At 36.2% G+C, this 72,089-nt stretch overlaps 1 pseudogene; it reads right to left on the reverse strand.

Moving 5' to 3' along the window:
- Positions 1-7,495: 7,495 nt before the first annotated feature.
- On the reverse strand, positions 7,496-60,447 carry LOC100612073 (SERPINE1 mRNA-binding protein 1-like; annotated as a pseudogene).
- Positions 60,448-72,089: the final 11,642 nt, after the last annotated feature.

Genomic DNA, 72,089 nt, shown 5'->3' on the forward strand with positions numbered 1-72,089 from the left:
TCTGCTTTAAAACAGTTTAATTATCTTACAAAGAAATATTCCTATGAAGAAATGGACTGCCTTAACAAAAATATTGTGATGACTGGAATGATTTAATTTTTGCTACTCTAAGTAATTCATACATGGAAAAAATAACAATTGCTTGTAACTATTAATTACTTTATTGTCACAGTGTTCATCAAGCTTACAAAATCGTTTTACTATTCCCGGAATACTGCTCAATCATTTCTCCAGAATTGGTGATTAAAGCATTAGGCCAGAATTGTGGAAATGAAACCTACAGTGGAAAAACAGTAGTTTACATTTTTTTGTTTTCATCTTCAGGGTATATTACTGCACTTCAGACAGAAAAAAATAGCTGTGGCCCATAACCAATAAATAAAGAGAAACCATTGTAGAGTTAAGGGAAATCTATCAGTTGTCCTAGAAGAAACTACCCAACAACTCCACACTTTTCTTGTTTGACATAGCTAACAAGGTAAGTATCTAGGAGAAAAACAGTTTTTTAGTGACCACTAAATGTTTACAGTTTCTTAGCATAGTTAGGAACAAACAGGGAAAGGACGTGGCGGTGCTATATGCATCAGAAGGGCCAATGAACAAAGTAAATTAACGGTGAACCTATACTTCAAGTTTCTGTTCTGACATGAAATGACCTTGTAAGCCATCACTCCTTATATCAAGAAAATGCTGGACAAACAGAAAATTAACAACCTTTTAAATAATATGTAATTATTATAATATAATTTTAATATTAAATATTAATAATATTTTAAAACTTTTCCAACAACAGGAAGCGAATTTCTCCTCACTATACCAGTATAAACTTCCCAAACCGAGATGCAAAGAGAAAAAAAAGAATAAAAAAAACAGAACAGAACTTCTAAAAACTGTGGGACAGTATCCAAAGGGTTTAGTAATATATACCAGTAGAAAAAAGAAAGGAAGAACTGGGTAAAAAAAAAAAAAAAATTTGAAGTCAAAGATCTAACCACCTTTGCAAAATCCTAGCCATTTCATTGATGGATTCATTTATTTCTTTATCAATTCATTTTTTTAAAAAAAAGATCTGTGTGGTACTACTGTATAGACACTAATGGTACAAGACATTGCTTTGAAGAACAATGTTAAAACAAAACAATACAAGAAGTGAATAAAGTAACTGCAGAGTATAAATTATGTGCCGTGAAGGAAATAAGCAGGACACTAAAATACAGTAGTCCTATCTTTTCTGCAATTTTGTTTTCTGAGGTTTCAGTGGTGCAAAAATAGCCAATGGAAAATTGCAGAAATAAACGGTTCCTAAGTTTTAAAATGCACACCGTTCTGAACAGCATGATGAAATCTTGCACCCTCCTGGGTCAGTACTGCCCAGGATGTGAATCTTCCCATTGTCTAGTGTATACATGTTGTAGACCCTGCGGCCCATTAGTCACTTAGTAGCCATTTCAGGTATCAGATAGAAAAATTATAGTGTTATAAGGTTCTGTACTATGTGCAGTTGCAGGCATCTGCTGGGAATCTTGAAGATTATCCATTTTGGATAAATGGGGACTACTGTAGAGGGCAAAGTTTTGGGTAAATATTTCATTTGGGGTGATTAGGAAAGGTCACTCTAAAGATATGACATTCAAACTGACACTTAAAGATGAGACAGAGCTAGCTGAATGGAGCATGGAAGAATAGAATGCGATCATTCCACGGGTTCATTAGTCTCAGTTATGCAAGTTGTTTCTTCACAGAGTATGAGCCAAATTCCTATATTACAGTGGTTTCTATACTTTTGTGTCATTTGTCTTTTTGAGAAATGCCAACTCAGGTGTCAAATCTTCCCTGGATCTGCTCAGTCAGAATTCAGCTAACCCTTTGTTACGTTTCCAAAACATTTTGCCTGTGTTTCTGTGGTACTACCTACATTAGCCTTCAATTGATAGTCATTTGAGTCTCCTTCACTAGACTTTCAACATCTTGTCATCTTCCTTTTTTTCAATCCCCCATGGAAACAATAGTGCATTGTAATGGAGTAAGTGTTTGCCAAATGAATGTTCGCATGTGCATGTGGACAAATGAAAAAATAAACTAGATATAAACTAATGAAAATAATAAATGCCTCTGTAAAAGCTTTGTTTCTCTATTTTTCGGTAATTCTTGTTGGAATTCCCTAAGTCTTTAGGTTATTATGTTTCTAGTCAATGAGATGCTTCTTTTAATTAATTAGTAACTCAAAAGTATCTTACTTTTTATGTCTTTGGTATAGGTAAATATTTTAACAAGTCTCTTTCATATTTTTATTTTGGAAAAAAAGTAGGGAGGGTTGATTATTTTCAGGATCATGTTTTAAAATAATTACTCTAGCCTTGCTCCTGCTTAAAGGCATTTCTTCTGAAAAAGATTTCAATCAATTGTCTATGTACACTATCTTGTCTATAAATACTATAAATGGAACTAAAGTGGTCTATTTAAACTAATTATAACCTGTAAAGCAAGAATGAAAGGTTATTACTTTAAGTTAATTCAGAGACTGAAAATTTCACAATTAACAATTGACATTTTCTAATTGATGAGTTTGATATGTGCGTTAAGTCACTATATTCCCTTTATAACAACCTTAATTCTATCTCAAGGAGACTATATGTAGAATGGGTTAAGTCTGTCTTATTTAGTCTGTTTTAACCTCCTACCTTGATCATCAGTCAGTCAAGGGGGGGAGGGGCTTTATCAGGTAATTATGTGATGTAAATAAGGTTTTATTGGCCATTAAAATGAGACCACCAACTCCTTTTACTTAGTCTCTGAATAACAAACAGCATGTAATAATTTGCTAGGGATATGACGCTGGGCATCATTGAACACAAATATACTCAACAGATGATGTGCCATATGGTTTTGCCTTCTTCTACAATGAATAATTTACACGACTCATCAAAAGTCATAGTAGAAGTTCATAATCACCCAATACTCACTAAGTAAGTAATATGCAACGTTATTAGGTTGCTTTTCAGCAGCCATCTTCAAAAACAATAGGAAGACACATGCTCATTATTTTTCATGTGTTATATTAGCTTATATCTGTTGAGGCCACATAACTGTGTTTTTTTTAAAGAATATGTCCACTTCTAATAAATTATGTGTAAATGTTGGTTGTTACAGTTTAATTAGGCAGAGCTCTATTACTGCTCTGCCTAATAAAGTCTTAAGTACCATTTACAAATATTCATTAAAAGTTGAAATAAAATCTCCTTTTGAATGAACGGCCATTGAAAGGGCTGGAGCAGTAATGGAAATAAAGCAAAAACACCACTTGGCATTCTGCATTAATTGAAAATCAAGTGATAAAAGCAAACATATATCTATTAGAGTGCACTTAAAAATTGTTTCAAAATGAAAGCATGAATGTGGTGGCATGGGCCTGTAGTCCCAGTTATGTTGGAGGCTGAGGCAAAGGGATTGCTTGAGCCCAGAAGTTCAAGGGTGCAGTGAGCTGTGATCGCACTACTGCACTCTAGCCTGGGTGACAGAGAGAGACCCTGTCTCCAAATATATATTATACACACATATAATTGACTTGATATAATTTATAAAACTCATGAGAAAAACAATAGCCCATTTATGTACACATATTTATAATCTTTCAGTTGTTCTTCTTCCTTCCTGATGCTCCAAGGTTATTTCTTTTATCTCTTTAATTGTTTGACAAACTTCTTTTAGCCTTTAAGAGTAGGTATGCTAGAGACAAATTCTTTCAGTTTCCTTTAATCTGATAAAGTTTCTAATTTCCCCTTCATTTCTGAAGAATAGTTTTGCTAGCTATAGAATCTGATGTTAACAATTTCTTTCTTTGATCACTTCCAAATTGTTGTGACACTATTTTTTCTCCTAGAAAATCTGTTTTATGCATCATTCTCTCCGTATATGTTTTAATAAGTGGTGATGCTCCCATTAACGGAATTCATTATTAATCTAATTTTCTAATGGAGGAAGAGGAAAAATAATTATTGCTTTCTGTGGAACAAATATTCCTCTATCAACTTATGACCAAATAATAGCAATATAAGAAATCCAGAAACAGTAAAGATTTGGGGTTTATATTTCATGGATGGTGATGCTGTTCCAACCTTGTAAAGTAAAACTGTCTGCTTTCCAAATTCCAAAAATTAAAATACTATCCTTCTCATCATACTAACCACTGTCTTTTGTTTTTTGTTTGTTAGAAAAAGGAATGATTAAAGAGTTATCAATTATGGATATACCATTTTGATTTTGGAGATTTTCACACACAGAAATTATATCAATTGGCCAGACACTTATTTTATAGAAGAGTTTAAATGCTACACATTAGCCAAATCAACTTATTCCACCCACCCTGTTGGAGTGGGTAAAACCCATACCCATAAAACAACTTCGCTTCACAGAATGTGTCTATCAACGATAAGTAGCTTAAATAGCTCTCACCAATAAAGTGTCTGGTTTGGCTTTTAAAATGGGAAAGTCATACATTTGAAAAGTAAGTACAGTTGAAATTGTAAATTAATTATAATTTGAACCTAATGAACCATGCAAGAAGCAAGAGCTATTAAACCAATATGCTTTGAATTGGTTCAAGTACTGATATTTCTGAGCATATTTAGTATATACACATGTATATATCTGGATATCATGACAAAAGAAAAAAATTTTTCCACAAAAAGAAAAATGTTAAACAAATCAAAGTTTAACATGTACCAGTTGACCATGTGTGAAAATGCAAAGCAGGTATTAAAACTGATATGTTCAATATTTAAAACCAGTTTGTAATTGAGAGAACATTTAAATCCTTGATTAAAAAACACAAATGATAAACATTAGTGGCATTTCTATAGGCCAACATTGAACAATCTGAAAAAGAAATAAAAAAGTAATCCCATTTACAAGTGCCATGAATACAAGTAAATACCTAGGAATTAACCAAAGAAGTAAAACCTCTCTACAATGAAAGCTATAAAACACTGATGAAAGAAATTGAAGAGGACACCAAAAGATGACAAGATATTTCATGTTCATGGATTGGAATAATCAATATTGTTAAAATGTCCATACTAACCAAACCAATCTACAGATTCAATGCAATCCCTATCAGAATACCAATGACATTCCTCAAAAAATAGAAAAAAAAAATCTAAAATTTATATGGCACCACAAAAGACTCAGAATAGCCAAAGCTTTCCTGAGCAAAAATAACAAAGCTTGAGGAATCACATCGCCACACTTCAAAGTATGCTACAGAGCTATGTTTACAAAAACAGCATGGCACTGGCATAAAAACAGACATGTAGACCAAGGGAACAGAATAGAGAACCTAGAGACAAATCCACATACTACAGTGAACTCATTTTTCACAAAGGTGCCAAGAACATACACCTAGGAAAAGACAGTCTCTTCAATAAATGGTGCTGGTAAAACTGGATATCTATATGCAGAAGAATGAAACTAGACCCTTATCTCTTGACAAACAGAAAAAACACAGAAAAATGAATGAAAGATAAATCTATGACCTCAATCTATGAAACCACTACAAGAAAATATTGGGGAAACTCTCCAGGACTTGATCTGGGCAAAGTTTCTTGAGTAATATCCCACAAACACAGGCAACCAAAGCACAAATGACAAATGGGATCACATCAAGTTAAAAAACTTCTACACAGAAACAAAAACGAAAACAACAACAAGAAAAAACCCACCAACAATGTGAAGAGACAACCCACAGAATGGGAGAAAATATTTGCAAACTACCCATCTAACAAGGGATTAATAACCAGAATATATAAGGGGCTTAAAAAACTCTATAGAAAAAGAGTCTAATAATTAAATTGAAAAATGGGCAAAAGATCTGAATAGAAATGTCTAAAAAGAAGACATACATATGGCAAAAGGTGCTCAACATCATTGATCTTCAGAGAAATGCAAATGAAAACTACAATGAGATATCACCTCACCCCAGTTAAAATGTCTTATATCCAAAAGACAGGCAATAAAAAATGCTGGTAGGATATGGAGAAAAGGAAACCCTTGTACACTCTTGCTGGAATGTGAATCAGTAAAACCACAATGGAGAACAGTTTGGAGGTTACTCAAAAAACTAAATGTGGAGCTATCATATGATCCAGCAATCCCACTGCTGGGTATATACCCAAAAGAAAGTAAATCAGTATATCAAAGATATCTGCACTCCTATATTTGCTGCAACACTGTTTACAATAGCTAAGATTTGGAAGCAACATATGTGTCCATCAATTGATGAATGGATAAAGTAATAGTGGTACATATACACAATGGAGTACCATTCAGCCATAACAAAGAATGAGATCTTGTCATTTGCAACAACATCTATGGAACTGGAGATCATTATGTTAAGTGAAATAAGCCAGGCACAGAAAGACAAACATCTCAAATTCTCATTTATTTGTGGGATATAAAAATCAAAACAATTGAAATCATGGAGACAGACAGTAAAAAGATGATTACCAGGGACTGGGAAGGGTAGTAGGGATTGGTGGTGGAGGGAAGTGGCGATGGTTAATGGGTACAAAAAATAGAAAGAATGAATAATGCCTAGTATTAGATAGAACAACAGAGTGTCCATAGTAAAAATAATCTAATTATACATTTTTAAAATAACTAAAAGAGCATAACTGGTTTGTTTGTAATACAAAGGATAAATGTTTGAGGTGACGGATATCCCATATACTTTGATGTGAATATTTCATGTTGCATGCCTGTATCAAAATATCTCATGTATCCCATAAATATGCACACCTACTATGTATCCACAAAAAATTTAAAATAAAAAAACATAAATGAAGTGAAAGCTTTAAACTAGTATACACATTTCCCACCTATATTTCAAGCTTGGAAATGCAAATTTGCAAGCAGCAATACAAAAGTATTCATGAAGAATGCATAATTCCTGATATTTATAAAAACATAGCTACCAATACATTTTTAAAGACAAAACTGACTACCATATTTGTTAATTTTATGTAGTGAGAGAAGTTCTTTTTTTTTTTTTTTTTTTGAAACGGAGTCTCGCTCTGTCGCCCAGGCTGGAGTGTAGTGGCGCTATCTCGGCTCACTGCAACAGCGGCCTTCCGAGTTCACGCCATTCTCCTGCCTCAGCCTGCCGAGTAGCTGGGACTACAGGCGCCCGCCACCACGCCCGGCTAATTTTTTGTATTTTTAGTACAGACGGGATTTCACCGTGTTAACCAAGATGGCCTCAATCTCCTGACCTCGTGATCCGCCCGCCTTGGTCTCCCAAAGTGCCGGGATCACAGGCATGAGCCACCGCGCCGCCGAGAAGTTCATTTTTAAAACAGATACAATTCAGTCTTTAAGTGTGAATTGTGTGAATGACAGCCTTTTTAAAACATGATTTCTTCATTGTTTCGAATCCTTAAGCATGCAAAGGCATTGAACAGGAAATTCCACAAAGGAACCATGGTTGTTTTATTGCATTCAGTTAAGCCAGAGCTGGAAATGCCTCTGGGTCATCCACATCAGGAACAGAAGCACCTGACTTGTCAGTTGTGCTGCTGAGGTTCTGAGGTCCACCACACATTCACCTTGTCTTCCCCTCCCACCAAGTCCTCGAGGGCCAAGGTCTCCAAAATTGATCTCCCGCTGAGACATTTTATCATTTGCTGGCTTTCAAAAACGATGGTCCTTAATGACAAGTTCAGCATGAATCTCTTTACTCTTTGATTTATGAAGCGCACGCACATCTCTTCTTCCAGTGCCCATCAATCAGTACCTTTGTTTTGTTTTTGGATATTAAATTCTACTTTTGGCCAGTCCTTATTTTGAATAGCATTCCACTTATCCAAAGTCATCTCTTTTGGACCCTCTTTTTTACCTCTTAAACTTCCTTCTCCTTATTTTCAGTGTCTGCCACTGGAAGTTCTTCACCTTCAGGTGTTTCCTAGGTCATATTTGATTAATCCAAGTCAGTTAACTTATCATTTACAGTTCCCCAGTTGTAAAATCCACTACCTCCATGTTTGTCCTTGTGCTTCAGGCTAGATCTATGCCTTCCAGCATGCCTACCAGCATGCCTATCAAATTCACATTTACCATAAAAATCAAATCCATACCCTTGGCCCATTTCACTTTGACAGCCCTCTCTACTTCTTCCAAGGCCACCACAGCCTCGAATGGGTTGGTCAATGATAGGTCTATCAGATAAAATTTTCCTCTTTCACCCTTTTCAAGTGGTTTTTCAAATCTTCCTTCATGAGGTGGTTGCCTTTCCCCGTCTTATCTCAATTATTTTCCCTTCACCTTGCAGTTGTTGATTGGGTCTTCTTCCAATTCACCTTATTCCTTCTTTCTTAACCTCCATGGGCACTATATGTCCTCTTGCCAACCATGCCAACTTTTGGGGCAAGTGGGTTCTTGCTGTCTTTCTGAGACTCTTTATACAACTGTTTGTCCGTGGCATTGGAGTTGGTCTGGGCCATGGCCTGAGATGAGCTTTTGGCCCCAGCACCCCCAGTGACACCCCCGTTGGCTTATTTTCTCTAGTTCTCAGCTGCCTTCAGCACCTTGAATGGGTCCAATTCGTCTTCAAAGAACTGGTTAAATGGGCTGATGACCATGCAGGTGAAGCATTCCTGTAAATGGCCAGGCACAATGGTGGCTCAGAGGCATGTTCCTCAATGGATTGCAGCTGGCTGTGCAGAAGCAAGATCACCTTCTTCAGTTCTTCCCACAAGATCTTATGACACTTTAGATTTTGGCTTCATAATTTATGGTGAGAAATCCACTATCATTAGGATATTGGTATTCTCCTAACAGCAATGCATCATTTTTCTCTAGCTGCTTTCCGTATTTAATATTGTCTTTAGTTTTCAGAAATTTAATTATGATATGTGAATTTGAGTTTATCTAATTAAAGTACATTCATATTATTGAATCTCCGAATTACTGTTTTGCACCAAGTTTGGGATGTTTTAAACTATTATTTCCCTATATAGTCTTTCAACCCTTCTCTCTTGTTGGGCTACAAAGATGCAAATCATTATATATTTTGGCTCTCTGAAAAAAAAAATCTGTTTCCTCTCTTGTTCAGAATGGGTGAATGCTGTTGATCTATCCTAAAGTTCAGTGACTTCTTTCTCTTACAGTTCATTCAAGCTTTTTTTTCTGTTAATGTATTTTTCTAAAATTTCCATTTTTTATAAGTTATTTCATTTCAAAATATTCTATTTTCCATTTGTTTCAGGAGACTTTGTAATGCACTGCTGAAATATTTTTATGATGTGTGCTTTGAAATCCTTGTTAGATAATTTGACGATTAACAACATCTGATTTGTCTCAATGTTGGCATCAGTTGATTGTTTCCTCTCATTTAAGTAGTGATTTTCTTTATTCTTAGTGTGACCAGTGATTTTCAACTGTATCCTGAATATTTCTTCTATTATGCCAGCAGACTCTGGGTCTATTTATATCTTTAATTTCATCAGATCTTCATTCTGTTTATAGTCAGCATGCAGATTCTGGTCTACTTTTCTGGACTGTGGTTTCTATGACAGTATATTTTCAGAGGCTTTGTTGTGTTATTTTGTTTTTTTCAGTTTATGTGATACTTATCTCCTACTTGTCCATGACAGCAATGGCTATAGTTGCAGAAGGGATTTTCCTTGGCCAGTGTCTTTCCATGGGAAAAGGGAGTCCCAGGTCCCCTGAGATGAAGAGGTTTCCTTAACAATATTACTGGTTCCTAAGAATTCCTACCAAGGCCTTCAAGTTGCCCCTGTGTCTCTGGGTGGAAGAGGGTATTTTCAGGCCCATTGAGAAAAAGAGACTTTCTGAGAATGACCGTCCACTGTGGCTGGGCTCTTCCTGCCCATCGTACCTGCCTGACACTTTGTATCCCAGCAGGGGAAGAGACTGTGAGGCCTGTGGGAGAGAGGAGGGTTCTCTGGCTTGGTATTTGTTTTGGCAGGATCTGCCTTACCTGAGGGGGATTGAGAGAGCTTGTTGGGCCAGGACCCTTGTTGAGGTGGGATCTCCTTACCTGGGTCTCACGATTTCCCTTGTATCTCTGAGAAGGGTATGGAACTCTCAGACCCTGAAAAGAGAGACTTTCTGGGCCACACCATTCATTTTTGCAAGATCCTTCTTGCCTCTGTCCCCTCAGTATCTCTCAGTGGGGGAAGGAAATTCTCAGTCCTGCAAGAAAGGAAAGCACTTTTTTTGGCTGCTTATTGTTCTTAGGGCTCCTAATCAATCCTCCTTGTTGATGACGTCAGACTTCCTTAGTGTGTTGTTAGATGAAAGAATGGGCCTATCTGGGCTGCCTTCTATGACTGGACTTGGCTTTTGAAAATGCTAGGTCTGAGTCACATTTTGTTCTGTGGGAGGAGGTGTGATGCTCTGCTGCTATGGTGTGTCACCAGTCCCAGGGTTTCAAACCAATACACCTACTTTATCACCTTTTCAGAGTTGTTTGATTGCTTCTTGTATCATGCCCAGGGTTTTTTATTGTACTTAGTGGAGAGAAGAAAGATAAAATATATCTGTTCCATCTTGTCCAGACTGGAAATTGATATGTATTTTGATTTGCATTTTCTTTATTACTGGTGAGATCCTACTTATATCCTTCTTTCTTTTCCTCATTTCTACCTCTTTCTTTGTGAGTTCTTTGCCCACTACATATTAGGTATTATGTCTGTGCACTTGTTTTTCTGTCATACACCTTTATCACATTTTGTAATTGATAGACTATTTCTTTGAATTTTCCATCGAGACTCTGGCTTGAAGAAATCACCTTTATTTTCCTTTTCAGGTTAATGCCAGCTCCTGGACTAGTAGTTGGCTATTTTATATACTCACTAAAAGAAGCAGGAGAGAGGTAGTCACTAAATATTTTGTCAATGAATAAAAGAAGGAATTGTAATTTAGGTAATTTTAAAAAACTGATACTTGCTCTTCCTTTAACAACTACAATGTGAAAACATTATATAACTGATTTGGCATGCTGTAATAGTGACAGGTGAAGCCAGCTGGACTTCCTGGGTAGAGTGGGGACTTGGAGAACTTTTCTCTTACAAAAGGATTGTAAAACGCACCAATCAGTGCTCTGTGTCTGGCTAGACGGTTGTAAATGCACCAATCAGCACTCTGTAAAAACGCACCAATCAGCACTCTGTGTCTAGCTAAAGGATTGTAAATGCATCAATCAGCACTCTGTAAAATGGGCCAATCAGCAGGATGTGGACGGGGACAAATAAAGGAATAAAAGCAGGCCTCTCCAGCCAGCAGTGACAACCCACTCAGGTCCCTTACCATGCTGTGAAAGCTTTGTTCTTTCACGCTTCACAATAAATCTTGCTGCTGCTCACTCTTTGGGTCCCTGCCACCTTTAAGAGCTGTAACACTCACCGCGAAGGTCCACGGTTTCATTCTTGAAGTTGGCGAGACTGAGAACCCACTGAAAGGAACCAACTCCAGACACAATAGGGTGGTAAGAATTACTTTACCACAAATTATGGCAATAAGCTGTAAAGCAGAGTGTATAGGAGAAACCAATTATTTTTTCTGTATACTCTGACATCATCAGATGTGTGGTTTCTTTCTCTCACCAATAAATTATTTAATTCTTTGTAGACACCAGCTAAGTGTCCTACAATTTAACTAAATCTGACACTATCTATCTGGAGTTAGCATCAGGTTAAGGGTTGAGTTCCACAAGATTGCCCTCACTTTAGATGCCAATCACAAATCCAAGTGCCATCTGTGCTTATGACCAACCAGCTAGAAAACAGACATTTCCATGATTATCCTCGGGTTTGATCATTTGTTAGAATGGCTCACAGAACCCAAGAAAAGAATTAACTTAATAGATTACTTGTTTATTATAAAAGGATGCAGCTCAGAAACAGTCAGATGAAACAGAAACATAGGGCAAGGTATGGAGGAAGGGGCACAGAGCTTCTGTGCCCTACCCAGGCATGCTACCCTCCCGATACCTCCAGGTGTTCACGAACCTGTTAAAGCCATTAACATAGTAATACAACTTATTCACATTATAAGCCAAGTTATTTAAGAGTTAAAATGCATCAACCATTACTGTGTCTATTAAACTGTTTCTTAGAGTCTGGTGAAATTATAATTTGGTGATAATGCCAAGTCACTAAAGACATTCAGCTTTCCTCTTATTTTGTTAAATATGACTGAAATGCATAAATATTCTCCTTCTCTCATTTATATATTATAGTTCCTATAGAAAAAATAATATTTCCTTTTGATAGCCTATGAAGAACTTGTTGAATAGTATTTTGTTATTGTGTAAGCTAATAGTGGCAGGGATGTTTTTCCAGATATTTCTACTGAAATAACTTTGTTTTTGTCAGACTAATCTTTTGATCTGAATTTCATTGTTTAAATATAAAATATAACCATGATAATATTTAAGCATGATGAAGGTGGAGAAGATGATGATGAAGGTGATAATGTTTACTAAGTTTATTTCTTGAACATTCCGGACATTATATACAATATGTAAATACATGTTTATCATGTTTAAGAAGGATATTTACATAAATTATCCTAAAGATATTCATTATCCATTTTAGCAAGCCTGAAATTAAGTTGACTACTGACTTTTAAATTCTGTACTAATGTTAATTTAGACAAAAATGTTTGAATACATAAGCACTTATAAAATTTCCAGAAGCTCATATATTTCAGATTCCATATTTCACAAATTAACAACATAATACCTGCTATGTAAAAACCAGTAGATTTTCTTCTTCACATATAAGAAGAATAAGAAATATTTTAATATGGTTGCTGTCAACATTTTATTCCTTTTTTTTTTTTTAGGAAAGCAGCTAAAATCACAGTGAAGAGTAGGCCTTTTAAAAAAAATGATGAAAATCCTTAAAAGAGCAAAACAGTAAAGACATGTTGGGGGAACTATGTCAAATATTAAATTTTATAAATTTATAATGTCTACATCATGTATTTTCATAATAAATATTCCAAAAGTTTTACTACTAAAATATTTGCCAGGTAAAGGGTAAACACATTTAAATGGATTGTTATTTTATCAAGGTACACATATGAAAAATCTAAGAAGAAATTCTGGCTCAGACTATGGACTGAATGTTCATGTTCCCCAAAAATTTTATGTTGAAATTTTAACCCCTCATGTGATGATATCAGAAGGAGAGACCTTTGGTAGGTGATCAGATCAGGAAGTTGGGGCCATTGTAAAAAGACAGGAGTCAACTTCCTTTCTCTCTTTGTTCCCCACCATGTGAGGATATGACAATATGGCAATCTGCAAACCAGAAAGAGTGCCCTCTCCAGACACCAGATCTGCAAGTGCTTTGATGTTGTACTTTCCAGCCTCCAGAAATGCATGAAAAAATATTCTGTTATTTAAGTCACCCAATCTATGGTATTCTGTTAAGAGTGGGCTGAAGTAAGACAGCTCTCGTCTGTAAAATTATTCAGCGAGCAAACTGAATAATTAAAGAAGTAACAGTAATAATAATGACTTGTAGATTTTTTGAAAATAACTGTTTGAAAGTTTATGTAATAAGAAATAATAGTTTAATGTGAACAAATTTAATGTGACTAAATCAATACATGTTCAATATTAAATATAATCCCATGAAGTCTCTGGGATGTTGTTACTATAAATCAAGTTATTTGGGCTAAATATCTTTAAATGTTTTCTGATATTTCCTTTGCCCTTGCTCCATTTCAGCCCAAAAGTCATGATTGTTTTATATTTCTAAGAGAATTTATAGAAATATTATCCAGTCATCAAGCCCTCCTGACTCTTTTTTAAGGTATCCCATTTCCCTTCCTTGTTATTACAGTAGCATTATTTTAAGTCAGACATCTCATCATTACATTTTCTTCCCAGCTTCCCAGCTATTCTTCCTGTGTCCTAACTTCTTTCCACTCTATCTCCTATAATTCATCCTGTAAAACACCAGTATGTAATAAAAGTTTATTATGCCACAACCACTAAAATCCTTCCTTTGCTTCTTGTTGCTTATTAGAAAATATGTAAACTCTCTACTCTCATATTCTACATCTTCCTTTTTGTATCCCAACTTACCCTCTACTATAATCTTTCCCCTCCCTTCATTGCTCAAATATTTTCATAATTCCTTGTCTACAACTGAGAACTGAGCTGAAAAAAAAGACAAAAGGGTGATAAAGAAGGAACACAGGTTTTGAAGTTAGGAAGACTTGGATACTTCTACTTACTACCTACTTAGATTTGGGGTAAATTACCGCATCTTTCAGAGTCTCACCTTTCTCATCTATACAATTGAGATGATACTTACCTTTCCACGAAGGTGTGAAAGTTATATGAAATAATACGAGTAAATGTGCCTAGTACAGTGCTTGACATATTATAACCACCTAATAAATGTCAGAGGCTGCTGGTGTTATTGTTATCAGCATTAGTATTAATAAAAGTGGCTTTAAGTCTGGGGGTGTGGATCACACCTGTAATCCCAGCGCCTAGGGAGGCTGAAGTGAGAGGATCACCAGAGTCCAGGAGTTCAAGACCAGCCTGGGCAACATAGTCAGGCCCCGTCTCTACAAAAATAAAAAAAACATATATATTAACTGGGCATGGTGGTGCATGCCTGTTGTCCCAGCTACTTGGGAGGCTGAGAAGGGAGGATTGCTTGGGCTGATGAAGTAAAGGTTGCAGTGAGCTATGATTGTGTCACTGCATTCCAGCCTGGGTGACAGGGCGAGACCCTGTCTCAAAACAAAGAGGCTTTAATAAGCAGGATTTCAGCTTAAAAAGATGCTAGAATTTTTAGAACCTAGGTACTATAACCAGGGCTCTTGATAATAGAGAAAGCAGAGAAAGATTAAAGACATTAACAGAAAGACTGGAATTGTGAATTTTGGGTGTGAATTCCATATTTCTCTGATATCTACTTCAAATGCAATCTGGTATGCTTTGAGGCTTGGGCTCTGAATCTAACAACCATGCTGCACACTCTGATTCTTTTCTCATTTAAAAGAAGTGTTCCTTTCTAAATGATTGCAACAAAAACCAAGGCATATAGTTGACTACATATTGACAGTATCGCGAATAAATGGCTTTTACTGTCATGTTAGTAGCCAGTCTTTACCAAGTCAACTGCACTGAACCTCCTTCAGGTACTTGCATGACTCACTCTCACTGGATTGTAGCCTTTGCTCCCTAAACATCTTATTTAAAGTAATCCCTTATCTTGTTTTATTTTATTGATAGCATTTATGACTATCTGAAATGACCACATATTTTCTGCCACTTTATAATTGTTTGTGTCCCCTCAATCATTCCAATTTCTTATTCTTTACACTTGATGATATGTTTCATAATGTAACATGCATCTTATTTTAACTCATTAATTTTGTTGTTAAACAAACATGTAATGAAATACTTTTTTGACTTTAATCTTTCAATCCACCTAGTTTTCTTCTACAGTGAGTATTTAAGTTAGGTAAAATGCTATGCTTAATTTTCAATAAATATTATTGCTTCAATAATTAATTGATTAAATGAATGATTTACAGTAGAATTTTCACATTCTCCTCTTCTTAAATCTTCCCCCTTCCACTATATTATACACATAATATCCACTCCCCCTTCTTTTCCTATATAAGGGAAAATGAATGAGGAAGCTAGATTTCTACATGTTTTAGTTATATTTCTTTTCACATATTGGAATACATATTTCCCTTTAATAAAAAAGTAAGGTTTTAAAATCAAATGTTTGCTGACTGCGTTTGCACTGTTTTTTTTTTTTTTTACTCTGAAAAGCCTATACTAAAGCATCAGTTTTTATTATTCTTGGTTCTTCTACTTTACAAACAGATTAAAAGATATTTATAAAACAACGTTTTAGAAAAATACATAGTGCCCTATACTAGCTTTCACTGAGATGCTCGGTATGGTGTCTTCAAGTAGCTTGGAGTAATCATTATAGGAAGCAGTATTAAGACCCTGTACAAAGAGTGTCTGTAATGTGTATTTTTTTCTCATTTGGAAAAAGTATGTTTTCCTCTCTGACTGTGTTGGCCATAGTTTCAGAGAACACACTATTGTTTAAGTTCAGTAATGGAAAATGGTTGTCAGTGACCATCAAATGTGAAGGAATCTGACCCTCAGGCACTCCATAATCCTAGTTTCTGGCTACTACCAGTCTATTTTCAAACATCCTCTATTTTCAACCAACCTTAGGGGTGGCATCTTTCTCTTCCTCCAGTTGACTACCATCACAGATACAAGATGGGGAACGGCAACTAGACCATATGGGTAACAAAGCAAATTGGAATCTGCAACTTTACCTTTTTAATGAAGAAATATTAAAACCAACAATACATGTAAAGTCCCAGAATATTATAAACTTCATAATTGTGTCTGTTTTGTTCTCTATTGTATCCCCAGCACCTGAAACAGCTCCTAGCATACAGTAGATTTGCTGTACACATCTGATGAATAAAATAATAAAAGAAACCACCAAAAGCACATGCAAAAAAACAAAAATAAAATAGTGGAACTACATCAAACTAAAAAGCTGCTGCACAGCAAAGGAAACAATCAAAAGAGTGAAAAGACAACCTTTAGAATGGGAGATAGTATTTGCATACCACATATCTGATAAAGATCTAATATTAAAAATATATAAGGAACTCCTATAACTCAATAGCAAAAAAAAAATGTGAATAGACATTTCTCAAAAAAGACATACAAATGGCCAATGGGTATATGAAAAGATGATCAACGTCACTAATTATCAGTGAAATGCAAATCAAAACCAAAATAAGATATCACCTCACAGCCATTAGAATGAATATTATTTAAAAGAAATACAGGCCAGGCGCAGTGGCTGACGCCTGTAATCCCAGCACTTTGGGAGGCTGAGGCAGGTGGATCATGAGATCAGAAGTTCGAGACCAGCCTGGCCAAGATGGTGAAACCCCGTCTCTACTAAAAATACAAAAATTAGCTGGGCGTGGTGGTGGGCACCTGTAATCTCAGCTACTCGGGAGGCTGAGGCAAAGAATTGCTTGAACCTGGGAGGCAGAGGTTTCAGTGAGCCGAGATCATGCCACTTCATTCCAGCCTGGGCGATAGAGCGAGACTCTGTCTCAAGAAAAGAAATACAAAAGATAATAAATGTTGGTCAAGATGTGAAGAAATTGGAATTGCTACATACTGTTGGTGGGAGTGTAAAATGGTGCAGTTGCTAGGAAAACAGTATGAAGGTTCCTCAACTACTTTATGATCCAGCAATCCCACTTTTGTTTTTGTTTTTGTTTTGAGATGGAGTTTTGCTCTTGTCACCCAGGCTGGAGTGCAACGGCGAGATCTCTGCTCACTGCAACTTTAGCCTCTCGGGTTCAAGCGATTCTCCTGCCTCAGCCTCCCAAGTAGCTGGGATTACAGGCCTGTGCCACCACACCCAGCTAATTTTTTTTATGTTTAGCAGAGATGGGGTTTCACCATGTTGATCAGGCTGGTCTCCAACTCCTGGCCTCAGGTGACCCACCTGCCTCAGCCTCCCAAAGAGCTGGGATTAAAGGCGTGAGCCACCACACCTGGCCAGCAATCCCACTTTTGAGTACATATTCAAAAGAATTTAGATCAGAATCCTGTAGAGACATTAGAACTCCTACGTTCATTGCAACACTATTTACAATGACCAATATGTGGAAAAAACCCAAATCAAATGTCCACCCATAGATGAGTGGATAAAAATAGTATGTCATATAAATAAACAATAAAATTCTATTCAGCCTTAAAGAAGAAAATCCTGTTATATGTAACAACATGGATAAACCTGGAGGGCATTGGACTAACTGAAATAAGCCAGGCACAGGACAAGTACTGCATGATTCTACTTACATAAGGTATCTTAAGTAGTCAGATTCATTGAAACAGAGTGTAGAATGGTGTTTATCAGGGGCTGAAGGAGTAAGGGGAAATGGTGAGTTGCTGGTCAACATTTATATAGCTTCAGTTATGCAAAATGAATACGTTCCAGAGATACTCTGTATAACATTATGCTTATAGTTAAAAACACTGTATTGTACACTTGAAATTTTGTTAAGAGAGTCATTCTTTACTCTTTTTACCACAATAAAAAAATAATTTTATACATTTAGAAAAATAGCCTATATTAGCTGCCCCTCAATTTTATTCATCCCTAGGCAAACCCTGGAGAGATAAGCAAGCAATCTCTAAGACTTCGTAAGTAAAAACTTAGAGCATTTGAAAACAGTTCAAAAAAGAGCCACATATCTGAGGAAAGAATTGTAAAAATAGAAAAATTAGGCAAGTTAAAAAATTTGCAATTATTCAGCATAGAGCTAAAAAGGGGAAGTAGCATAATATTGGCGTCATCATGAGCAAATGGGAAATGATCACCAAAACAGAGTGGAAAATTGTTCCTAATTCCAATGAAGACAGAAAAAGGGCAAAACACCCACACTGCAGTATGAAATCTAAATCTCTTAGCATTCTCTCTGAAAGGTACACATCTCTAGTGCTTTTGAAAATAGTCTTTTTTTTTTTCCGGTCATTTATATTTCAAGTGTGGTCCTGAAGGGGAATGACTAGATGTTTTCTCAAGGAGAGTTAACTCTGTGTGTGGGGTGGAGGTGAGGGCTCCAGAAGGAGGGAGAGTTTATAAATTAGCAAGTTGTAATGTCTGTTGAAATAATTATATTCTGTATTGTTTGGTCAGACCCTAAACTTGGCTGTACTGCTTTACAAAAGAAAAGGCTTTTGCACAAGGCCCTCTTACTTTCTCACCAAAGTGAGTTTCTGTGCCTGATTTAAGAAAATGCCGTTTGAGAGATGTGATAATTGAATAATTTTGAGGCTGTCTAGAGTACACAAGGGAAGTTGATTAAAGTCAGTAAAACATAGGCTCTCTGATTATGCTGCAAATCTTTCCAAGCCAGAAGAACCAGCATTGTTATGAAGGCTCCTTTGCTTAACAGTTTGCTTTATTTGCTTAATAATTACTTAAATAAATAACTGTATTTAAAACAATGAAATTTTAGACCAATATCCCTGAGGAACATCGATGCAAAAATCCTCAATAAAATACTGGCAAAACGAATCCAGCAGCACATCAAAAAGCTTATCCACCATGATCAAGTGGGCTTCATCCCTGGGATGCAAGGCTGGTTCAACATACACAAATCAATAAATGTAATCCAACATATAAACAGAGCCAATGACAACAACCATACGATTATCTCAATAGATGCAGAAAAGGCCTTTGACAAAATTCAACAACCCTTCATGCTAAAAACACTCAAAAAATTAGGTATTGATGGGACGTATCTCAAAATAATAAGAACTATCTATGACAAACCCACAGCTAATATCATACTGAATGGGCAAAAACTGGAAGCATTCCCTTTGAAAATGGGCACAAGACAGGGATGCCCTCTCTCACCACTCCTATTCAACATAGTGTTGGAAGTTCTGGCCAGGGCAATTAGGCAGGAGAAGGAAATAAAGGGTATTCAATTAGGAAAAGAGGAAGTCAAATTGTCCCTGTTTGCAGACCACATGATTGTATATCTAGAAAACCCCATTGTCTCAGCCCAAAATCTCCTTAAGCTGATAAACAACTTCAGCAAAGTCTCAGGATACAAAATCAATGTGCAAAAATCACAAGCATTCTTATACACCGATAACAGACAAACAAAGAGCCAAATCATGAGTGAACTCTCATTCACAACTGCTTCAAAGAGAATAAAATACCTAGGAATCCAACTTACAAGGGATGTGAAGGACCTCTTCAAGGAGAACTACAAACCACTGCTCAATGAAATAAAAGAGGATCCAAACAAATGGAAGAACATTCCATGCTCATGTGTAGGAAGAATCAATATTGTGAAAATGGCCATACTGCCCAAGGTAATTTATAGATTCAATGCCATCCCCATCAAGCTACCAATGACTTTCTTCACAGAATTGGAAAAAAACTACTTTAAAGTTCATATGGAACCAAAAAAAGAGCCCGCATTGCCAAGTCAATCCTAAGCCAAAAGAACAAAGCTGGAGGCATCATGCTACCTGATTTCAAACTATACTACAAGGCTACAGTAACCCAAACAGCATGGTACTGGTACCAAAACAGAGATATAGACCAATGGAACAGAACAGAGCCCTCAGAAATAATGCCGCATATCTACAACCATCTGATCTTTGACAAACCTGACAAAAATAGGAAATGGGGAAAGGATTCCCTGTTTAATAAATGGTGCTGGGAAAACTGGCTAGCCATATGTAGAAAGCTGAAACTGGATCCCTTCCTTACACCTTATACAAAAATTAATTCAAGATGGATTAAAGACTTGAATGTTAGACCTAAAACCATAAAAATCCTAGAAGAAAACCTAGGCAATACCATTCAGGACATAGGCATGGGCAAGGACTTCATGTCTAAAACACCAAAAGCAATGGCAACAAAAGCCAAAATTGACAAATGGGATCTAATTAAACTAAACAGCTTCTGCACTGCAAAAGAAACTACCATCAGAGTGAACAGGCAACCTACAGAATGGGAGAAAATTTTTGCAATCTACTTATCTGACAAAGGGCTAATATCCAGAATCTACAATGAACTCAAACAAATTTACAAGAAAAAAACAAACAACCCCATCAAGCAGTGGGTGAAGGATATGAACAGACACTTCTCAAAAGAAGACATTTATGCAGCCAAAAGACACATGATAAAATGCTCATCATCACTGGCCATCAGAGAAATGCAAATCAAAACCACAATGAGATACCATCTCACACCAGTTAGAATGGCGATCATGAAAAAGTCAGGAAACAACAGGTGCTGGAGAGGATGTGGAGAAATAGGAACACTTTTACACTGTTGGTGGGACTGTAAACTAGTTCAACCATTGTGGAAGTCAGTGTGGCGATTCCTCAGGGATCTAGAACTAGAAATACCATTTGACCCAGCCATCCCATTACTGGGTATATACCCAAAGGATTATAAATCATGCTGCTATAAAGACACATGTACACGTATGTTTACCGCGGCACTATTCACAATAGTAAAGACTTGGAACCAAGCCAAAAGTCCAACAATGATAGACTGGATTAAGAAAATGTGGCACATATACACCATGGAATACTATGCAGCCATAAAAAATGATGAGTTCATGTCCTTTGTAGGTACATGGATGAAGCTGGAAACCATCATTCTCAGCAAACTATCGCAAGGACAAAAAACCAAACACCGCATGTTCTCACTCATAGGTGGGAATTGAACAAGGAGAACACATGGACACAGGAAGGGGAACATCACACACCAGGGCCTGTAGTGGGGTGTAGGGAGGGGGGAGAGATAGCATTTGGAGATATATCTAATGTTAAATGACGAGTAACTGGGTGCAGCACGCCAACATGGCACATGTATACATATGTAACAAACCTGCACATTGTGCACATGTACCCTAAAACTTAAAGTATAATTAAAAAAACAATGAAATATTTTCACTTTTTTAGTCATAAATATAGCATTTGAGTATTCTTCTAGTAACAAAACAAGTTTCACTTAATAAGACACTATTAGTAATCTTATTAATGGTTCTGGTTGTTTTCTAAACAGAGTAAACTATAGGGTGAGTTATTTACCTTACATTTGTAAATGAAGGTCCTTTGATGCAGATCTAGTTGGTTCTCCTCTGAGGTTCTGTCTGTAAGGTCAGTTACTTGAACAGGAAACTATCCTGAGAGAGGAAACCCAAGATATCTATATTTGTTATTTAAGTAATCTCTGACATTCTTGTGAGTTTTAGTTGATCTTCTATTTCATGGGAGTGAACCAAAAGGAAAAATATATCATCAATTTTAGAAAAATAAATTGGGGCTAGATAAAACACGTGCATATATATTTTGTATACTTATTTCTCTAAACATGGTCAGGTAAAAAACCAAAAATGGGTAAGGATTCCAGAAAATCAAAGAAGATATTTGACAATGAATATTTCAATACTTGACAATTTCCACCCCACTGATACTTTTATTTATTTATTTTTATTATACTTAAGTTCTGGGATGCATGTGCAGAATGTGCAGGTTTGTTACATAGGTATAAACGTGCCATGGTGGTTTGCTGCATCCATCAACCCGTCATCTACATTAGGTATTTCTCCTAATGCTATCCCTCCCCTAGACCCTACACCTCAACAGGCCCCAGTGTGTGATGTTCCCCTCCCTGTGTCCATGTGTTCTCGTTGTTCAACTCCTACTTATGAGTGAGAACATGTGATGTTTGGTTTTCTGTTCCTGTGTTAGTTTGCTGAATTTGATGCTATCCCCATCAAGCTACCATTTTCTTCACAGAATTAGAAAAAACTACTTTAAGTTTTATATGGAACCAAAAGAGAGCCCTTATAGCCAAGAAAATCCTAAGCAAAAAGAACAAAGCTGGAGGCATCACACTACCTGACTTCAAACTATACTACAAGGCTACAGTAACCAAAACAGCATGGTACTGGTACCAAAACAGACATATAGACCAATGGAACAGAACAGAGGCCTCAGAAATAACACCACCCTTCTACAACCATCTGATCTTTGACAAGCCTGACAAAAACAAGCAATAGGGAAAGGACTCCCTATTTAATAAATGGTGTTGGGATATTTTCAAAATAAGAGGCTGGTCTAGGATTGCAAACAAAAATGTTCCCCAGAAAACTCTCATGACACTGTAACAATGGGAAATTTCTATAACAGGTATATTTTTAGATTTAGTCAAAATTTTAATTAGAAAAGCTATATATGCTGAAGGACTTTCCTTCATAACATGAAAAAATGTATATTGCCAAATATATTGATTATTTTTAATTTAACTTTACAATTATAGAAATTTTATTGATGATTTTTAAAAAATGCATTTGTTAATTCATCCCTTCATTCTGAACACTGTAGCAATCACTGTTCATTAATCTTAGCTTGCAGAATTACAATTATAATGAGAGCTATAGTAAAAAGAATGTCACACATTGTGTATTATAACTTCCCGGGCAACCAGGACAAGAGACAAACTAGGAGACACAGAAGTGAAGAACGAGCACTTTTCAGAAAGTATATGAAAAGTCCTTTGATTGAGAGCTTAACGACAGGACTGAAGTTAAGCCTTTGGCCTTCAGCATAGCTGTTATAACATAAACATTAACAATCTACAAATGTTCATTTACAAATTTACAAACCTAGCCCACTTGTTGCAATCATGATAGGAGTCAGTTTACTGATGAGTAAAACCTATTATTGACTCTGTTGGCAGTGGAGCGTTCATTCTCACCATTCTCTGGTGGTTTTATTCAGAAAAGATTGTAATACTGGGCACATTTTTATGACTTATCACATGTTATTTACACAAGTAGTTTGGATCAAAGTGGTAGTTGACCTGGATCTAGAGAGTTCATTCTCACTATGTTGCCCAGGATGGTCTGGAACTCCTGGGCTCAAGTGATCTTCCGGCCTCAAGCCTCCAGAGAAGCAGAAATTATAGGCTGTGTGCTTAATTGCTAAAAATTTTAATGACAATAACATGACTTGAATACAAAACTGGTAGAGAGAAAGGCACAGGAATCCCAAATCTGTCTCATCTCACTCCATTTCTGTGCCTTCTAATGTTATTTAAAACACTGAAATCTCTTTATTTTCACTCAGAAATACAAAAATTGAGGTAGTCCCATTGGTAGTGAAGACGACCTCAGCTCAAGTTCCTAGGGCCTAACAGAACTTTGGTCAAGCCTAAAACAAGCTAGATGTTCATATCATTTTTCTTCACATAATTATTATCTGAGACACCAGACATGCCCACTCTAGGACATATTGGGTGCTGCATTGAGAAATTCATTTGTAGGCTGAATAATTTTTCTAATCTTAATTTTCCTCTCACAATACAAGAGAGTAAATGCTTCCTAACTTCTTTATATGCTTTAGAAAAAAGAATACCAAGTCAAGGCTAGGCACAGTGGCTCACACCTGTAATCCCAGCACTTTGGGAGGCCGAGGCGGGCAGATCACGAGGTCAGGAGATAGAGACCATCCTGGCTAACATGGTGAAACCCCGTCTCTACTAAAAATACGAAAAATTAGCCGGGCGTGGTGGCAGGCGCCTGTAGTCCCAGCTACTGGGGAGGCTGAGGCAGGAGAATGGAGTGAACACTGGAGGCGGAGCTTGCAGTGAGCCGAGATCGCACCACTGCACTCCAGCCTAGGCGACAGAGCAAGACTCCATCTCAAAAAAAAAAAAAAAAAAGAAAAGAAAAGAAAAAGAATACTAAGTCAATAAATAAATCCACCACTAGCTCTGAGATTCTTCCCTTCACCAAGCCCAGAAAAAATGCATTTAAATACAGAATTCGTTTCTGCAACTTTCACTCTGAAAAATCTTATTATTACTGAGGAAAAAGAAACAGTATTAGCTCTACGAAGAGGATTGCTGTGCTACATTTGCATAGTTCTTAACATGATAAGAAAAAAATGCCTATGATATATATTTTTGACAGTTTGACAGTTTCACTGTTCAGATTCGACATTCAACATTTAAAAGGCAAGTAATTGAAACTGCTATTACTCTGCTAAACAGAGTTCATGAGCTATTGTTATGGATTTTCATAGATGTTAGAGAGATGATATTTTCATAAGCCTCACTATCAGTCTGTTTAAAATGATAAGAAGAAGGTCGGGCATGGTGGCTCATGCCTGTAATCCAGCACTTTGGGAGGCTGAGGTGGGCGGATCGCTTGAGGTTAGGAGTTGGAGACCAGCCTGGCCAACATGGTGAAACCCCGTCTCTACTAAAAATACAAAAATTAGCTGGGCATGGTGGCGAGCGCCTGTAATCCCAGCTACTAGGGAGGCTGAGGCAGGAGAATTGCTTGAACTCGGGAGGTGGAGGTTGCAGTGAACCAAGATCCTGCCATTGCACTCCAGCCTGGGCAACAGAGTGAGACTCTGTCAAAAAATATATACATAAGAAAAATGTATTTGTCATTTCTCATTGTTAATGAATTACAATACTTCCTTAAAGTGCTTATAGTATACATATTAGCTTCCTACTTGTGTCATATATACCTGTTCTATATATCAATTAACCGTATAACAATGTCACTAACATTTACGATAAGAATACATAAGTGCTGGTTGGGCGTGGTGGCTCACGCCTGTAAGTCCAGCACTTTGGAGGCTGAGGAGGGAAGATCACCTGAGGTTAGGAGTTCGAGACCAGCCCGGCCAACATGGTGAAATTCCATCACTGCTAAAAATACAAAAATTAGCAGGGCATGGTGGTGGGCACCTGTAATCCCAGCTACTTGGGAGGCTGAGACAGGAGAGTCGCTTGAACCCAGGAGGTGGAGGTTGCAATGAGCAGAGACTGTGCCACTGCACTCCAGCCTGAGCGACAAGAACAAAACTCCTTCTCAAAATAAATAAATAAAATAAAACAAAGTAAAATAAAATAAGAATACATAAGTGCTTCATTTACACTGCGATGTTTCCTTAGCAACTTTCTTGTAAAATATATGAAAAATATTTCTGTATAATTTAAAAACAGGAGTTTACATGTATAAATTCACTATATGTAGATATATTAAATACATAAATAATCTTCTTTCCTACATTTTACTTAGTCACTATTGTCAGAATGTTAAAATTGCATACTATTTTAAAAACATGACTTGGCTATCTTTTGCCATATTATTTTATTTAAAGATAGAATATTCTTAGGAAAATGGACCTTAGGTACTTAAATCAGAAGTTCAAAGACTAGCCAGGAGTAATTTTGGAGGACATGGCTTCTGTATAACTCAAAGTATGTGTTCTTCGTTTCAGTAATAAATGTAAAATTTATTCTTGGGAAATGCTCCTTAAATGCCTTGAATCAATTCCAATTTTTATATTTTAATCAATAATATTATTAAATATTTTTCCCCTAGGCTCGACACCAAATATCATCAGATGTTTCCCCCCTAGACTAGACCTCTAAAAATATAATGAAAAAGTGGAAATGCTGTCAGAACAAAAGTTACATATAAATTATTCAGGTATTTTTTAAATTCCATATGGATTCTGTGCCACCTGTTATAATCAGAGAAACTTTCTATCCTCTACTTCCCTCCTTTAACAAGTTGTGAAATTCAATTTCCAATTAAATCAATTTTTCGAAAACAGTTGTTGCTTTAATTTTTTCGGTCATAATTATTGCAACAACTTTTTGATTGCTTTCATTACAGCAAATGTCATTTTTAAAACAATCAGTACAATAAAATGACTTGACTTTAGCCATGTTTGTGTCTATCTGCTTTAATTCACTATAAATGTAGTGTTTCAGACATTTTTAGAAAAAGGTATTACTTTTACAGATTATACTGAGAAGTATACACATTTTTTGCTACACATTTATTTTTAAGGAAAACAATTTGCACAGTTATATTTGGTATGAGATGAAAACTATATTTTTTAACTTAAACTATCTGTCTTTAGCTGATTAGTACATTGTTTCTAGAAAAGTAAACATGTATTTCTTCTTTTATTTTATTTAACATTTATTGTAGGTTCAGGGTTACATGTACAGTTTTGTTATATAGGTAAATTGCATGTCATGGGGTTTTGGTGTACAGATTATTTTATCACTCAGGTAAGTAAGTATAGTATGTGATAGGTAGTTTTTTGATCCTCACCCTCCTCCCACCACCTACCCTCAACTAGGCCCCAGTGTCTGTTGTTCCCTTCTTGTTGTCCATATGTTCTCAATATTTAGGTCCCACTTATAAGAAAGAACATGCATTATTTGTTTTTTCTCTTCCTTTGTTAGTTTGCTTAGGATAATGGCCTCAAACTCCATCCATGTTTCTGCGAAGAACATGATCTCATTCATTTTTACAGCTCCATAGTATTCCATGGTGTATATGTATCATATTTTCTTTATTCAGTCTACTGTTGATGGGCACTTAGGTTGATTCCATTTCCTTGCTATCGTGAATAGTCCTGCAATAAACATATGCATGCATTTGTCATAATGGTAGAACAATTTATATTCATTTGGGAATACAGCCAATAATGGGACTGCTGGGTCAATTTGGTTTCAAGTTCTTTGAGGAATCACCAAACTTTGCTTTCCACAAAGGCTGAACTAATTTACATTCCCAGCAGAAGTGCATAAGTGTTTCCTTCTCTGCAACTTTGTCAGCATCTATTATTTTTGACTCTTTAGTAATAGACATTGTCATTGGTATGAGATGATATATCACTGTAGTTTTGATTTCCATTTCTCTAATGATGAGCGATGTTGAGCATTTTTTCATATGCTTGTAGTTCACATTGTGCCTTCGTTTGAAAGGTGTCTGTTCATGTCCTTTGCCTACTTTTTGATGGGGTTCTTTGTTTTTTGCTTGTAATTTGTTTAAGTTCCTTACAGATTCTGGACATTAAACCATTGTTGGATACACAGCTTGCAAATATTTTCTCACATTCTGTCTGTTTAATCTGCTGATAGTTTCTTTTGGTGTACCGAAGCTCTTCAGTTTCATTAGGTTCTATCTGTCCACTTGTGTCTTTGATGCAATTGCTTTTGGCATCTTTGTCATAAAGTCTTTGCCAGGTCGTGTGTCAAAAATAATATTTCCTAGGTTATCTTTCAGGGTTTTTAGAGTTTTTTGTTTTAGATTTATGTCTTTAATCTATCTTGAGTTTTTTTGTATATTATGTAAGGAAGGAGTCCAATTTTAATCTTCTACATATGGCTAGCCAGTTATCCCAGCATCATTTATTGAATACCAAGTCCTTTCCCCATTGCTTGTTTTGCTCAATTTTGTCAAAGATCAGATGGTTTTAAGTGTGCAGCATTATTTCTGGGCTTTCTATTCTGTTCCATTGGTCTATGTGTCTGTTTTTGTAGGAATAATATGCTGTTTTGATTACTGTACCCTTGTAGAATATTTTGAAGCTGGGTAATGAGATGCTTCCACCTTGTTTTCTTTTTACTTAGGATTGCACTGGGTTCCACATGAATTTTAAAATAGTTTTTCTAGTTCTGGGAATAATGTCATTGGTAGTTTGATAGGAATAGCATTGAACCCGTACATTGCTTTGGGCAGTATGGCAATTTTGACAATGTTGATTTTTCCTGTTGATGAGAATGGAATGTTTCTCCATTTGTCTGTGTCATCTCCAATTTCTTTGAGCAATGTTTTGTAATTCTCATAGCAGAGGTCTTTTACCACCTTGGTTAGCTGTATTCCTAGGAATTGTATTCTTTTTGTGGCTATTGTGAATGGGATTGCATATGACTTCTTCTTTTCCTATTTGGATGTCTTTTATTCCTTTCTGTTGCCTGATTACACTGGCATGGACTCCCAGTACTATGTGAAACAGGAGTGAAGAGAGTGGGCATCCTTCTCTGGTTCTGTATATCAAGCGGAATGTTTCCAGCTTTTTCCCATTCAGTATGATGTTGGCTGTGGATTTTGCATATATGGCTCTTATTATTTTGAAGTATGTTCCTTCAATGTCTAGTTTGTTGAGGGTTTTTAACATGAAGGGATGTTGAATTTTATTGAAAGCTTTTTCTTCAGCTACTGAGATGATTATGTGGTTTTGCTTTTAGTTCTGTTTATGTGATGAATCACATTTATTGATTGGCTTATGTTGAGCCAATCTTGTATTCCAAGGATAAAGTCTACTCGATTATGGTGGATTAGCTTTTTGATGTGCTGCTGGATTTGGTTTGCTAGTATTTTGTTAAGAATGTTTGCATCTATGCTCCACAAGAATATTGGCCTGGAGTTTTCTTTTTTGTTGTTTTTGTGTCTTTGCCAGGTTTTGGTGATGCTGGTCTCATAAAATGAGTTAGGAAAGAGATCTTCCTCCTCAACTTTTTGGAATAGTTTCAGTAGGAAACTATTCAGAGTATTTAAGGTGTCCATCACCTGAGTACAATATATTTTTGTTCAGTATAGTAACTGTACTCTGCTATCAGGCATTGAATCTATTCCTGCTATTTTCCTGCGTGCCTATACCTTATAACACACTTGTGTTGTTCCTCCCTTCCATCAGCCTTCTCAGTCTCTGTTACCTATGTTTCTGCTCTCTACTTCATGTAATCAAATATTTTACCTACCAGATATGAGTGAGAATATGCAAGGTCTTTATGCTGTGCCAGGCTTATTCCACTTAAGATAATGACCTCAAGTTTCATTCATGTTGCTGTAAATGACACGATTTTATTCTTTTTATGGTTGAATATTATTCAGTTGTGTATATATACCACATTTTCTTTATCAATTCATCTGTTGATGGGCACTTAAGTTGATTCCATATATTTGCTCTCATGAATAGTGCTGCAATAAACATGCTAGTGCAGGTATCCATTTGATATACTGATTTCTTTTCCTTTGGGTAGATTTCCAGTAGAGATTGTTAAATCAAATGAAAGTTCTAGTTTTAGGTTTTTCAGAAATTTCTATACTGTTTTCCATAGCGCTGTACTAGTTTACATTGCAAAAAACAATGTATAATTTTCTCCACACCCTCGCCAATGTCTGTTTTTTTGTGTGTGTGTCTCTTTAATTATAACCATTATTACTTGGGTAAGAGGGCATCTCATTATGCTTTTAATTTTCATTTCTCTGATGATCAGGGATGTTGAACATTTTTTCATAAACTTGTTGCGTGTTTGTGTGTCTTCTTTTGAGAAATGTCTGTTCATGTTTTTTTGCCCAGTTTTTAATAGGATTACTTGGGTTATTTTCCTATCATTTGGGTTCCTTGTATATTCTGGATATTAGTTCCTTATAAATAATTAGTTTGCAAATATTTTCTCCTGTTCAACAAGCTGGTTGTCTCTTCACTCTGTTGATTATATCATTTGCTTTCTACTTTAATTATATCCCACTTTTACTATTTTTGTTTTCTGTTGCATATGCTTTGGAGTCTGTCACAAACTCCCTGTTCAGGAAAGTTTTTCCTGGGTTTTCTTCTAGTATTTTGATAGTTTCAGGTCTTATATTTAAGTCTGTAATCCATTCAGAGTAGTTTTTTATGGTGAGAAATAAGAGTCCAGTTTCTTCTACATGTGGCTATCTAATTTTCTCAGCATTAGTTATTAAAGAGGGTATTTTTTCCTTAATGTAAGTTCTTGTTGGCTTTGTAAATATATCAGTTGGATTTATTTCTGGGTTATCTATTTTATTCCATTGGTCTATGTGTCTATTTTCATACCAATGCCATGTTGTTTTGGTAACTATAGCCTTGTAGTATATTCTGAAGTCAGGTGATGTGATGCCTTCAGCTTTCTTCTTTCTGCTCAAGATTGCTTTGGCTATTCAGGTTCTTACTTGTTCCATATACATTTTAGGAATTTTTTTCTAATTATGTGAAGAATGGCATTGGTATTTTCATAGTGATTAAATTAAATCTGTATATTTCATTGGGCAGTAGGGTCATTATAATGGTGTTAATTCTTCTGATCCATGAGAATGAGATAATTTTTTATTTGTTTGTGTCTTCTTCAACTTATTTCATCAGTGTTTTGTAGTTTTTCTTGTAGAGATTTTTTACTTCCTTGGTTAAATTTGGTCCTAGGTATTTTATTTTTTGTTGCTATTATAAATGGGATTGTCTTCTTGATTTCTTTTTCAGCTAGATCATTGTTGGTGTATAGATATGCTAGTGATTTTTGTACATTGATTTCATATTCTAAAATTTACTGAATTCATTTATCACATCCATGAGGTTTTGGTAAAGTCCTTAGATTTTTCTAGTTATAAGATTATTGAGGGTGGGTATGGTAGCTCATGACCATAATCCCAGGACTTGGGAGGACGAGGTGGGCAGATACCTTGAGGTCAAGAGTTTGAGACCAGCCTAGCCAACATGGTGAAACCCCATCTCTACTAAAAATACAAAAATTAGCCAGGCGTGATGGCAGGCACCTTTAATCCTAGCTACTTGGGAGACTGAGGCGGGAGGAGAATGCCTTGAACCCGAGAGTTGGAGGTTGCAGTGAACCGAGATCATGCCACTACACTTCAGCCTAGGTGACACAGTGAGACTCTGTCTCAAAAATAAAAAAAAAAATGAATAAGCAAAGAGAAACTATTTGAAGTGCTCATTTTTAACTTTGATGCTTTTTATTTCTTTATCTTACTTGATACCTCTGACTAGGACTTCCAGGACTACGTTAAGTAGGAGTGATGAAATTGGGCATCCATGTCTTGTTCCAGTTCTTAGAGAAAAGGCTTTCAACTTTTCCCCATTCAGAATAACGTTAGCTATGTGTTTTTCAAATATGGCCTTTATTATTATCAAATCTGATAGTTCTCTGCCTAGTTTGTTGAGGGTTTTTATCATGAAGTGATGTTGAATTTTATCAAATGCTTTTTTCTACATCTATTGAGAATATAATATGGCTTTTCTCCTTCATTCTGTTGATGTGAAGTATCATGTTTATTGATTTGTGTATGTTGAAACATCCTTGGCTTCCTGAAATAAACATTCCTTGATTGTGGTGTATTGTCTTTCTGTTGTCCTGTTGGATTTGATTCACTAGTATTTTGTGAGTATTTTTGTGTCCATGTTCAAGAAATACATAGCCCTGTAGTTTTCCTTTTTTGTGACTTCCTTGTCTGGTTTTGGTATCAGGGTGATGCTGGGCACATAGAATGAGTTAGGAAGCCTTCTGTTTACCTCGGTGTTTTAAAAAAGCTGTAACAAGATTGTCATTGTGGTCAGTTGGATTTCTGTCGTGATAAAATGTGAGTCCTTTATTTTCCTCTTTTTTGTTACTGCTTTTATACTTTTGTGTATTCTCATGATGGTAAATGTCATCCTTTCATGTCCAGGTTTGGGAGCTCCTTGAGCATTTCTTATAGGCCTGGTCTAATGTAATAAATTCCCTTGTCATTTGCTTGCCTGGGAGAGAATAATTCTTTTTCATTTATGATGGATAATCCAATGGACAGTGTTCTTGGGTGGCAGATTGTTTTTATTACAGCAATTTGAATATATCATCACATTCTCTTCTGGCCTATAAATTTTCTGCTGAAAGGCAGAGCAAGATGGGAGAATAGAAACCATCATCAATCATTCTCATCACAGAAACACTAAATTTAACAACTGTCTACACCCAAAACACCTACATAAGAACCAAAATTTCGTTGAGTGATCACAGTACCTGGCTTTAACTTCTTATCACTGAAAGAGGCATTAACAGGGTAGGAAAGATAGTTTGGAATTGCCAACACCACTCTCTCATATGATGGCAGGGGATGCATGGTATGGAGAAAGAATCTCTGTGCTTTAGTGAGGGAGAGTGCAGAAATTGTGGGAATTATCACTGGAACTCAGCACTGCTGACACCGGGAAGAAGTCAGCTGATGAATACAGAGAGAACATTGAGATGATCCCTATCCTGAGTGGAATTATTCACCCCAGTGGTCATAACTTGACTTTCATCAAGCCTTGCCACTGGGGGAAAAAGTGCTCCTGAGTTTTAAATAAACTTGAAAAGTAGTCTACGCCACAAGGACTGCAACTCATAGGCAAGTCTTAGTGCTGTGCTGGGTTCAGAGCCAGTGCACTTGGGGAACATGCAACATAGTGAGACACCAGCCAGGGTGGCTAAGGGAGTGCTTGCACCACATTTTCTGACTATTTCATAAGATATTATCTGATTATTTGAAATCACATATATGACTTCAAATTATACTACAGAGCTATAGTAACCAAAACAGCATTATACTGGCATAAAAACAGACACATAGAACAATGGAACAGATTAGAGAATCCAGAAATAAATTTATACATTTACAGCAAACTGATTTTTGACAAAGGTGCCAAGAAGATACATTTAGAAAAAGTCTCTTCAATAAATGATGCTTTGAAAACTGGATATCCATATGGAGAGTATAAAACTAGACCCCTATCTCTTGACATGTACATAAATCATATTAAAATCAATAAGAGGCTTTAATCCAAGGCCTCAAACTACGAAACTACTACAAGAAAACCTTAGGGAAACTCTGCAGCATGTTGGACTGGGAAAAGATTCATTGAGTAACACCGTGTAAGCACAGGCAACTGAAACAAAAATGCACAAATGGGATCACATCAAGTTGGAAAGCTTCTGTACAGCAAAGGAAACAATCAACAAAGTGTAGAAACAACCCACAGAATTGGAGAAAATATGTGCAAACTACCCATCCAATAAAGGATAATAACCAGGATATATAAGGAACTCAAATAACTCTATAGGGAAAAAAATCCAATAATCTGATTTCAAAATGGGCAAAAGTTTTAAATAGTCATTTCTCAAAAGAAGATATGCAAATGTCAAACAGGCATACGAAATAGAACTCAACATCATTGATCATTAGAAAAATGCAAATCAAAACTACAATGAGATATTGCCTCACCACATTTAAAATGGCTTCTATCCAAAAGATAGGCTATAGCAAATGATGGTAAGGATGTGGAGAAAAGGGAATCTTCTTACACTTTTGGTCACAATGTAAGTTACTGCAACCACTACGGAGAACAGTTTCAAAGTTCCCCCCAAAAACTACAAATAGAGCTACCATTTAATCTAGCAATCCCACCTCTAGGTATATACCCCAAAGAAATGAAATCAGTGTATCCAAGGGATATCCACACTTCCATGTTTGTTGCCACACTATTCACAATTTCAAAGATTTGGAAACATCCTAATTGTCCATCAACAGATGAATGGATGAAGAAACGTGGTACATAGACACAATGGAGTGCTAATCACCTATAAAAATGAATGAGATTCTGTCATTTGCAATAACATGGATGGGACTGGAGGTCATTTTGTGAAGTGAAATATTCCAGGCACAGAAAGACAAATGTCACATGTTTTTACTTATTTGTGAAGGCTAAAACTGAAACAATTGAACTCATGGAGATAGAGAGCAGAATGATGTTTATTGGAGGCTGGGAAAGGTACTGGGGTGGTGAAGAAGTCAGGATTTTTAATAGGTACAAATAGTAGAAATAATGAGTAAGATCTAGTATTTGATAGCACAACAGGGTGCCTATTGTCAAAATAATTTATTGTACATTTAAAAATAACTAAAATAGTATAATTGGATTGTTTGTATTACAAAGGATAATTGCTTGAGGTGATGGATACAACTTTTTCTCTGATGTGATTATTATACATTGTATGCCTGTCTCAACATATCTCATACATGACATAAATATATACTTACTGTGGGCCCACAAAAAATAAAAATAAAACATTTAAAAATAAATAGGGGGAGCAGCCAAGATGGCCAAATAGAAACAGCTCTGCTCTCTGGCTCCCACCAAAAAGGATGAAAACAGTGAGTGAATTCTGCATCTTCAATTGAGGTATCAAGGTTATCACACTGGGACAGACTAGGCAGTTGGTATGACCCATGGAGAGCGAGGAAAAGCAGGGTGGAGTGATGGCCCACCTGGGAGCTGCACAGGGCAAAGGGGGCTCCCTCCCCAAGCCAAGGAATACAGTAAGGGATCATGCTGCCTCTCCCTGAAAAGCACTCTTTTATATGCCTGAAAAATTTTTATTTTTCCTTAGCTTATGAAGCTTAGTTTGGCCAGATATAAAATTCCAGGTTGGAAATTCTTTTCTTTAAGATGTTGCATATTGGCCCCCAATCTCTTCTGGCTTGTAGGGATTCTGCTGAAAGGTTTGCTCTTAGTCTGATGGGCTTTCCTTTATAACTAACCTGGCCCTTCTTTCTAGCCACCCTTCAGGGGTGGGAGGTGCTCAGGTGAATAGGGTCTGGAGTGGACCCCCAACAAACCACAGCAGCACTACGGAAGAGGGACCTGACTGATAAAAGCAAAACAAACAGAAAGCAACAACATCAATGAAAAAGATCCTACAAAAACCCCATCCAAAGGTCAACAGCCTCAAAGATCAAAGATAGATAAACCCATGAAAATGAGAAAGAATGGCAAGCTGGATGAAGAGTCAAGATCCATTGTTGTGCTGTATACAGGAGACCCATCTCACGTGCAAAGACACACATAGGCTCAAAATAAAAGGATGGAGGAAAATTTACCAAGCAAATGGAAAAGATAAAAAAAGGGGTTGCAATCCTGGATTCTGACAAAACAGACTTTAAACAAAGATCAAAATACAAAGATAAAAATAAAAAAGAAAGGTGTTATGTAATGGTAAAAGGATCAACTCAATAAGAAGAGCTAACTATCCTAAATACATACGTATTCAATTTAGGAGCACTGAGATTCATAAAACAAGTTCTTAGAGGCCCACAAAGAGACTAAGACTACCACACAATAATATTGGGAGAATTTAACACCCCACTGTCAATATTACACAGATCATTGAGACAGAAAATTAACAAAGATATCTTGTACTTGAATTCAGCTCTGAATCAAGTGGACCTGATAGATATCTACAGAACTCTCTACCCCAAAACAACAGAATATACATTCTTCTTGGAGCCACATGGCACTTACTCTACAACTGATCAAATAATTGGAAGTAAATCACTCCTCAGCAAATGCAAAATAACTGAAATATTAACAAATGATGTCTTAGACCACTGCACAATCTAATTAGAACTCAAGATTAAGAAACTCACTCAAGACCACAAAACTACATGGAAATTGGACAACCTCCTTCTGAAGGTCTTCTGGGTAAATAATGAAATTAAAGACAAAATCAAGAAGTTCTTTGAAACCAATGAAAACAAAGAGACAGCATACCAGAATCTCTAGGAGGCAGCTAAAGCAGAATTAAGAGGGAAATTTATAGCACTAAATGACCACATCAAAAAGCTAGAAACATCTCAAATCAACACCCTAACATCACAACTAATGAAACTAGAGAAACAAAAGCAAATAAATCCCCAAGCTAGCAGAAGACAAGAAATAACCAAGCTCAGAGTGGAACTGAAGGAGATAGAGACACAAAAATCTAATGAATCCAGGAGCTCTTTTTTTGGGGAAAAAAATAATAAAATAGATAGGCCTGTAGCTAGACTAATAAAGAAAAAAAGAATGAAAAATCAAAAAAAACACAATAAAAAATGATAAAGGGGATATCAACACTGACCCTACAGAAATACAAACAACCATCAGAGAATACTATAAACACCTCTATGCAAATAAACTAGAAAAACTAGAATAAATTGATGAATTCCTGGACACATACACCCTCCAAAGATGGAACCAGGAAGAAGTTGAATCCCTGAATAAATCAATAACAAGTTCTGAAATTGAGGCAGTAACAAATAGCCTACAAAAAAATAAATAAATAAAACAATAAAAACACCTCAGGACCAGATGGATTTAAGGCTAAATTCTACCAGAAGTACAAAGAGGAGCTGATATTCCTTTTTCTGAAAATATTCCAAACAATTGAAAAGGAGGGACTCCTCCCTAACTCATTCTATGAGGCCAGCATCATACTGATACCAAAACCTGGCAGAGATACAATAATATCAATAACAACAACAAAAACTTCAAGCCAATATATCCCTGTTGAATATTGATGCAAACATTCTCAATAAAATACTGGCAAACCAAATACAGAAGCACATCAAAAAGCTTCTTCACCATGATCAAGTTGGCTTCCTCCCTGGGATGAAAGGCTGGTTCAACATACGCAAATCAATAAACATAATTCATTACATAAACAGATCTAAAGACAAAACCCACATGATTATCTCAATAGATGCAGAAAAGGCCCTTGATAAAATTCAACATCCCTTCATGTTAAAAATTCTCAATAAACTAGGTATTGAAGGAACATACATTAAAATAATATGAGCCATTTATGACAAACCCATAGCCTAAATCATACTGAATTGGCAAAAGCTGGAAGCACTTTCCTTGAAAACTGGCTCTAAACAAGGATGCCCTCCCTTACCACTCCTATTCAACGCAGTATTGAAAGTTCTGGCCAGGGCAATCAGGCAACAGAAGAAAATAACGGGTATTCAAATAAGAAGAGAGGAAGTCAAATTGTCTTTGTTTGCAGATGACATTATCCTATATCTAGAAAACCCCATCGTCTCAGCCCAAAAGGTACTTACGCTGAGAAGAAACTTCAGCAAAGTCTCAGGAAACAAAATCAATGTGCAAAAGTCATAAGCCTTCCTATACACCAATAAGAGGCAAACAGAGAGCCAAATCATGAATGAACTCCCATTCCCAATTGCTACAAAGAGAATACCTAGGAATACAGCTAACAAGGGAAGTGAGCGACCTCTTAAAGGAGAACTACAAATGACTGCTCAAGGAAATCAGAGAGGACACAAACAAATGGAAGAACATTCCATGCTCATGTATAAGAAGAACCAATATGATGAAAATGGCCATACTGCCCAAAGTAATTTATAGTTTCAATGTTATTCCCATTAAACTGCCATTGGCATCCTTCGCAGAATTAGGAAAAATGATTTTAAAATTCATATGGAACCATAAAGGAACTCATATAGGAAAGACAATCCTAAGCAAAAAGAACAAAGCTGGAGGCATCACACTACTAGACTTCAAACTATACTGCAGGGCTACAGTAACCAAAACAGCATGGTACTGGTACAAAAACAGACACATAGACCAAAGGAACAGAATAGAGAACTGAGAAATAAGACTGCACACCTACGACCATCTGATCTTTGGCAAATCTAACAAAAACAAGCAATGGAGAAAAGATTCACTATTTAATAAATGTTGCTGGGAGAACTGGCTAGCCATATGCAGAAAATTGAAACTGGACCCCTTCTTTACACCTTATACCAAAATTAACTCAAAGTGGATTAAAGACTTAAATATAAAACCCAAAACTATAAAAACCTTGGGAAAAAATCTAGGCAGTACCATTTAGAACATAGGAACAGGCAAAGATTACATGACAAAGTCACCAAAAGCCACTGCAATAAAAGCAAAACTTGACAAATGGGGTCTAATTAAATAAAGACCTTCTGCACAGCAAAATAAACTAATATCAGAGTGAACAAACAACCTACAGAGTTGAATAAAATTTTTGCAATCCATCCATCTGACAAAGGTCTAATATCCAGAATCTATAAAGAATTTAAACAAATTTACAAAAAAATAATGAACAACCCCACTAAAAAGTGGGCAAGTATCATGAAAAGACATTTCTCAAAAGAAGACATTCATGTGTCCAACAAACATATGAAAAAAAGCTCAACATCACTGATGCTTAGAGAAATGCAAATCAAAATCACAATGAGTTACCATCTCACATGAGTCAGAATGGCAATTATTAAAAAAGTCAAGAAACAGCAGATGCTAGCATGGTTGCAGAGAAATAGGGACACTCTTACACTGTTGTTGGAATGTAAATTAGTTCAACCATTGTGGACAACAGTGTGATGATTCCTCAAAGATATAAAACCAGAAATACCACTTGACCCGGCAATCTCATTACTGGGTATATACCCAAAGGAATATAAATCATTCTATTACAAAGATAAATACATGTGTATGTTCATTGCAGCACTATTCACTATAACGAAGACATAGAATCAACCCAAATGCCCGTCAATGATAGACTGGATAAAGAAAACTTGGTACATATACACCATGGAATGCTATGCAGCCATAAAAAGGAATGAGATCATGTCATTTGCACAGACATGGATGGATCTGGAAGCCATTATCCTCAGCAAGCTAATGCAGGAACAGAAAACCAAACATCGCATATTCTCACTTATAAGTGGAAACTGAAAAATGAGAACACATGGACACAAGGAAGGGAACAACACTCACTGGGGCTTGTCAGGGGGTGGGGTAGGGCGAGAGAGAGCATTAGGAAAAATAGCTCATGCATGCTGCACTTAATACCTAGGTAATGGGTTGATAGGTGCACCAAACCACCATGGCACACATTTACTTATGTAGCAAACCTGCACATTCTGCGCATGTACCTCAGAACTTTAAAAATAAAAATAATTAAATAATTAAATAAAATAAATTTTCTATTGAAATATCTGCTGGTCATATGATGTTGTTTTTCCATAAAGTTACTGAGGCATAGTACCAAGGCTATCCTTAGAGACAGCCAAAAAAAATGGGTACTTACATGGTTTGATTGGAATTATCAAATATTTCACCACACATTCTTCACTCTTGACTATTCTGATTATTTTATCAGATTAACCTAAAAGTACATATTATTAATTTGGCAGAAATATGGTTATTGGCAAATGCATTTTAAAATATGGTTATTGGCAAATGCAGACAGAGTGGAGATGGAAAGTATGGAAAAGCCAAACAAGTAAGACACCATGTAGGCTACATCTGACGGAGAGTGAAATTTTGTGACTACGAAAACCTTTGTTGTTTTGATTTTAAAAAGAAAATCATTGTAAACGATATATTCATTGCAACAATTTCTAAAAATTCAGAAATATGTAAAAGAATGAAATTCCCTGAGGCCTCATTTCCCTTCCTAATTATATTCCTCAGGGGTACTTGTCATCTTTTATAGTTTAGAGTGTGTACTTTGGCTGGTAGACTTTTCAATGTCTCTGCAAACAAGGAATCCTATTAAGAAAATACTTCTGCACTTACACAACTGCCTATAGACCATTCTACCTAGAAAATTAACACTATGCATATTTTTTCTCCTTTCATCACAGGCTGGAAATGGAAAACAATAGAAGTAAGAAGCTAAAATCTAGTATTCATCATTTTCTTTTAGATAGGCAGAGTATACAGAGCAAGAAGCATCTTCACTGGAGAATTAAGTAGTCTCATTTGTGTCTAAAATATATGGGTGTTCAATTAAACAGAGACATAAACAGGACTTATGTGTAGCTCTGTCATCTTCTTCAATGTTGGTAATTACACTTATTTAGCAATATCCTGATGATTAAACATTTGCCTCTGAACTAATAAAACCACCAGGGCAAGTACTGTAGTAAAATAACTAAGAGGATGATTATAGCAATAGCTTTATAGGGCAGATGGGAAGAGATCACATTAAAATAGAGCAAAATCTCTGTAAGTCAATAGGAAATACAGACAGGGAAAATAAAACAGTATTTCCCTAGTGACGCATAATTTTAATTTTGGTTGCCTGTAGAAACAGCTCTCAACATATTAAGCAATTGTATGCAATTTAATTGAATTTTGTACTGCATGTCTCCTTTAATCTTTATCAGATAATTAACTGATTGCTTCTATTGCAGCATTCATAGAAACGTCTGGATTTTAAATTAAAATGTTGCAGAAGTTCACACAAGCTTATAACAGGGTAACAGTATATTTAAAAAACCAATATTAGAGAAAGTAGAATTAATTGTGTTTATGTTGACTTATATGGCATAACATAATTTAGTTTTGTTAAACTTCATTGGAGTCAGAGTATCTTTTATTTTTGATACCAAATGGATTGTTCACATAGTTTCAATCTTACATATTGTATGAAACATTTAAGCACTTATGAAAAAACATTTTAAAATTTCCAATACTACCTATAAATAAGACAAACTTATCTATGGTATTAAATATTTATAGTCCCTAAATAACCACAAAATTGTGTGTGTGCGTGTGTGTGTGCGTGTGTGTGTGTGTTTACAGTTTCTCATGTGGCTATTAAATTCCTTTCTTGTTCCTCTCAGAGGCACTTAATGTAAAATGACAAACATTTCCCATTATTTTAAATGTAATGAGTACTCTTGGTTATGTTTAAATAAAATTGTCATCTCTAAACAATTAAAAAATGAAAGCTAGAAATAACCACTGTGTGGAAAAAAAACGAGGAAAATCCAATTATCACTAAAATACAATGAATTCCCTCTGTATAAGTAGGGAGTCAGGAAGCTCATTGAGTGTTTCACAAGTAATTTAAAACCATATGTAGCCTCTAACAGAAGAAAAGCATACAGCAACAAGAAGGCAACTTAAGCAAAGAGAATCTCAACACCCAAAAGCCAGAGTAAAATTTGAAACACCTGTATTTCTTCTTAAACACACTGGAGAGCCTGAATCTTATTTTTTTTGTAATAGTATTAATGGTATGATGAAGAATTTATTCTCTTTTTCAAAGTATATCTTTTTTTATTTTTACTCCATCTAACAGTTATTGCATGCTGTGACTGCTCTTACAAGTCCCTTAGAAGATACTAACAGCTGAACTGCAATTTAGCAGTGGCAATAGTTTTTTCCAAATGAAAAGATGATCAAAAAGCAGAATCATGTTTATTAATTCAACTGTGTACAAGCTATTACAAATATATTGTTTTCAAATGTGACTTAAACAGGAGACTCGAAACTATCAAAATCCTAGAAGAAAACTTAAATAAAACTCTTCTTGACATTGGCCTAAGCAAACAATTTATGATTAAGTCTTCAAAAAGACATGCAACAAAAACAAAAATAGACAAATGGGACTTACACTAAAAAGTTTCTGCACTGCTAAGGACATAATCAACAGAGGGAAGAGATAACTAATCTGTTGAATGGTAGAAGATATTTTTTAAATATTCATCTAACAAGAGACTAGTATTAAAATTTTACAGGGAACTCAACACACAAAAAAATCCAATTTAAAAAGTAAGCAAAGTGCACGAATAGATATTTCTCAAAAGAAGACATACAAATGGCCAACAAGTATATGAAAAAATGGTCAACATCACTAATGATTGAGGAAATGCAAATTAAATTCACAGTGAGATATCATCTTATCCCAGCTAGAATGGCTATTATCAAAAAGACAAAAATAGCAGATGCTGGCAAGGATGTGGAGGATATACAAGGATATACTGTTCCTGGGTAAGTAAATTAGTATAGTCATTGTGGGAAACAGTATAACGATTTCTCAAAAAACTAAAAATAGAACTACCGTACATTCCAGTGATCCTACTACTAGGAAAGAAAATCAGTTTATAAAAGGGACACTTGCAATCATATGTTTATTGCAGCACTATTCACAATAGCAAAGATATAAAATTAACCTAAGTGTCCATCAACAAGTGAACGGTAAAGAAAGTGTGGTGTATATATACAGAATGGAATACTGTTTAGCCATTAAAAAAAAGAAATCCTGTCACTTGCAGGAACATGGATGGAACTGGAGGTCATTATGTTAAGGGAAATAAGCCGGGCACAGAAAGACAAATATTGCATGTTTCTCACTCATATGTGGGAGCTAAAAGAGCAGATCTCATGAAGGTAGAATGATAGTTACCAAAGACTTGGAAGGGTGGGAGATGTTGAAGAGAAGTTGCTTAATAGTCACAAATATACAGCTAGATAAAAGGAGTAAGTTCTTGTGCTTCTACAACATAGTAGGGGGACTATAGTTATTGACACTATACTGTATATTTCAAAATAGCTAGAAGAAAATATTCTAAATTTTCCCAACACAAAGAAAGAATAAATGTTCAAAGTAATAGATATCCTAAATACCCTAATTTGATCACTACACCTTGTATGCACGTATCAAAATATCACATGCACCCTGTAAATATGTACAATTATTATGTATCAATTAAAATGTTTTTTTAAAAGATCCTTCGCTCTGAAAAAAATTGATATGACAACATTGCACGTTTTTAATAAAGAATCCTAAAGTGCATTATACAACAGAACAAACGTGGGTTATTTACACTCGTGTTTTATCTGGTAGACATTTTTAACCATTGTAGGTATAAGAGACTGTTACTTTTCTCAAATTTATATATGCTGTTTTAGAAACCAGTCTTTTTGATATACAAAGATAAATCCTTTCAGTTGGCAGAAAAAGTGAAGGCTATTACAATCCTTCTTAAAGCAGCTTGCAAACTTTGGATTTGTAATCATTATACCGTCATAGCCCAGTCTTAGCTCTAAGGACAAGGATTATGGCTACTGAGCAGTGATGGACTTCCTAGACTAGTTCTTAAACATAAATAGCAACAAAATCAGTTGGTTCATCCTCAAACTCCAAAATTTACAAGGAAAAATCAGAATGCTGCCATTAAGTTCAAATCTACAAAATATTGCCAACTATATATAATTAAAGGGAAAATAAACTCAATACCTCAAAGAATTTATATATTTTAAAATGTATTAGTCACCCTGCCTGTGGATCCTGTAGCAATTTTTGTAATATAAAGCTGGATAGTTGCATTTAATTTGTTTTAAAGGAGAGTTTCCATTAAAAGCATACCCAATCAATGTGTTAATCATTAACGAATTTCTAGTCATTTAGTTTTGAAGGCTTTATCTTCAAAATCATTTTCTATCCATCAAAATAGCTAAGTTGAATTATTAAAACATCGCATCATTTAGCTAATAGTAATGTTCCAGTGTCAATTTCTTAGTTTTTACAAATGTACCATCGTGATATAAAAAATTAACAATCGAAGAAAATGGTTAAGGGGCATGTAGAAACTCTGTACCAGCCTTGTAACTTTTTTGTAAATATAAAATTATTCCAAAATATAAAGGTTATTAAAATATGCTCTTTTAAATGAAAACCTCTACTCCCCCAAACAATGAGAGCTCCTTTTGGAAAAAAATTCCTTAAGTTGTATTTATTTGAAATTCTACTGAAATCAACATTACTTGAAGATGGTTTAAGCTGTTACTGTTGGGAATGAAAAGACCAAATAGGGAGAAACTGCCAAATCCACAAAAAATCCTCAAAATATAAGAAGCCCAGGTAGCCCATAGACATTTGTTCTCAGAGGTGCAGTCCAAAATCAAGTAAACCAACTAAAAAATGTTTAGCGTGAATCAAAGAATAAAAACTTACAACGGTATTGGCCTTGATAAAAGCAATGTTCCTTCCCCTCACTAATTCATGTGAAGAACTTAACTGTCAGACCTTTGCGACCTAAAGTAGTGATTATTAAAATTCAGATCTTGTTTTGAATGTTCCCTAATTTATTTACAAAAGTAAATATCCTTGGCATAATTCTAGCTCATTTTACCTTCATTTACATTTTTAGGAAAAAGTACGATATTTTCTTCCTATCAGGAATCTTGATTTTTCAATGACTGATTCTAGAAATATTTCAGAACAAAAGTCAATCTTAATATTTTTATGATCTATTAGCCATTAAATAATTTATTTGACAGGTTTATATATACTGAGTATCTACCATGTGCCAGACACTGTTATAGGTGCAGGACATCTAGTAGTGAGTAAAAGGGAAGAAAAATAAAAACCTTTCCTCAAAGAAGCTTACATTCTAGTCATATTGTTCTCTCTTTTTTGTTTAAATTATTATTTTTAATTGACAAATCATAATTATATACATTCATTGTGTACAATATGATGTTTTGATATATGTATATAATGTGGAATTATTAAATTGAAGTCATTAACACGTTCATCATCCCATTTACCTATCTTTTTTATGATGAGACATCTTGTTCTTAAAAAGTAAGCAGAAATATACCAAGAAAATGACTTCACTAAAATTGAATCATGTCCCTACCTTAAACTTCCTTTTCAGGGAAATCTAATAAGAAATGGTCTGCTATTTTTCAAAGCTAAAACACATCTTATTGTAACATTGCAGTAAGAGATACTTGGGAGTAGGCAGACAATGCCATGCAATGATAATACCTGACAAGATAATATCCTAGAAAAGGTTCCTTTCCATCAAATGAACTCTAATAAAGAATGGCTCTGAAAATGTCAGACTTTGAAACTGCCTTTTATGTACTTATTGATAATGCATAGAATCTGTTTGTTATTCATATATAACTTGAAATTTCCCCCGTTAACACTTGAGGGCAGATTATCAGAGTAAGGAGAGTTTTGAATGTGGGATACATTTGTTTCCTCTTCCTCCATATCTCATCCAATTGTGTAGTTTGATGTCCTCCCTAACATTGCCTTTAATATTAGTTAATTCACATTTTTCTTCCTACTCATATAGTTTTCAGTTCAACTATAATATAAGTGTATATGGCAAACCACACTGGCCAGTTGATCACGGTGCATATTAATACTTTCAATTTGGCTTAAAATAACTAGAAGGGAAAAAGAATAAAATACCCAAATCCACTCAAAGCTCACATTCTCTATATCCTTCAAATAAATAGACTTCAGTCTCAGACATACTTTAACTTATGAGAATCATTTCAGGTACTATCACAGCTATTCTTGTCTGTCTTTAATGCTCCAGCATAATTGGTCTTAATCCCTTCTCCAAACCACCCTCTTCAAAAAAAAAAAAAAAATCCAAGTCTACATCTCTATATAAAGGAATGAGTTCAAGTTTTTCTTTTAGCTTATTAGCTTTGATATCTTGGGTAAGTCACTTAACTACCAATCCTTTAACAGTATTAGTCCCAATTAATACAAAGTCAGAAGTACCTGTTACTACAGAATTTAATGTTTCTAGTTGGCAAACTTTAAAAGAAATTCTATTAAATGAAGTGACACACAAAAAATGTTTTACTGTCATTCAGAAACAACAAACTGCATTCATACAAAACTACAGAAAAGAGTATTAAAGTCCACAGACCACTCAGTTATAAATTCTTTTTGCAATAATTTTTTCCCTTTGATTTTGTACAATTAAACAATATAGTTTTTCTATTAATAAATGTCACAAAGTAATACTGACTTTTAAACACATAACTTTTAAAGACAGACGGTAATAGTAACTGAGTTGATACAGATTTTTGAGTGTATATTGATACTTATTTAAGGTAGCATCCACCTTTCAATTAAAACTGCAAAACAAAACAGAAAATGTCATGGTGTAATAGGAAAATAAGCAGATATCCTCTAGAGGTTTCTCTTTCCTTGCATCAGTTTGAATCATCAAATTGCAATGGCTGTTTGGTTAATATTTTTACCAGTGCATGGAATACTCACTTATCAGTCAATCCATTAAGCTACACTTGGGCATTCACCTTATAAAAAAAGAAAAACAGTAGGGTTTTTAAAAATTTCATTGTTATGAATTTGGGGAGCTATTTTAGGAATCTATGTCCGAAGTATTATATCGTTTGCAAAACTCATTTGGGCTGTGGCAAAGAGTATGGTAGTTCTTCAAAAAGTTAACCATAGAATTACATATGACCACACAATTTGAATTTTAGATATATACCCCAAAGAACTAAAAATGTAAGTCAACACAAAAACTTGTGCATGAACATTAATAGCAGCATTATTCATAATAGTTAAAAAGTGAAGAAAAGCCTAATATCCATCAACTGATAAATGGAAAATTAAAATGCAGAATATCAATGCAATGGAATATTGTTTAGAATTTTTAAATCAATGAAGTACATATTATAACATGTATGAACCTTGGCAACATTATGCTATGCAAGAGAAGCCAGGCACAAACAGATCCTATATTGTATTATGACATTCAAATGAAATGTTCAGAGTAGGAATATCCTTAGAGACAGAAAGTACATTAGTGGTTTTCAGTGGCTGGGGGAAGGAGGGAATGGGGAGTAACTGCTAATGGGTACAATATTTTCTATGAAAATTCTCTGGAATTAAATAATGTTGCATTAGTCCATTTTCATATTGGTATAAAGAACTGACTGAGACTGGGTAATTTATTTTAAAAAGGAGATTTAATTGACTCACAATTCAACATGGCTGGGGAGACCTCAGGAAACTTACAATCATGGCAGAAGATGAGGGGGAAGCAAGGCACTTTCATCACAAGGCAGCAGGAAGGAGAAGAGCTGAGAAAATGGTGAAGAGCCCCTTATGAAACAAGACTCCCTTATAAAACTCACTATCAAGAGAACAGCATGGTGGAGACCACCCCTGTGATTCAATTATCTCCACTTGGCCTCTCCTTTGACACATGGAGATTATGTGGATTACAATTCAAGATGAGAGTTGGGTGGGAGGACAAACCCTAACCACGTTATTTCACCCCCAGCCTCTCCCAAATCTCATGGCCTTTTCACATTTCAAAACCAATCATGCCTTCCCAACAGTCCCCCAAAGACTTTATTTATTGCAGCATTAACTCAAAAGTCCAATTCCAAAGTCTCATATGAGATAAAACAAGTTTCTTTCACCTACAAGCCTATAAAATCAAAAGCAAGTTAATTACTTCCTAGATACAACAGGGGTAGAGACATTGGACACTCTTTTCCAAGTGTCATAAATTGGCCAAAGTGCAGGCACTACAGGCCCCATGAAAGTCTGAAATCCAGTAGGGCAGTGAAATCTCAAAGCTCCAAAATGATCTCCTTTGGCTCCGTGTCTCACATTCAGGTCATGCTGATGCAAGAGGTGGGCTCCCAGTGCCTTGGGCAGCTCCATTCCTGTGGCTTTGCAGGGTACAGCCCCCCTCCTGGCTGCTTTCATGGTCTGGTATTGAATGTCTATGGCTTTTCCAGGCGTATGGTGCAAGCTGTCCGTGGATCTACCATTCTGGGGTCTGGAGGATGGTGGCCTTCTTCTCATAGCTTCACTAATCAGTGACCCAGTGATGACTCTGTGTGGGGGCTTCCACCCCATATTTCCCTTCTGCAGTGCCCTAGCAGAGTTTCTCAATGAGGGCTCTGCCCCTGAAGCACACCTGTGCCTGGACATCCAGACATTTCCATACATCCTCTGAAATTTAGGTGGAGGTTCCAAACCTCAATTATTGTCTTCCATGCACCCACAGAACCAACAACACGTGAAAACTGCCAAGGCTTAGGGCTTGCACCCTCTGAAGCAATGGCCTGAGCTGTACCTTGGCCCCTTTTAGCCATAGCTGGAGCAGCTGTGACACAGGGCTCAAGTCCTGATTTGAATCACAATTCAAGATGACATTTGGGTGGGGACACAAAGCCTAGTCATATCGGTTGTGATAAATTTACAACTTTGTGAATACAGTAAAAACTAGTGAATTGTACACTTTTAAAGGGTAAATGTTGTGGCATGTAAGTTATATCTAAATATTTTAAAATTAGGTCATAAAGAAGCACAAGTTAAACTCATTTTGTTTCAATACTTACTGTGTAGACTTCAGCAAATTATTAAACCTGTCTGAGCCTCAATTTCTGTCATTTGCCTAACAAGGGTAATAATATCAAACAAACAAGGTTATTGTGACTTGATAAAATATAAAATATGACATGCCTAACATGCAGTAAATACCTAATGAGTACAGTTATTTTTGTTATTATTATCATTATTACTATCATTTTAAAATCATGGGCTAGAAAGAAACTCAGAAATCCTCAAATTCTTCTATTAACTAATGAAATACCTCACCTTTCTGCCCTATGTTCTTTGTTTTTTGATCTTATGTTGCATATCGATGAGTTACTGCCAATCAGTAAAATATACAGATACACATATACACACATGCATATACTATACTCATACATATATAAAATAATATCTAAAAAATGCTTTGTATCTAATACTTGTTATATTTTCTCAACAAGCTGGCTTTCACAGCTATTAAATATCTCTCAGTGACACACTATGCATATCTCAAAAGGCTATAGCTCCTTAAAATATAAGCAAACAAATAAATCCACATATGCATATTCTGAGATTTCTGTGGGTGACAAAAAATACCTAGTCTACTTCAAGCCATTGCTATTCTATCCTTACTCGTTGAAATAAGAAACAGTAGGTATATTTTTACTTGAATACGTTTATGCATAGTCAGGGACAAACCAGGCTCTGGTGATCATGGTTCAACTTTCTGATTCTATGAATTTGATGATTTTAGATACTTCACTAAGTATCTAAATCCTTCAATGTGCAGCAACAGTGAATGAAAAATATTTTATAGTTGTAAAAAGATATTTCATATATATGATCCTAATTAGTGGTAAACAAAAACTAGTGTGAGAATGGTAAATAATGCTGTCTATATATTCATTTAAAGTATTCTATTTTCAAACACCTTACTTTTATTGCAGTTACCTAGTGATACATATTCAATATGTTTCTCTCCATTTCACAAATGGAAAAACTGAGATATGCAAAACTAAATGACTTAAATAGGGAGACTCTATTCAGTAAAAGAAGAGTAGACCAGGTATGAAAAGTCTCTTCTATTGAACTCTCTTGCTAAAGGTGTAATTAATGAAAAGCAACATCAAAAGGGGACAGAGCAAGATGGCAAAATGGAAGGCCCCACTGATCGTCCCCAAGGACACCAATTTTACAATTGTCTACACCAAGAAAACACCTTCATAAGGACCAAAAATCAAGTAAGCACTCATAGTACCTAGTTTTAATTTTCTGTCACTGAAAGAGGCACTGAAAAGGTAATCTTGAATCACCAGTGCCACTGCTATCCCATCCCCCAGCAGTGGCAGCCTGGTGTGGAGAACATTTCTGTGTACTGAGGAGAGGAATAGTGCAGCAATTGTGAGGCATTGAACTTAGTGCAGACCTCTTATAGCAGAAAACTAGAAAAAAACTCAGCTGACATCCACACGTGAAGGAAATATTTAAAGCAGCTCTAGCCAAAGGGTGATTGCTGATCCCAGCAGTCAGAACTTGAGTTCCTGGAAGCCTTGACACAGTGGGACAAAGTACTCTGGGGCCTTAAATAAGCTTGAAAGTGAGTCTAAGCCACAAAGACTGCAACTCCTAGGTGAGTCTTAGTGCTGAACTTGACCACAAGCCAGTGGACTGGGGAGTATATGACCTATTGAGAATCCAGCTAGGGGAGCTAAAGGAGCTAGTATCACTCATCCCCTAGCCTCAGACTACATAGATCATGGTTCCAAAAGAGACTCCTTCCCTCTGCTTGAAGAGAGAAGATGAAAGAGTGGTGAAGACTTTGTCTTGGACTTTGGATACCAGCTCAGCCACAGCAGGATAGGGCACTGGTCAGAGGTTTGAGGCCCCCATTCCAAGGATCCTGGGAGACATTTCTAGACATAAACTGGGCCAAAAGGGAACCTGCTGCCTTTAAGGGAAGGACCCAGTCCTGGAAGGATATACCACCTGCTCCCTGAAGAGCCCTTGGTCCCTGAGTATCCAGCAGTAATACCCAGGTACCACATTGATTGCATTGGGTGAGCAGCTGAGACTGTCTGGCTTCAGGTAAGACTCAGCATGTGCCAAAATGAGGTGTGACTCCTTTCACTTGAGAAAAGCAGTGGGTAAAGTAAATGAGACTTTGTTTTGCACATTAGGTATTATCTCAGCCACAGTGGAATAGAGAACCAAGTGGGATCTTGAGGTCTGCAATTCCAGGATGTGGCACTTGAATGGCATTTGGGGATGTTCCCTGGGCCAGAGGGGAGCCCACTGCACTGAAAGGAGAGTTACAGGCCAGGCAGCATTCACCGCAAGCTGACTAAAGATCTCTTCAGCCTTAAGCAGGCATAGGTGGTAAAGAGCTCTTCAGCCTTAAGCAGGCACTCTCTCCTGCTCCATCATGGGAAAATGTGCATTGCTTCCCCTTAATCTTCCACCATGATTGTAAGTTTCTTGAGGCTTCCCAGTTTGACAGTCCTCCTTTTGGGCTTGTGGTAGCAGAGGTGATGGGGTGAGGATCCTATGCTTTTGAAAATGGAAGAAAGAGTTGGAGGGACTGCATCTTGTGATTTGAGTTCTAGTCCAGCTGCAATACAATTGAACACTAGATGGACTTATAATACTTCAGTACATGGCTCCCAAATGGCAACTCTGGGCCTGCCTGAGGCATGGGGTAAACATGCTGCCCTGAAGGGAAGGACACAGGCCTGGCTGGTTTTGTGATCTGCTGATTATACAGGCCCAGGGGTTCAGTGAACCTAGGCAGTAGCCAGAGAGTGGTTATAGCAGGCCTTGGGTAAGACCCAGTGCTGTCCTGGCTTCAGGTCTGACCCAGTGCGGTACCAGTGGTGGTGGCCACAAAGGTGTTTGTGTCACTCCATCCCCAGCTCCATATGGCTCAGAAAAGAGAAAGAGACTTAGTTTTCCTGAGAAATGTAATGGAAGAGAAGAGTCTCTGCCTAGTAATCCAGAGAATTATCCTGTGTCTTGCCTAAGACCATCAAGGAGATGCCTCTATGAGTCTGGAAGAACCACCATATTACTGGGTTTCAGGAGCCCCCTAAAGTAGATACAGTTTAGATCACAAACCTCAAGTCATTTCAAATATCTGGAAAGTCTTCCCAAGAAGAATGAGTACAAACAAGCCCAAACTGAGAAGACTACAATAAATACTGAATTCTTCAATTCCCAGACACAGATGAACATCTACAAGTATCAAAACCATCCAGAAAAACATGACCTCACCAAATGAATTAAATAAGTCACCAGTGACCAATCCTGGAGAAACAGAGATATGTGACTTTTCAGACAAAGAATTCAAAATAGCTGCTTTGAGGAAATGCAAAGAAATTCAAGATAACACAGAGAAGAAATTCAGAATTCTATTAGATACATTTAACAAAGAGATGATGGAAATAATTAAAAAGCATCAAGCAGAAATTCTGGAGTGGAAAAAAGTGATTGTCATACTGAAGAATGCATCAGAATCTTTTAAAAACAGAAAAGATCCAGCAGAAGAAAGAATTAATGAGCTTGAAGACAGGTCATTTGAAAACAGTCAGAAGCAAAAACAGAAAAAATAAAATAAAAACAATGAAACATGCATACAAGATCTAGCAAATAGCCTCAAAAGGGCAAATCTAAGAGTTATTGGCCTTAAAGAGGAGATAGAGAAAGAGAGAGAGGTAGAAAGTTTATTAAACTAGATAAAAACAGAGAACTTGTCAAACCTAGAGAAAGATATCAATAGCCAAATACAAGAAGAATATAGAACACCAAGCAGATTTAATCCAAAGAAGACTACCTCAAGGGATTTAATAATCAACTTTCAAAGTTCAAAGATAAAGAAAGGATCTGATGTGTTTTGGATTTGCGTCACTGCCCAAATCTCAACTGAGTTGGAGGAGGGGCCAGGTGGGAAGTTTTTGGATCATCAGGGCAGATTTTTCCCTTGCTGTTCTTATGATAGTGAGTGAGTTCTCATGACATCTGATGGTTTAAAAGTGTGCAGCACCTTCCCCTTTACTCTCTCACTCTCTCCTGCTCCATCATGGGAAAATGTGCATTGCTTCCCCTTAATCTTCCACCATGATTGTAAGTTTCTTGAGGCTTCCCAGTTATGCTTCCCATTAAGCCTGTGGAACTGTGAGTCAATTGAACATTTTTGTTTAATAAATTACCCAGTTTCAAGTAGTTCTTTACAGCAGTGTGAAAACGGACTAATACAAGATCCATAACAAACAACAACAAAAAAAAACAAGAGAAAGTAAAGAAATAATAACATCTTTAATACAATAAAGCTGCAATATGTCTGACAGAAGACTTTTTAGTGGAAACTTTATAGAGGCCAGGAGAGAGTGGCAAGACATATTTAACATGCTGAAAAAAAAATTTACTCTAGCATACCATACGTAGCTAAAGTATCCTTCAAACATGAAAGAGAAATAAGGTCTTTCCCAGGCAAACAAAAGCTTCTGAGGGACTTTATAAACACCAGACCTGTCACACAAGAAATGCTAGAGTGTACTTCATTCAGAAAGAGAAAGTTGATGACAAGCAATAAGATACATCTAAAAGTACAAAACTTACTGGTAACAAACAGGAAGTACACAGAAAAACACAGACTAATTTAACACTGTAACTGTGATGTGTAAACTACTTCTATCCTAAATAGAAAGACTAAATGATGAACCAATAAAAAATAAAAACTTCAACCTTTTTATGACCTTGACAATACAATAAGATTGTAAATAGAAACAATAAAAAGTAAAAAAGCAGAATGACAAAGGTAGTGTAGGGTCCTTATTAGTTTTCTTTTTGTTTGCCTTTGCAAACAGGGTGAAGTTGTTAACAGCTTAAAATAATGGGTTATAAGATAGTATTTGCAAGCCTTATGGTAACTGCAAACCAGAAAACATACAACATATACACACAAAATAAAAAACAAGGAACTAAATCATATCACCAGGGAAAATTACCTTCAATGAAAAGAAGACAAGAAGGAAGGAAAGAACAAAAAGAAGATCACAAAACAACAAGAAAACAAATGAACAATGCAGTAAGAGTTAGTCCTTACTCACCAATAATAACATTGAATATAAATGGAATAAACTCTCCAATCAAAAGACACAGAGTGGCTGACTGAGGACAAAAAAGACCCATTGATCTGTTGTATACAAGAAACACATTTTTTAAACATATATGCACCTAACACTGCAGCACCCAGAAAAATAAAGCAAATATTATTCGCATTCATTACATAGATGGGCCCGAATGCAGTGATAGCTGGAGGCTTCAACACCCCACTTTCAGCATTGAAAAGATCTTCTAGACCGAAAGTAAACAAATAAACATCAGACTTAATCTGCACTATAGACAAAATGGATCTAATAGATATTTACAGAATATTTCATCCAAGAGCTGCAGAATACACATTCTTTTCCTCAGCACATGGATCATTCTCAAGGACAGACCATATATTAAGTCACAAAACAAGTAAAACATTCGAATGATGGAAATAATGTCAAAAATCTTCTCTGACCACAATGCAGTAAAACAAGTAATTAATAACAAGAGGAATTTTGGAAGCCATAGAAACAGATGGAAAGTAAACAACATCCTCCTGAATCACCAGTGGGTCAATTAAGAAATTAAGAAGGAAATTGAAAATTTTTCTGAAGTAAATGATAATGGACACACAATATACAAAAGCCTATGGGATACAGAAAAAGCAGTACTAAGGTGGAAGTTTATAGCTATAAGTGCCTACATTTAAAAAGAAGGAAAACCAAACAAACAACCTAACAATGCATCTTAAAGAACTAGAAAAGCAAGAATAAACTGAACTCAAAATTAGTAGGAGAAAGAAAATAATAAAGATTAGAGCGGAAATAAATGCAACAGAAATAAAGAAAATAATATAAAAGACAAATAAAACAGAAAGTTGTTTTCTTTTGAAAAGTTAAGCAAAATTAACAAATGTTTAGCCAGATTAAGAAAAAAGGAGAGAAGTCACAAGTAAATAAAATCAGAGTTGAAAAAGAGACATTACAATGGATATTGATGAAATTCAAAAGTTCATTAGTGGCTCCTAGGAGCAACTATATACCAATAAATTGAAAAATCCATAGGAAATGGACAAATTTCTAAACACATACAACCTAACAAAATTTAACCTTAAGGAAACTCAAAATCTGAGCAGACCAATAAAAAGTAACAAGAATAAAGCTGTAATAAAACATTTTCCAATAAATAAAAGTCCAGAATCTGATAGATTCACTGCTGAATTCTAAACATTTAAAGAACTAATACCAATCCTACTCAAACTATTCCAAGAGAATAGAGAAGAAGGAAGCACATTCAAACTCATCCTATGAGGTCAGTATTACGTTGATACCAAAACCAGACAAAGAAAACCAAAGCCAATATATCTGATGAAGATTGATGAAAAAATCCTTAACAAAATACTAGCAAACTGGTTTAAACAACACATTGAAACTATCAGTCATCATGACCAAGTGGGATTTATTTCAGGAATGCAAGGATGGGTCAACCTATGAAAATCAATCCATGTGATATATCAACAGAATGAAAAACAAAAAGTTTATTAATTATTTCAATTGATGCTAAAAAAAACATTTTGTAAAATTCAACATCCCTTCATGATAAACACCCTAAACAACTGGGTATAAAAGGAACATACCTCAGTATAATAAAACCCATATATGACAGACCCACAGCTAGTATTATACTAAAAATGGAGAAACTGAAAATCTTTCCTCTAAGATCTGGAACACTGCAAGGATGCCCTTTGTCACCACTGTTATTCAGCATAGTACTGGAATTCTTATCTAGAGCAATCAGATGAGAGAAACATATAAAGGGCCTCCAAATTGGAAAGGAAGAAGTCAGGTAATCCAAGTTTGCAGATGATATGATCTTGTATTTGGAAAAACCTTAAGACTCCATGAAAAACACTATTAGAACTCATAAGCAAATTCTATAAAGTTGCAGAACACAAAATCAACATACAAAAATCAGTAGCATTTTTATATGGTAACATTGTGAAATCAAAAAAGGGTTTTAAGTATAATCCCATTTACAATAGCCAGAAATAAAATTAAATAGCTAGGAATTTATTTAACCAAAGTGAAAGATCTTCATAATGAAAACTATAAAACACTGACAAAAGAAATTGTAGAGGACACCAAAAACTGGAAAGATATTCCATGTTCATGTATTGGAAGAATCAAAAATGTTAAAATGTCCATATGACCCTAAGCAATCTGCAGATTCAATGCAATCCCTATCAAAGTACCAGCGACATTCTTCACAAATCAGCAAGAAAAAAAAATAATCCCATCAAAAACTGGGCAAAGAACATGAATAGACAATTCTCAAAAGAAGGTATACAAATGGCCAACAAAAATATGAAAAAATACTCAAGATCCCTAATTATCAAGGAAATGCAAATGAAAACCACAATGAGATATCTCCTTACTCTTCTAGGTATGGCCATAATTAAAAAATCAAAATATAATAGACTTTGCAGTGGATGTGGTGAAAAGGAAACACTTTTATGCTGCTGGTGGGAATGTAAACTAGTATAACCACTATTGAAAACAGTATGGAGATTCCTTAAAGAACTAAAAGTACAACTACCACTCAATCCAGCAATCCCACTACTGGGTATTTTCCCAAAGCAAAGGAAGTCATTATATATTTTTAAAAAAACACTTGCACACGTATGTTTATAGCAGCACAATTCACAATTGCAAAAATATGGAACCAACCTAAATGCCCATCAATTAATGCATGGATTTTAAAAAGTGGTATATATACACCGTGGAATACTACTCAGCCATAAAAAGGAATGAAATAATGGCATTTCCAGCAACATGGATGAAGTTGGAAACCATTATTCTAAGTGAAGTAACTCAAAAATGGAAAACCAAATATCATATGTTCTCATTTATAAGTTGGAGCTAAGATATGAGGATACAAAGGTACAGAGTGATATAATGGACTTTGAGGACTCAGGGGAAGGGTGGCAGAAGGGTGAGGGATAAAAGACTACACATTGTAAAGAGTGTGCACTGCTGAGGTAACAAGTGCACCAAAATCTCAGAAATCACCACTAAAGAACTTAGTCATGTAATTAAAAACCACCTGTGCCCCCAAAACTATTGAAATAAAATAAAGAGAAAAAAAAAGACTTCAAGTCTTCAAGATAACTTACTTTTACAGAGATTTCAATAATTTTGTTTGAGGAAATGAATTTTGCTTTAGTTGTTTCTCTCACAAGATTTCACCCATAATAATGTCACTGTTTTACCCCTATAACTGGATTATTCTTCATTATGAGAATATATTACCTAAACTATATTACTAAATGAGAAAATATGTTGCTTTGAGAGTTGAGATAAATACATTTTCATCTATTTTTTACCTTATAGAGGAAACAAAGTGGTGGAAGTGTTTACATTTGCACACTGTACAGTCATGTATTGCTTAATGACATAGATGCATAGTTAGGCAATTTCACTGTTGTGCAAACATCATAGAATGTAATTCAAAAACCTAGATACTATAGCCTACTACATAACTAGACTATATGGTACAGCCTAATCCTTCTAGACTACAAACCTGTACAGCATGTTACTGTACTGAATAGCATAGGCAACTGGAAAACAATGGTCAGCATTTGAATATCTAAACATATTTAAACATAGAAAAGTTACAGTAAAATATAATATAAAAGATTCAAAAAACAATACTTGCATAGGGCACTTATAATGAGTAAATCTTGCAGCACAGAAGATTGCTCTAGGTAAGTCTGTGAGTGAGCGGTGCATGGATGTGAAGGGCTAGCATATTATTATACCCTACTTTAGAATGTATAGACACTGTACTCTTAGACTACACAATATTTATTTTAAAATATTTATTTCTGATTAATACTGTATGTTGTAACTCATATGTGGGAGCTAAACAAATAAAATTGACCTCACAGAAGCTTAGAGTAGATTTGCAGTTATTAGAGGCTGGGAAAGGTGTGGGGGAAGAATAAGGGGAGGTTGGTTAATGGGTACAAAGTTACAGCAAGGTGAGTGGAATAAGCATTATACAGCACTATAAGGTGAATAAGGTTAACAATAATTCAGTGTATGTTCTTAAAAGCTAGAAGAGATAATTTTGAATGTTCACAGTGAAAACAAATAATTAATGTTCAAAGTCATGGATATATTAATTATCCTGATTTGATCATTACACATTGTATACATGTATTGAAATATCACTCTGTATCCCATTAATATGTGCAATTATTATGTGGCAACTAAAAATAAAAGGAATAAGGTGTTTCTTTTTTAAATAATGGATTAATATTAGCTTATGTAACTTTTTAACTTCATAAACATTTTGTAACTTTTTGACTCTTGTAATAACAGCTTAAGTCACATATTGCACAGCTGTAGAAAAATATTTTACACATATCCCTATTTTATAGACTTTATTTTTTAATTTTTTAATATTTTACTTTTTAAACTTTTTATGTAAAAACTAAGACACAAACACACACATTAGTCTAGACCTGCACAGGGTCAGAATCATTAATATCATTGCCTTCCACCTCCATATCTTGTCCCACTGAAAGGACTTTAGGAGCAATAACACACACATGGAGCTGTCATTTCCAATGTAACAATGTTTTCTTCTTGAATGACTCCTGAAGGACCTGTCTGAGTTTTGTTTTACAGTTAACTTTTTATGTATATAAATAGAAGATGTATACTCTAAATTAATTATAAAAAGTTTAGTAAATACATAAACCAGTAACATAGTTGTTTATAATTATCATCAAGCATTATGTTCTGTATATATAATTGTCTATGCTATACTTTTATATTACCATATACATGTGAGTAACACACTGCACTTCAACATTACAATGCCTACAATGTCACTAGGCAATACAAATATTTCAGCTCCATTATAATCTCATAGGATTACCTTCCTCTATGCTATCTATCCTTGATTGAAATGTTCTTATGCCTTGCATCACTGTAGTTAGTTCTATCTGTAAAAAGAAATCTGAATATACAACACATTTTGAAATGTGTAATAAACACATTGTTGAAAAGATTTCCATCTTCACTAGTTACACAATAAGTACAACACAACTCTCCTTCTGAGATTCCTAGACATTGAGGTTTATCTTAAACCTCAAACTCCTACTCACAGAATATGTATATTCACATATTTTTGGGGTGTATATTAATGGACATATATAAGAATATATTAAAAAATGACTACAGAAGAAGAAAATCACTTTATTGAGCTCTAAAATGTACTCACATTCATAAGCTACAAATTTTTACTTCCATTGGCATAAAGCACTATCACTCCATTGCTTCAAAGGCAGCTCTGGCTGACAGAGTTCTCAAGAAATATTTATCAAAAAAATTTATGAAAGAAAGGGATGTTTTGTCTTGTGTTTCCTGTGATGCTTAAGAACTAAACATATCACATGGTAACTGTATTTCTTTGAAGTTTTACTATTTTTTTCTTAAGTTCATAAACTACAAGAACCAATATCAAAAATCATCAGTAACAGTACTCTTTAGAGATTTATTATAAATGAAAAATATAAGAATTAAAAAACTAAATTTTATTTTAGTAGATATTTTACAATGGAAATAATTACATGCACACAAAATGAGCAAATATCCTGAAATTTTGTTTTGTTCTTTATTTTTGTCAATAAAGGTCTTTTTTGCAAGTTAAGCATTCTCACTATTGAGAACCATGTTGAACACAATTCACCATTTTGATAAGTGCAGGTAAATTTAACTACCTTTTTATTAGAAAATTAATTGTTAATACTGGTATTTTAAAACATAGATGGATAGAATAACATGCATCCATAAAAAAAGAACAAGATCATGTCCTTTGCAGGAACATGTATGAAGCTGGAGGCCATTACCCTTAACAAACTAATGCAGGAACAAGAAACCAAATACCAGATGTTCTCACTTATAACTGAGAGCTAAATGATGAGAACACATGGACACATGGGAGTAACAACAGACACTGGTGTTTATCAGAGGGTGGAGTGTGGAAGGAGGGAGAAGATCAGGACATATAACTAATGGGTCCTAGGTTTGATACATGCATATTAATACATGGGTGAAAAAAATAATTTGTGCAAGAAATCCCCATAATACAAGTTTTTCTGTATGACAGACATGCACATGTATCCCTGAACTTAAAATAAAAGTTAAAATAATTTTAAAAAAAACATATTTCTAGCTTTTCTTGAATTAAGTATTATCAAAAATAATCAGTATCTAGCTTGGGTTGGAAACATCATCACATGAGTTCCTTCAAGGTCTCTTTTTCAACTTTTAGATTGATGTATATTTATACCGACCACCATTTTATTTCTTATGTCAGGGAAAACATTTTTTCTCTTTTCTTCTAAAATACTGGATTCATTCTTCTTCCCTTCTCTCATCTCAGACTTTTGCTTCATTTATTTTCAACCTCTCACTCAAAAACAGATCTTTTCCCTTTATTATGAAAACAAATTCACAATGATCTCATACACAGAAAAACAATAATCTTCCCTAAATCCCTATACTCCCTGTATTAATCCATTCTCATGCTGCTGTGAAGAAATCTCTGAGACTGGGTAACTTATAAAGGAAAGAGATTTAATTGACTCACAGTTCCACAGGACTGGGGAAGCCTCAGGAAACTTATAATCAAGGCAGAAGGGGAAGCAAACATGCTCTTCCTCACAAGGTGGCAGGAGAGAAATGTGCTGAGCAAAAGGGGTAAAAGCCCCTTATAAAACCATCAGATCTCATGAGAACTCACTCACTATCATGAGAACAGCATGAGGGTAACCACCTCTGTGATTAAATTACCTCTCACTGGGTCCCAGCCATGACATGAGAAGATTATGGGGATTACAATTTAAGATGAGATTTGGGTGGGAGCACAAAGCCTAACCATATTATTCCATCCCTGGCCCCTCCCAAATCTCATGTTCCTTTCACATTTTCAAAACCAATCATGCCTTCCCAACAGTCCCCCAAAGTCTTAATTCCAGCATTAACTCAAAAATCCAAGTCCAATGTCTCATATGAGACACGGTAAGTCTCTTCTGCCTATGAGCTTGTAATATCAAAAGAAAATTAGTTACTTCCTAGACACAATCAGGGTACATGTGTTGGGTAAATATACCCATTTCAAATGGGAGAAATTGGCCAAAATGAAGGGGTTACAGGTTATAGTAAAGTCCAAAATACAATAGGGAAGTCATTAAACCTTAAGCTCCAAAATGACTACCTTTGACTTCATGTCTGACATCTAGGACCCACTGATGCAAAGGATGGGCTCCCATGGCCTTGGGCAGCTCTACCCCTGTGGCTTTGCGGAGCATAGCCCCCCTCCTGGCTGCTTTTGTAGCTGGCACTAAGTGTCTGTGGCTTTTCCAGGTGCACAATGAAAGCTGTAGGTGGGTCTACCATTCTGGTGTCTGAAGAACATTGGCCCTCTTCTCACAGTTCCACTAGGCAATGCCCCAGTGTGTGTGGGCTCTGACCCCACATTTCCTTTCCATGCTGCTCAGCAGAGGTTCTTCATGAAGGTTCACCCCTGCAGCAGACTTCTGCCTGGACATCCAGGTGTTTCCAAACATCCTCTGAAACCTAGGCTGAGGTTCTAAAACTTCAATTCTTGTCTTTTGCACACATAGGACCAACATCACATGGAAGCTGCCAAGGTTTAGGGCTTGCACCCTCTGAAGAAATGGCCCAAGCTATATTTTGGCCCCTTTTAGCCATTACTTGAGTCACTGGGATGCACACAGCAGGGGGCCCTGGGCATGGCCCAGGAATTAATTTTTTTTCTCCTAGGACTCCAGGCCTGTGATGGGAGGGGCTGCTATGAAGGTCTCTGACACGTCTTGGAGACATTTTTCCCATTGTCTTGGTGATTAACATTTGGCACTCCATTACTTATGCAAGTTTCTGCTGCCAGCTTGAATTTCTCCCCAGAAAAAGAATTTTTGTTTTTTATTGTATCATCAGGCTGCAAATTTTCTAATCTTTTATGCTTGCTTCCTCTTGAAAGCTTTGCCATTTACAAATTTATTCCACCAGAAACCGTAAATCATCCCTCTCAAGTTCAAAGTTCCACAAATCTCTAGGGCAGGGAAAAATGCTGCCAATGTCTCTGCTAAAGCATAGCAAGAGTCACCTTCATTCCAGTTCCCAACAAGTTCCTCATCTCCATCTGAGACCACCTCAGCCTGGACTTCATAGTCCATACCACTATCAGCATTTTGGTCAAAGCCATTCAACAAGTCTCTAAGAAATTCCAAATTTCCCACATGTTTCTGCCTTCTTCTGAGCCCTCCAAACTGTTCGAACCTTGGCCTGTTACTCAGTTCCAAAGTCGCTTCCAAATTTTCAGGTTTCCTTATAGTAGTACCCGACTCTGTGCAGTACCAGTTAACTGTATTAGTCCATTCTCATGCTGCTATGAAGAAATGCTCAAGACTGAGTAATTTATAAAGTAAAGAGGTTTAATTGACTCATGGTTCTGCATGGTTGAGGAGGTCTCAGGAAACTTACAATCATGGTGGAAAGGTAAACAAGCACATCCTTCTTCACAAGGTGGCAGGAGAGAGAAGAGCCAAGAGAAAGGGGGAAAAGCCCCTTATAAAACCATCAGATCTCATGAGAACTCACTCACTATCATGAGAACAGGATGAGAGTAACTACCCCCACAATTAAATTACCCCCCACCGGGTCCTTCCCATGACACATGGGGATTATGGGAACTACAATTCAAGATGAGATTTGGGTGGGGACACAGCCAAACGGTATCACCCCCTCAAGCTACAATGCTGTCTTTCAATTCTCTTCACTACAAAATTCTTAAAAGAATAATATATTTATGCTTCTAAAACCCTATTGTCCAAATTATTCTGTAAACCTTTCCCATGACACTTTAAAATGTACTATGCCACTCAGGGGAGTCACTGACTAAAATACCCAACAGTCTTTTCATCTTAGTGCTCTTTGTCATTTGACTTATTTTCATTTGTCTCTTCCCTGGCTGTTGTAATTCTGCATATGTACTTAGCTCTCCTCTTTCTCCTTATTAACCACTCCTCAGTTTCATGCAACTTTATATTCTGCTTTTCTGGTTCATATTCCTCTTTGTATAAATGCATGATTTTGCCTGGGATTTTTTTAACTCTCATCTTGACACATACCAGAGATAATAAGCTGACAATCTCTATACAAAACTTGATTTACAGATATGGCTTGTATGGTCAGCATTCAAATTGAGCATGCATTTTCTAGTTTACCACAGGCCTCATCAACTCTTAATGGATTATAACTGATCTCTTTTGAATATTAATTTTTACCAGAAGTCTTCAATATTTTGTTGTTTATATTTTTGTCTTGTGTACTCTCTTGAGTTCTAAGTTCATATTTTCTATGGTGCGTTACTCATTTTCATTTACGTACCCTATCTGTAGCTAAAAGTCTGTTTCTAAACATCAGATTAGCTTCTCCCCTCTGAAACTCAATCTTCTGCATTTTTTATTCATGTGAATGGTGCCAATATATTTCCACTATCTATCTTTCCATCGACTTAGGCTTGAAATATCAGTGTCATCTTTCACTTCTTACAGGCCACACAAAACCAATTTGTTTTTAAGTCCTGTTTCTTCCAAGGTCCATAATATATGTTTGCATTGATCTCTCCTTTCAGTTCCAGAGCAAGCACCCTAAGTTAGGTTCTCACTGCCTCTTCTTCGGACCACTGCACTTGCTTCCCTGTAAACTAAATTGTGTTACAAGAAAAGCATTTAAAGTAACATCAAAAGTTTAACCTAAAATAAAGAAAATTGGATAGTCCTGAGAGCAAATTTCCAATAACTTAAAGGCTGTCATGGAGAAAAGGGATTAGAGTATCCTGTGTGGTCTTCAGGAAAGCCAGGACCCCAGTGGGTAGAAGATGTACATAGGCAATTTTTGAGTCAATATAAATAAGCTTTTTCTAATATTTATCTCAGAAAGTAAATGCTATGTTACTTTAGACATTTGAACCCAGACTGAAACACAAGTTATTTATGTTACAGAAAAGATTACATAACTATGAAGGTTCTTTCCTACCAGAGAAGACTATGATTTTAAGATCTACACATCTGTAAGACTGTCAGATTGCTAAATCTATAAGGATTTTAGAATTATTTGTGTGTGTGTGTGTGCATGTGTAGTAAAAGGCCTTTTGTTCAAGTAAGTAATAAACGTACCTCACTACTGAGAACCATGTTGAATGCAATTCAACATGCAAGTGAATATAGAGGCCAAGAAATTTTCAATTTCTTTCAAGATTCATATGTGTTGATACCTCCTTTCAAAGAAGGAGCATAGTTAAGTGATTTTTCCGACCTGAAAGTAGAAATTGCCCAAATAACATAATGAGAAAATATTATTTCTATATTTATGGTCTTATTTACATTTTCAAAGTGTTTTCATTGTTGTTACTTCATTTAATAATCAGAAAAAAGAACCTGAAAACTGGGTTGATGTTATTCTTATTTTACTGATTAGAAAACTAAAATTCAGCAGTGTTATTTCTTATTAAAAGGCCATTATCAAGATACATGATTAAAACCATTTTTTTGACTCCTAAATCACTGTACTTTCCGCTAAAACATGTTGCTTTCCAGTACTGGACAGTTTCTGGCATTAAAATTAACATGAACTCAATGATACAGGTTGAGTGACGATAGTGGAGTAAGTTTGAATAATTTAGAAATGAACATACCTGATGAGATATATTTGATTTATTGATGTTTAATACCATCAAAGTTTCATTACGACTAAGGTAAAATTTGTCACACTTAAACTTTTATAGCAATTTTCTCACTGAGAAATGGCAAATTTTTATCAAATACAGATGTGTATTAGAAACATTTATTTAATCAGTTCAAGAGGAAGTAGTTCTTATGACATAGAAATAAAATAACTTATTTCCTCCATCAAATTCCTCTCTTGAGAGTCCATTGAGGGGAAAAAGTCAAATTTGACAAAAGCTATTATTGTCAGTATAGCATTGATTAGTTATAGCAGGACTTAAAGTGATGATTCCATTATCAGGATTTTTTTTAATGCTGTGACAATAGACAGTTAAAAGTGCTTATTTTACCTTAACACTTATTTATTGGTATGTATTGCCCTTTAAAATTCTTATATCTTAAAATTATTAAATCTTTATCCTGGTATAAACAGGATAAAATTTGTATCCTCAGCATGTTGCATATTTCAAAATTAATTGTCAAGACAGAGCCATCTGCTATAATTAGACACAGCAGTCCAGCAGTTGTCCAGCTGTTGCCATCATATAGTGCACTCAGTAGTCCAATATGCTGACACTAAAATGACAAAAACAATTGAGACAGCTGCAGGTGTAATCCAATACAGAGTAGGAAAGGCAGTCATACCAGCTATTGACTCCTTTACTATCAATATAAAAAGTGTCTTTTAGCCTATGTGGCAAATTACCCTATGCTGCAAGTTTATTACCAAATGCTTATTCTTTTCTTCATTAAACTCTTTTACACACTTATAATCAAATCCAGTTGACTTTCTATACTCTTTTATACTGGTTAACATGACCCTATATGCCAACACAACCGAAATCTGTTCAACTTGAAGACGTCTCCTCTAACAAATCTAAAACAAATGGTACTCATACAAACCCATCCAACTAAAACTGCTTTCCTTCTAACAAAACTAAGTAATCAACAAATATTTATTTATTTATTTATTTATTTATTTTCTTCTTTTTGTATTATACTTTAAGTTTTAGGGTACATGTGCACAACGTGCAGGTTTGTTACATATAAATACATGTGTCATGTTGGCGTGCTGCACCCAGTTACTCGTCATTTAACATTAGGCATATCTCCTAATGCTCTCTCTCCCCCCTCCCCCCACCCCACAAGAGGCCCCGGTGTGTGATGTTCCCCTTCCTGTGTCCATGTGTTCTTATTGTTCAATTCCCACCTATGAGTCAGAACATGCGGTGTTTGTTTTTTTGTCCTTGCGATAGTTTGCTGAGAATGATGGTTTCCAGCTTCATCCATTTCCCTACAAAGGACATGAACTCATCATTTTTTATGGCTGCATAGTATTCCATGGTGTATATGTGCCACATTTTCTTAATCCAGTCTATTATTGTTGGACTTTTGGCTTGGTTCCAAGTCTTTACTATTGTGAATAGTGCCGCAATAAACATACGTGTACATGTGTTTTATAGCAGCATGATTTATAGTCCTTTGGGTATATACCCAGTAATGGGATGGCTGGGTCAAATGGTATTTCTAGTTCTAGATCCCTGAGGAATCGCCACACTGACTTCCAAAAGGGTTGAACTAGTTTACAGTCCCACCAATAGTGTAAAAGTGTTCCTATTTCTCCACATCCTCTCCAGCACCTGTTGTTTCCTGACTTTTTAATGATTGCCATTCTAACTGGTGTGAGATGGTATCTCATTGTGGTTTTGATTTGCATTTCTCTGATGGCCAGTGATGATGGGCATTTTTTCATGTGTCTTTTGGCTGCATGAAAGTCTTCTTTTGAGAAGTGTCTGTTCATATCCTTCACCCACTTGTTGATGGGGTTGTTTGTTTTTTTCTTGTGAATTTGTTTGAGTTCATTGTAGATTCTGGATATTAGCCCTTTGTCAGATGAGTAGATTGCAAAAATTTTCTCCCATTCTTGTAGGTTGCCTGTTCACTCTGATGGTAGTTTCTTTTGCTGTGCAGAAGCTGTTTAGTTTAATTAGATCCCATTTGTCAATTTTGGCTTTTGTTGCCATTGCTCTTGGTGTTTTAGACATGAAGTCCTTGCCCGCGCCTATGTACTGAATGGTATTGCCCAGGTTTTCTTCTAGGGTTTTTATGGTTTTAGGTGTAACATTTAAATCTTTAATATCCATCTTGAATTAATTTTTGTATAAGGTGTAAGGAAGGGATCCAGTTTCAGCTTTCTACATATGGCTAGCCAGTTTTCCCAGCACCATTTATTAAGTAGGGAATCCTTTCCCCATTGCTTGTTTTTCTCAGGTTTGTCAAAGATCAGATAGTTGTAGATATGTGGCATTATTTCTGAGGGCTCTGTTCTGTTCCATTGGTCTATATGTCTGTTTTGGTACCAGTACCATGCTGTTTTGGTCACTGTAGCCTTGTAGTATAGTTTGAAGTCAGGTAGTGTGATGCCTCCAGCTTTGTTCTTTTGGCTTAGGATTGACTTGGCAATGCGGGCTCTTTTTTGGTTCCATATGAACTTTAAAGTAGTTTTTTCCAAATCTGTGAAGAAAGTCATTGGTAGCTTGATGGGGATGGCATTGAATCTATAAATTACCTTGGGAAGTATGGCCATTTTCAGGATATTGATTCTTCCTGCCCATGAGCATGGAATGTTCTTCCATTTGTTTGTATCCTCTTTTATTTCATTGAGCAGTGGTTTGTAGTTCTCCTTGAAGAGGTCCTTCACATCCCTTGTAAGTTGGATTCCTAGGTATTTTGTTCTCTTTGAAGCAATTGTGAATGGGAGTTCACTCATGATTCGGCTCTCTGTTTGTCTGTTATTGGTGTATAAGAATGCTTGTGATTTTTGCACATTGATTTTGTATCCTGAGACTTTGCTGAAGTTGCTTATCAGCTTAAGGAGATTTTGGGCTGAGATTATGGGGTTTTCTAGATATATAATCATGTCATCTGCAAACAGGGACAATTTGACTTCTTCTTTTCCTAATTGAATACCCTTTATTTCTTTCTCCTGCCTGATTGCCCTGGCCAGAACTTCCAACACTATGTTGAATAGGAGTGGTGAGAGAGGGCATCCCTGTCTTGTGCCAGTTTTCAAAGGGAATGTTTCCAGTTTTTGCCCATTCTTTATGATATTGGCTTTGGGTTTGTCATAAATAGCTCTTATTATTTTGACTTACGTTCCATCACTACCTAGTTTATTGAGAGGTTTTAGCATGAAGGGGTGCTGAACTTTGTTGAAGGTCATTTCTGCATCTATTGAGATAATCATGTGGTTTTTTTCATTGGTTCGGTTTATGTGATGGGTTATGTTTAGTGATTTACATATGTTGAACCAGCCTTGCATCCCAGGTATGAAGCTGACTTGAACGTGGTGGATAGGCTTTATGATGTGCTTCTGGATTCAGTTTTCCAGTATTTTGTTGAGGATTTTCACATTGATGTTCATCAGGGATATTGGGCTGAAATTTTTTGATGTTGTGTCTCTGCCAGGTTTTGGTATCAGGATGATGCTGGCCTCATAAAATGAGTTAGGGAGGAGTCTCTCTTTTTCTATTGTTTGAAATAGTTTCAGAAGGAATGGTACCAGCTCCTCTTTGTACCTCTTGTGTAATTCAGCTGTGAGTCCATCTGGTCCGGGACTTCTTTTGATTGGTAGGCTATTAGTTACTGCCTCAATTTCAGAACTTGGTATTGGTCTATTCAGGGATTTGACTTCTTCGTGCTTTAGTCTTGGGAGGGTGTATGTGTCCAGGAATTTATCCATTTCTTCTCGATTTTCTAGTTTATTTGTGTAGAGGTGCTTATAGTATTCTCTGATGGTAGCTTTTATTTCTGTGGGATCAATGATGATATCCCCTATATCATTTTTATTGGGTCTATTTGATTCTTCTCTCTTTTTTTCTTTATTAGTCTGGCTAGCGGTCTATCTATTTTATTGATCTTGTCAGAAAACCAGCTTCTGGATTCGTTGATTTTTTGAAAGGTTTTTCGTGTCTCTATCTCCTTCAGTTCTGCTCTGATCTTAGTTATTTCTTGTCTTCTGCTAGCTTTTGAATTTGTTTGCTGTTGCTTTTCTAGTTCTTTTAATTTTGATGTTAGTGTGTCAATTTTAGATCTTTCATCTTTTCTCTTGTGAGCATTTAGTGCTATAAATTTCCCTCTACACACTGCTTTAAATGTGTCCCAGAGATTCTGGTATATTGTGTCTTCATTCTCATTGTATTCAAAGAACATCTTTTACCTGCCTTCATTTCGTTATTTACCCAGTAGTCATTCAGGAGCAGGTTGTTCAGTTTCCATGTAGTTATGCAGTTTTGAGTAAGTTTCTTAATCCTGAGTTCTAATTTGATTGCACTGTGGTCTGAGAGACAGTTTGTTATGATTTCCATTATACTGCATTTGCTGAGGAGTGTTTTACTTCCAATTATGTGGTCAATTTTAGAATAATTGTGATGAGGTGCCGAGAAGAATGTATATTCTGTTGACCTGGGGTGGAGAGTTCTGTAAATGTCTATTATGCCTGCTTGGTCCAGAGCTGAGTTCAAGTCCTGAATATCCTTTTTAATTTTCTGTCTCATTGATATGTCTAATATTGACAGTGGGATGTTAAAGTCTCCCATTATTATTGTGTGGGAGTCTAAGTCTCTTTGTAGGTTTCTAAAAACTTGCTTTATGAATCTAGGTGCTCCTGTATTGGGTGCATATATATTTAGGATAGTTAGCTCTTCTTGTTTCATTGATCCCTTTACCATTATGTAATGCTCCTCTTTGTCTCTTTTGATCTTTTTTGGTTTAAAGTCTGTTTTATCAGAGATTAGGATTGCAACTTCTACTTTTTTTTTTTTTTTGCTTTTCCATTTTCTTGGTAAATATTCCTCCTTCCCTTTATTTTGAGCCTATGTATGTCTTTGTATGTGAGTTGGGTCTCCTGAATACAGCACACTGATCGGTCCTGACTCTATCCAATTTGCCAGTCTGTGTCTTTTAATTGGAGCATTTAGGCCATTTACATTTCAGGTTAATATTGTTATGTGTTAATTTGATCCTGTCATTATGATGCTACCTGGTTATTTTGCCCATTATTTCTGTTCCAGGGAGATGGGGGTTTTATCTATAAGTCCCTGACTGGGGCTGCTGCCTTTTGATCAGAGATGCCCTGTCCAGAGAGAAGAAATCTGGCAGTCTGGTCACAGTGGCCTTGCTCAGCTGCAGTGGGCTCTGCCCAGTTCGAACTTCCCCAAGGCTTTTTTTTACACTGTTAGGGTTAAACGGCCTACTCAAGCCTCAGCAATGGCAGACGCCCCTCCCCCAACCAAGCTGAAGCACCCCAGGTCAATCTCAGGCTGTTGCTGTGCTGGCAGGGAGAATTTCAAGCGAGTGGATCTTAGTTTCCTGGGCTCCTTGGGGGTAGGACCCACTGAGCCAGACCACTTGGCTCCCCGGCTTCAGCACCTTTTTCCAGGGGAGTGAACAATTGTGTCTCGCTGGCATTCCATGTGCCACTGTGGTATGGAAAACAAAAACTCCTGCAGCTAGTTTGGTATCTGCCCAGACGGCTGCCCAGTTTTGTGCTTGAAACCCAGGGCCCTGGTGAGGTAGGCACTGGAGGGGGTCTCCTGGTCTGCAGGTTGCAAAGACCGTGGGAAAAGCACAGTATCTGGGCCAGAGTGCATGGTTCCTCAGGTTTAGTCCCTCAAGGCTTCCCTTGGGTAAAGGAGAAGATTCCCTGACCCCTTGTGCTTCCCAGGTGAGGTGACAACCCACCCTGCTTCGGCTCACCCTCTGCGGGCTGCACCCACTGTCTAACCAGTCTCAATGAGATTAACCGAGTACCTCAGTTGGAAATGCAGAAATCACCCACATTCTGTGTTGATCTCTCTGGGAGCTGCAGACTGGAGCTGTTCCCATTAGACCATCTTGCCAGCAATCCTGTTATATTGACTTTCTAAACCTTTTGTTTTCTTTTTGCCTTCTGTAACACCAATATTTGGTCATTTTATGGTGTCCCATATGTCATGTAGATTTTGCTCATCTTTTTTATTCTTTTGTCTTTATTTTTGTCTGACTGGTTTATTTCAAAATATCTGTCTTCAAGTTCTGACATACTTTCTTTAGCTTGATCTAGTCTATATTGAAGTTTTCAAATGTATTTTGTATTTCATGCCATGTATACTTTAATTTCAGAATTTCTGTTTGTTTGTTGTTTTAATGATATCTATCTCTTTGGTAAATTTTTTATTCATATCCTGAATTTGTTTTTCATTTCTTTGTATTTATTTTTAGTATTCTCTTGTGTCTTACTGGACTTATTTAGTACCAACATTTTAAATTATTTTACTATAATTTTTAAAATTTATTTTTGATTGAGGTCTGTTGCTGGAGGATTGTTGTGTTCCTTTGGAAGTGTCATGTTTATTTGCTTTTTTAATGTTTCTCATGTCCTTACATTAATATTTTTTGCATATGCTGTAATAGTAGCTTCTTCCAGTTTTAAAAATGTACTTATTTGGGAGAGGACTTTTTCCTGAAGATGTATCTATGGGGTTGGAGTAGTGTAGTCTCTGTATGATTTCTTCATTTGTAAACAGTGTCAGTAATATCTTATTATTTCCTCAGTACCTTAGGGTATGGTTGATAGTAGAAACTGTGGTGAAGTTTTGCTAAAAACTGGGACACTAAGTTGGCCTGCCTTTATGCCCCAGATAGTGGTGGACTAAGCATACCTGTCCTTAGGTCCCAGGGTAATATATGCTGACACTGTTTTTAGTAGGTTCAGGCATCCTGATCTTGGGTCTCAATGTTGCTTGTTTAGTTTCCTAGGATGGCAGTGGTGGGCCAGGCAAGTAAGTGGATTCATGAGCTTCTGGGCAGTGAGTGTGGCATTGGTGATGGCAGTAATAGTGGTGGGAAAAGCTCCAGGACCCAAACTATCCACACTGGAATGGGTGCTGACTGTGATGGGCTAGCCAGTCTAGTCCCCAGGCCCACATGTGGCACATACAGGTGGATGCCAACTGTAATGTTAGCAGCAGGTTGAGTGGGCATGACTTCAGACAATGGGAGGAGTACTCAGGCACCAATAGTGGTAGACAGGGCTGGGTTATTTACAGGCTTCTTGATGACATGCTTGGGCTCTGCAGGGTTAATAGTGGGATGGACAATCACCCTGACAGGCCCCCTGGTGGTGCATGCATGTGCTGGGTGTGGTAGGCAGGAACAGGCTGATCCCCAGGCCACAGGCAAAATGCTCTTGTGAGGGTAGCAGCTGTGCCATGTCCCTGCTTCTGGGGGAGGGCATGGTTGCTTTCTGTGGGAGCAGCCATAGGGAGTTGGCTGAGGGTCACACACTTCACTTGAACCTAAGCGCTGCAGCAGTATGCAGGTGGTTATAGGCAGGGAAATTTGTTCTCAGGGTGCATGAAAATGTATCACTTCTCCTCTGCTGGGGGTCAAGGTGGCATGAGGTCACTGCTAGTGGTTCCTGCCAAACCCTGACAGTGACAGATGTGGGTGAGAAATGTCAATGGGGCTCCAGGAATGTGGAGATGCAGAGGGTGTTGAGCAGCAGGGCTGGATGTAGTCTGGTTGGGGCTAGGTTCCCAAAATGGTGCCATGCTTCATTTGCTTAGGACTCAGAGGTTTGTGGGACCCAGCATAAGCTCAGTCTCTGGAGCAATGCCTTTATGTAGTCTCCAGGCAGCATTTTATGCTAATTTCAGGGCCTATGAGGCTTGAGAGGCTCTCCCATGGCTAGGATTGTAGAAGTCTGTGGTGGGACTATGGACCACTGGGTGTGTCTTTCACTTATGTTTTCCTTGCAGTAGGGAGCCTCTCCAGACTCCCAGCTGATCCCAGCCAAAAAAAAGCTGCCTTGTTTCTCTCTCTTTCTTTGTTTTCAGTGCTTCTTATCACTACTCTATTAAATTCCAGTGATCTGTCTTAGATAATTTATCCAGTTTCTGTATTAGATATGTTTAAGACAAATTTGCATTAATATTTAAATCTTATTGGGGCTTAGTATTCTTTTTCGTTCAATAAACATTTGTGAAGAACAACTATTTCCTGGAGATTTTGCTAGGCACTAGGAATATAAATAAAGATAAGATGCTTTTTCCCACTTTGTGGATTTCACAATATATAGAAGAAAGTATGAAATTATCACAATACAATTAGATAATTATCACATCAGAAATATTTGTCAAGTCCTGTGTGAACTGAATGAA

The sequence above is a fragment of the Pan troglodytes genome, chromosome X (genome assembly GCF_028858775.2).
Source record: "Pan troglodytes isolate AG18354 chromosome X, NHGRI_mPanTro3-v2.0_pri, whole genome shotgun sequence".
Classification (NCBI taxonomy): domain Eukaryota; kingdom Metazoa; phylum Chordata; class Mammalia; order Primates; family Hominidae; genus Pan; species Pan troglodytes.